Raw genomic sequence first — 56,255 nt, forward strand, 5'->3', positions numbered from 1 at the left:
GAGACAGTGTCTCAATAAAAGAAAAAGAGACTGGCAGTGGTGGTGCACACCTTTAATCCCAGCACTCGAGAGGCAGAGTTCGAGGCCAGCCTAGTCTACAGAGTGAGTTCCAGGACAGCCAGGGCTGTCCAGAGAACCTTGTCTCAACGAAAACCAAAATGAATAAATGAATAAAGAAAGAACAAACAAACAAATAAATGAAAAACAAACAAACAAAAAGCTTAGTTCAGGTTCAGGGAACATTTTCTGACGGAGGCTAGATGCTAGGGGACCTGCCCCAGAAACTGCATTTCTAGGAGGGCATCGCGTTTTTTACTTCAGAGGTTCCTGGCTTTCAGAGAGTGGCTCACAGGGCCAAGGGGAGGGTCCTTTCACTCTCCATTTCTTGTGAAAGACTTGGGAATGGGTCCAAAGGGTGGGCACATAGAGAGGAAGAACACCCTTTCCTTCTTCCTCCTGAGTTCTGGGCTGGAGCCCTGGAACACAGACAGACTGCCAGGAGAAAAATAGGCAGCCATTTATCTCCATGTACCTCACTGGACACATAGAGGAAACCCAGGAAAGGCTGCAAATCCGGCCTCTCTAACACCGTCAACCAAGAATCCATCGGCCGAAGGGCAGGATAAAGCAGTCTTAGAGTTCAGGGCAGCAGGCCAGGCAGGCCGATTATGTTCTCAGAAATTCACAGGACACTTCTTTGCACTCTTCCTGGGTGAAGGAGTCTGAAGTCTCCAATCATGACTTCACTGTCATTAGGCTGGGAGTTGGGGAGGCAGAGAAAGCTTTCCAGTGACTTTCAGCTCACTTGAAGTTAGAGGTGTACTGTGGTGTGACATGTTCTGATTTCTTTGCCGTATCTTAGGAAAGCAGTAGGTCTGTTTTGGCCTACCTTTCTGGCTCACTGGTTCTGTGCAGTCCTGTCTTTAAGTTCTCTGTAACTAAAGACTGCTGGTGCAATGATTCTTATCATCATCGTTACATATTTTGTGGCTTTTTTGAGATAAGGTTTCATTCTGTATCACAGGCTAAACTCAAATTCATAGTGATCTTCCTGCATTAGCCTCCTAAGTGCTAGGATTCCATTAGAGAGCCACATCACTGGCTGCCAGTGATTCTTGTCCACAGACAGATATCACATACACAGATGAATCTGTCAAGTACAAGTTTAGCTCACCTCTCCCTCCCCTGAAAGTCACTTTGTATTTATTAAGCAGACCATCTCAGCATTCCTGACTACCTACGCATGTATCTGTCTGTCTTCTAGATTCATCTTTGAGCTACTGCACACTGGCACGTGCTCATTTCACTTTGTACAGAACCTGAAATTGCCTTTTTAGGAAAAGAGATGCTTCTAGCATTGCTCTTTGGAAATACATGCCACTTACAGTGGCCATTCAGTCTTGGTGTTAGAGGAACAAAACCTTCCTTCCCTTCACGATATACAAAAAACCTTAGCCACCAGCTAGTGGTCATGGAGTCAAAACTACCAGGATAGCGGGCTGTTGCATGGCTTTTCCTGGCTAGACGTGAACAAGCATGTGTTCACCCTAGATAGTGCACCAACTCCAGACTAAAGAAATGATTCTGTCAGTGACTGTGAGGAGATACAGCCACCAGTAGCCTCAGGAGTCCTCTTCCTGCTCAGGGCTTTCAACCCAAGTATCCTAGACTTGGCTGAAGGAAAGAATTTCAGGATGGGCCAAGTAGAAAAAAGTTAGTGAGTTTATTAAGTATTGAGACAGTCACAGAGGAGGAGGGTAATACACAATCTCAAGACAGGTGTGTGGGCTTCTCCAGGAAGGCATGCTTAGGTGTCTTCACAATGGCCACACATATGAACCTACAGCCTTTTAAGTTACACTCTTCAAAAGATGTAATTTACAAGGTTTAAAGATTAAGCAAAGCTTAAAATTTAGTAAAGGGTTGAGATGACCTTGAACTTCGGGCCCTCCTACCTTCACTTTCTAAGTGCTGGAATTAAAGGCATGAGCCATCCTGACTAACATCATACTCAGGTTTACACAGTGCTGGGAATGGAACCCAAGTCTTCCTGGTAAGTTTGAGGTTAGCCAGGGCTACATGAGATCTGGCCTCAAGAAAAAAAAAAAAAAAAAAAAAAAAAAAAGGAAATGTTAAGTAAAATATATGAGCTGGTAACTCTTTAAACATTTATTTTATGTATATAAGTGTTTTGCATGCATATATGTTTGTGCACCACGTGCCCTCAAAGGTCATAAAAAGGCATCAAATCCCCTGGAACTGGAGTACAGCTGGTTGGTGAGCTGGCGGATGAGTGCTGGGACCAAAACTAGGTCTTCTGCAAAAGAGGCAAGCGTTATTAACTACTGAGCCATCTCTAATGCCAGCTCCAAGGTTAATTTATATTTTAATCTCGTGTGTGTGTGTGTGTGTGTGTGTGTGTGTGTGTGTGTGTGTGTGTGTGTGGTGTGCCCCCACTTGTGCTTTTGTTATTCAGCTAGGCTGGGTACTCAAGGTCACAGTCACAAACATCCTAGCCATGAGTATGCACAGTTTATTTCCTGTTTTTAACATCCTGTTTGAGTTGTCTTGAGGAGAGCACACTATCTCTGCAGGCAATGTTGCCTTTATCAATCATGCTGAGGTTTCTTGACTCTCAGTCAACAGGAAAGGTCAGGTAGATCCCTGGGTGAGGGGCTTCTTTCCCATGTCCCTTGATGTCCCTGTCTTTCTATTCTGTCCCAATTGTATTCAAGTCCACTTCAGTGAACCGATGAGTTCATTGAGATTACCTGCAAATGTGTGCATGATGGGCTACTTTTAGGTGCATGGATGACTGAGGACCAATAGCCCACCCTAGCATGGGAAAACACTGTTGAAGACTACTTCACTGGAGCTCCTGACACATCCCGCAAAGCTCCAGAAGGTATCCTCTGGCCAGCAACAGTGTACTGCTTATATGAACTGAGAGGCCTCCTGAGTCTTGTGAGTTTCCTGAACCTCCCTTTCCTATAAGAGCAAATATTTCCCCCACTGAGGAAACAGCTACACAGGGCAGGCCAAACAAGAGTTGATTGAAAGATGGTTACCATCTTGAACATACAGATGCACAAGATAAAACCATAAAGGAGGCTGGAGAACAGGCTAGTCTGTTATTAGCACTGGTTGCCCTTCCAGAAGACCCAGGTTTGATTCCCTAGCACCGGTAAGGCAATTCAAAACTGTTAATGCCAGTTCCAGGATATCTAATGCCCTCTTCTGGCCTCCTCAAGCACTGCATACGTGTGGTGCAAAATACCCATAGACATAAAAATAAAATTTAAATTAAAAAAGATATGACCATAAAAACTTAAACCAAACGATGCATTTTTCGAGATGGCATTACTATGTAGTCTAGAGTGGTCTCGAACTCAGGATCCTTCTGCCTCAGTCTCACTAGTGCTGGTATGTAGCCGTGCACCTAGCCTTAAACGCTGTGATTTTGGTAAAGTTAATGTAATGCATCCTTACTTCCAAAAGTCTGGCTCGAATAGCAGTTTCTGGAGGCAGGGACGGGAAACTCCGCGAAGATGGCATACAGACCATGGGCTAGATCCCTGCGTTCTCATGTAGCCTTTTCCAATCTTACAACACATCCCGCTTCCGCCAGTTTAACTACCACACACTTCTCTGCCCTGAACAAACGGTGCAACAAATCGTGTCAAGTCTGTCAGGGGACCCGAGGGCATAAACACGCACATTTCTACCTCTGCAAAACTCAGAGCCGTCACCAGGAAGGGGTTGCAACGATGCTCCAGCGACCAGATCGTGGAGCTGTGAAGTCCGGACCCAGGCACCCTATCCCCAGTCCAGGGCGCTTCCACGGGCTCCCCAACGCCCTCTGGCTCAGTTGCTTACACTCCCATGCGTCCGTCCTCCATCTCCGTAGTTCTCCATTCTCCACCTGGCACAGGCCAGCCTTGAGAGAGGATCTGAGTTGCCACTTGCTAGACTTAGGTTGCCACGGGAAAAGTTCTCAGGAGAGTTCTTCGCACGAATGGCGACGCGGCGTGGCCCTCGCGGCGGCCCGTAGGCGCCGGTTTTTATCTTCCGGGCCACCCTTCTCAGGGATCTCCGTTTAGCAGTCTTGCCGTAAGTGCTGTCTCTTCTCCAAGAACCGCTAGGTTTTTGGAAGGTCGGTAGCGGAAGAAATCGCCAGGGTCCTCACAAACCTCCTCCTGGAAGCCCCGGACGTCGCGGCCGGAAGTACGCAAGCGCTGCGCCTTGACCTCGCCGTGTCCAGTTCCGGGGTCGTTCCGCTCCGCTGTCCAGGCCGCGGCGTTGGACTCCCTCTTCTGCTGGGCTGCTGCCTCCGGTACACCGGCCCGGCCGGCCCGAGCCGAGCGGAACCGAGCGGATCCGGGTCCACTCGGCCCGGCCATGAGCGCGGTCGCATGATGCATCGCCGCTCGCGCCGCTGCAGCCGACGGCCGCGAGGAGCCGCAGCACTGGGCGACCCCACCCGGGCCTCGGGTAAGTGCAGTGCGTGCGGCGGCCGGGGCCACGACCCCAGGCTGCTCCTGGCGGCCTCCAAGCCGCAGTCCCCTCGTGGGTCCACTGCCTTCTCTGCCGATCCCGCAGAATCGGACCCTGTTTGCAACCTCAGGCTTTTGCCTGACCTTGGGCGCGACACCCAGCTCCGGAGCCAAGCGTTCTCTGTGGCTAATGTCAGGGTTGCTGTCATAAAGTGCTGTCTGTGGGCTGTGAAGTTTTTGTAGGCATGCTTTGTCGCACGTCTGTCTTCTCCAATCCTATGCCCCCCCACCCCACCCCCTTTAACCGAACTCTTCTCTTCTTTGTCGGTCGTCTTCTTTCTCCTCCCCCTGCCCCTGTCCATGGTATTAAGGGGTTAGTTACCCAGGAAGGGCGTCTTGGACAAGCAGGTCAGCTTTCAGGGTGATAAGGTTCAACTCCTCTGAGCTGTCATCATTTCTAGAACTAAGTCCCTTCTAGCTCTTAAATAGGCTCATTTTATTAGCTCGTGAACAGCCAGTTTATTGTGGCAATTACATTGGAGTAATGAGAGTTGCAGCTGTCTACTCTATAGCGGGTTTCACAGTTGTGTGTGGTGCTGTTCAAACCCAAGCTACAGCCTCCTTTGCAGTCCCCATAGAGACTGCATTCGTGTTTATTTTACTGGCTTGGATGGCAGGTCATTTACATTTCTTCCCAAATCTTTCCCAGCTGCCCATCAGGACAATGATCTTTCTAATGTTGTTTACAACTTTCACTTACCTAAAGTTAGAATACCTTGTTAAACTTGCACAATTGGTTGAAGTGAAAGGTTCTTGGAGTATTTTATAAAATGGTCTAATGAGAGTGTTAGCTAAATTTCACTTTTTGAATATTGCACAAAATAGACAGGTTGGAGGTGTGGAAATTGGATTGTATACTTTGTGCACAGGCTTCTGAGTTGAGAGCTGAGGAGAGGACAACAGTGAGTGAAGAGGTCATTTCACTAGAAATTTGTTCAGTTAGAACTCTTTTTTTTTTTTTTTTTTTTTTTCCGAGACAGGGTTTCTCTGTGTAGCTTTGCGCCATTCCTGGATCTCGCTCTGTAGACCAGGCTGGCCTCGAACTCACAAAGATCCGCCTGCCTCTGCCTCCTGAGTGCTGGGATTAAAGGCGTGCGCCACCACCGCCCGGCTCAATTAGAACTCTTAAGTGGGTGCACACCTTTAGTCCCAGCACTTGAGAGGCAGAAACAGGTGGATATCTGTGAGTTTGGGGCCATCCTGGTCTACATAGTGAGTTCTAGGACAGCCAGGGCTACACAGAGAAACCCTGTCTTGAAAAGCAAAAACAAAAACTCAATTTAGAACCCTGTAGCCCAGCTAATTGACTTGCCTTAAAACCAAACCCTTTCCCAAGAATGGAAAAGTAGACATGTATAGCCCCAGCATCCAAGAGTTGGAGGTAGAGATGAGAAGATCGAAAGTTTGGGCCTACCTCAAGCAAAACAAAACAAAATGGAAAAGTATTACTGTTAATAGAAAGACCCTCAGCTCAAAAGTATATGTGAAACTTTAAGAATGATTTTGACTAGTTAAAAGTATGGACAGGATTTTTGTTTGTTTGTTTGTTTGTTTGTTTGTTTTTTCCGAGACAGGGTTTCTCAGTGTAGTTTTGGTGCCTGTCCTAGATCTCACTCTGTAGACCAGGCTGACCTTGAACTCACAGAGATCCTCCTGGCTCTGCCTCCCGAGTGCTGGGATTAAAGGCATGCACCACCACTGCCCAGCTAGGATTTTATATTCTTAATGAAGTTGTTACTTGCTCGCGTGAACTTCGGTGATGTAATATGATAACAATATTAACCCAAGGAAGTGAGAATAGAAGTTAGTCCCCTCTAAAGTAGCGTCTGGGTGCATTGGAAGTGGTTTTGTTGTCCGCTCTAGCACTTCCTAGCTTCATTCTCTGCTGAACAATGACATGTGACATTTCCTAAAGGCAGCTTTTGAGGGACATTTCTTAAAAGTAATGTTTTGATTATAAAAGTAATGCTTTTAAAAGATTTGTTTTTATTTGTGTGCATGCGTGCATATGTGTACCTGCCCCTTGTGTACATGCATATGCCTGCAGAGGCCAGAAGAAAGCATCGGTTACCATGGAACTGGAGTTACAGGTTGTTGTGAGTGGCTCAAAGTGGGTGCTCTCTGGAAGAGTAGCATGTGCTCTTAACCACTGAAGCCATCTCTCCAGCCTGTATACACTTTCTTTTTTTTTTTTTTTTTGGTTTTTCGAGACAGGGTTTCTCTGTGTAGCTTTGCGCCTTTTCCTGGAACTCACTTGGTAGCCCAGGCTGGCCTCGAACTCACAGAGATCCGCCTGGCTCTGCCTCCCGAGTGCTGGGATTAAAGGCGTGCGCCACCACCGCCCGGCCTGTATACACTTTCTAAAGAATGTTTTCATGCACAAGCACAGAACAGAAGACATAAAATCAAAACTGAGCTCCAGGGCAGGGTGAACATTGACACCTTACCATGGGACACTTCAGTTTTAGCAGCTGAGGAGAGTTTAAGTCCACTGTGAACATTGCTGAGATACAAAATTTAGGGGGAACAGCCCTGCTCTCCACACTGCTAGTTGGGGTGGGGTTCTCCAAGCCACCCACTTGGTCATAGTTCACAGGAAGGACTCAGCTCACTGAAGGCGATAACGGTTAGTTGGTTTATTACAGAAAAGGGCTGCAAATTAAAGTTAGCCAAGAGAAAAGAATGGAATCCGGGCAGGTCTCAAATGCCAGCATCTGCCCTCCTCCTGTGGGTCCCCAGCTCCCTGACATTGCTGTGTGGCATTGTGTATGGAGTATTGCCAACCCAGGCCTCCTCTGATGAGGGGTGTGATGATCAGTGGAACGATAAGCAGCCTTACTTAGGTGGATAGGTACTGTGACACCCAGAGCCTCACAGCACATCACATGGTTAGGGGTTTGTTCTTATTTGTTTTTGGTTTTTTACTCTTCCTACTTGGAAATGTAATTCTTTGCTTTGCGGTTGACTAATGACTCTCTCTTCTAAACCATGGAGGAGACAAAGGTCAGTGGGAGAGCTTCGTAATTCCAGTTCTCTTCTATCTAAAAAGTCTCTGAAGTAGGGTGTGGTAGTATGTCTGTAGTCCTGGCTCCAAGCCTGAGACAGAAGGATTGCTTGGGCCCAGGAGTTTGAGCTAGCCTGAGCAACACAGCAGGTCTTTGTCTGGCTTTGTACTCCGTGCTCCATCTCCTGCTATTTGCACACATTTGTCTTGCTGCTCTGAGCCCTGCTTACTGCTGAATTCCACTGCTGTAAACAATTCATAGAATTCTGTTACTTCTTGAATGAAATCCAGACTGTGGACTATGTCTTATTGGCCCAGCACCTGCTCATTTTAAAAATACTATATTCAGTCATGGCTTGAAGATAGTGGGTGCTTGAAAATTGGTGAATGAATGCTTGTGCTAGGCAGAGAGAGTGAATGTGAATTTTCACTGGAGGAAGGAGCAGAAGCCCAGAGGAGCTCACCAAAACTTGTGGGAGAGGTGGAAGGACTGAGCCTTGACAAGTCTGGAGAAGAATTCAGTGAAGCAGCCCTGAGGAATTTGGACCAGATGGATTTGGAGAATGGAACTGAGATTTTGAAGAATAACTCTTGTTACTGGGATCTTGATCTAGGCTCCTTTTCATCTCTGGGGAAAGAATTCAGATGAGACATATCATAGTGTGGAACACTCTCAAAGGTGAGAGTGGACAGTGGCCCAAGGAACCATTATGGAGGGAAACGCAGTGACAGTGACCAGAGAGCTGGTCATGCTGCCCACACGTGTAGGCAGACTTCACACTGTGCTACTGAAGTCTTTGGGACAGAGCTTTCCTGAGAGGTGCCTTCCTGTGCAGGTGATTGACAGGCCACTGGATTAATCCCTAAGGGACAGGCAAGTTATGTCTTCATTCTTTACCAGGAAGCCTCTGCTAGGTAGAAGTCCTAGGATCTTTCTGGCAGTTCAGAAGCCATGTCTCCACCCAGGGCCAGAGATAACAACTCAGATCTCATTCTACCAGGTCCGAGTCCTGCAGCTTCCGCTCCTGGTTTTCCAAGTTGCCGGTTGTGAAGGGTGGGTCTGTCCTCAATGGCCTTTGAACCTACCAGTTTCTAACTAGTCCACTAATGCAGAGAGCTGTTGGGACCTAGTGCCAGAGGCTTGAGTGGCATAGGGTGAGGGCATCATGGAGAGGTAATGACAAGGACACTAAGTAGGAGTGTCCTCTGGCATACAGGAGAGCAGGGGCATTAGGCACGCAGGTTGAAAGCCTCTGAGGAACTCTTGGCTGCTTGAGGAAGCCAGGCCCCATGCTCAGAGCACAGTGGAGAGGGCCACCAGCTAGAGAAGTGTCGGTCTTTCTGGAGACAAACTTTCCAAGTGTCATTGAGATGCTTTGAAATTTCAGAATTCTGCTGTTCCGTAGAGTGCTCTTTCTCAACCCTGGGCTCTGGAGGGAGTGTGTGTCAGCAGGAGAACCCAGCAGTAGAGGCAGAGTGGCCCCAATCCCATATTCATAGGGTGTATTTGAATGACCCATCTCCAAGACTTGGCTCCTCATCTAACAGGAGTGTTCTGTGCTGAGTGAGCTTCATCGACACCATCTACCTTGAGCATCCTCCCTGCCCCACTTTTTTCTCCCAACCTCAAGCATCCTCCCCGTCCCCATCCCCCACAACATGCAACATCCACCCTGCTTTTCTCTCTCACTCACTCAATGTTCTGGAGTGTAGGGAAATCTCAAGAACCGCCCTGGTGAGGATGTGTCGGGAAACAAGCAGCAAGGGAGCAGCCAGCAAGAGGGGTGTGCAGCTCTGGGTGGCTGTGACTGCAGGCTGCAGAGGGTCTGTGCACAGGCAGGCGTGGAACTGATGTGACCCGATCCTCCAAGGATTGCACTGAATGCAAGCGGGGCAGGCTGGTCAGGTAACTAGAGGCACTGAGTCTACAACTGAGTGCACAGTGCCAGGATCTGGGTGGGCAGGGGAGGTGGAGATGTGGTCAGGTTGGGGATGCTTCTGAGGGTCAAGACGCCAGCCAACACTTGCTCAAGGTTTAGATGTGGGGGCTGGAGGAAGAGGCTAGTGAAGGTGAGTTTTTAGTAGTTGACCTTAGTGGCTAGATGGTGTAGTGTTGTTTATTGAAATGGGGAGGTGGGGACAGTGTAACAGAGGAGGCTGTGCTCCCAACCCTCCTGCAGTGGAATTTACTAGTAGCCAGTTGACTAGACAGTTATGTCACCAGTATGGGTATTTTCTAGATTCAGTTCTCTTTTCTAACCCCCTGGGCCTGTGATCCCCAAGACGTCACTTCAGAGAGCATGGGAGTAAAGAAGTCAGGACCCTAGCCAGGCGTGGTGGTGCATGCCTTTAATCCTAGCACTCGGGAGGCAGAGGTAGGTGGATCTCTGTGAGTTTGAGGCCAGCCTGGTCTACAGAGCAAGATCCAGGACAGGCAGGGCTGTTACATAGAGAAACCTTGCCTCAAAAGACAAAACAAAACAATATATATATTTGACCCATCCTGTGTGCTCCCCAGTTGGAGACCTGTGGGCAAGTGTAGCTGTTGAGGGGAAAGCTCAGTGATGCCTTTCACCCCTGAGGTGGCTCCTCCTCCTGTCCTCTGCTTCCATGTCTGTGTTCTCCAATTCCAACCTCTGTGACCTGCAGTGTTCCAAGTGCTGTTTTATTGTGACTAAGTATCTTTAACAGACACTTCTAGAAAGGTTAAATAAGGCTACTTTACTGCTTGCAGTATACAGCCCTTGCCAGTGTGTTGACACTTGGCTTTTGTTGGGTGTCACTGTATGTTCTTCAAGGTTAATAGTTTTTAGACTTAGTAATTAGAGGAGAAAATACTGGATTCATGTGCATAGGTGATCAGCCTGGCATGGGAAGCCAGTTCTACACTCAGGACTGTGCACTGGAGTGAACAGTGCTTTGGAAGCACTTTTCACAGGCGTTGTGCTAGGTCACACAGGCTCTTCATTTGCCACATCGAGTGAGGGTTGACTCCCTTGCAGTCATCCCCCCCACAACTTAGGTGCCCTTCTCACCTGTCTGGTGACATGCCCAGGACACTTGTCAAAGACGTAGGTATTCTTGACCACATGGAGGAGTCTGATGGGTGCCCCTCCTACTGCACCCAGTCTTCAGGAGTGCTGCATCTCCCCTCCCTCCAAGTCTGCTGCTGGGCTCCTCAGGACCTGGGTGCCCTCAGGTTCTCTACCACCTGTGTTTCAAGCATCTGCCTCTCCATCCTGGACTCTGATTTGCAATTCCAGGCCAAGTCTTGCTTTCAACACCCACTTCCTGTCACCATCTCTTTTGCTGGCCTGTCATCTCAGTAGACTATCGTGAGCCCTGGCAGGGTCTTGGAACAGAGAGGCCAGCCTTCTACGGCGCTTTGGGGGCACTGAAGGTTCTCGGCACTATGGATACATGACTGCATTTCTGTTCTTTCTCTTCCAGTCTCCACAGCTGTCCCTGAGTCTCGCTGCACTTCTTCTACCACCACCACCCCACTTCCTCCAGGGTCCAAAGGTGGTTGTTGTGTTGGGGTTTGTTTATTTGAGAAAGGGTCTCACTTTGCAGCCAGCTGTATGAGACCCGAAACTTGTGATCCTTTGTCTCTGTTCCTGGGTGTTGGGATTAAGGCATGAACTACTTCCTCCAACTGTACATTTTAGCAAGTTCCCACCATCATATGGCCATGTGCCCACCATCCCAGTGTGACAGGGCAGTCACACTACCCTCCCTCCAGGCCCCAAAGCCACTGGTCTGTTTAGTTATCTAGGCTTCTGCTTTGTTCAGTTTATGACAGTTGTCCAGTGCTGATCCTTTTCGTTCACTTTGCATCCCTAACACTGTGTTCTGAGGCTCCGTGAATGCGTTGTTTCTAAGCTGCATCATGCAGACGAAGACAGCTTTTCACTCACCTTCGGCAGTGTGAGGAACGCCCCTGTGCACACTCTCATGCAGGGGTCTGTGGGAATACTGCCTTGGATCACTTGGGAGGTCTGGATGTGAGTTCTCCCCAGGCCAAGGCTAGCCTCCCACCCTCTAACAGTTGGCTTTCTCCTCATCATCCCTGTCCTTTGCAGCTTCATTCCCTGGGCCTGCACACATGGGCCCCCATACCCCAGAATCAGAACTGCTCTGCTTCGGTGGCCTTAAGACAAGTTCAAAGCAAGGACAGAAGAAAGGGCCTCTGATAGGAGCCATATCTCACACTCCATCCCGCGGCTTCGTCAGCCCACTTGGCATCTGTTCTTGCATTCCCATAGTGTCCACTGCGGGCAAAATGTGGCATGGTCATAGCAAGGTGCCATGGGTGCAGGGGAGTGCTTCTGTGAGGTAGGGAGATGAAGAGCGTCCTCCGTGTGACTTCCAGTGTAGAAGTGGGGGGGGGGGGGACGCTGCAGAGAGTGTGACTTCCAGTGTGAAGGGGGGGGGGACGCTGCAGAGAGTGTGACTTCCAGTGTGGAAGGGGGGGGGGGACGCTGCAGAGAGTGTGACTTCCAGTGTGAAGGGGGGACGCTGCAGAGATGGAGTCAAGGCTTCCGACTCTCCCTTCAGCCTCAGGTGCCTCTCTCTTAACTGCAGTTAAGATTGTGCTTTTTTGGTTAGCCGTGCATGTGTGAGACCCTGCCTGGAGTCTTGCTCTGGAAAAAGAGTTGTAACTTTCTTAGCAGTCAGTGGCCTGGGCTCCCAACACTTTACTGAAAACGCTAGGAGAGGTCCCTGGTGACCCATGGGCCTTGTCTGTGGGGACTGACTGTCCCAGCCCTCCTGGTCCCCCTCCCTGCCCTGCCTCCTCTCTGGATGCCCATGTTCCCAGTGCCCCAGGGTCTAGGGTGAGCTTACCTGTCTCCACCTAGCCGCATGCTACTGTGCTGAGGCCTCTCATTCTAAGTCAGCTGGTATCTTGGGGCTTGCCTTGCCGACACCTCAGATTCGGTGAGCCCCATTCTCATCACTCCCCACTAGCCTGCAGTTCCGCTAGTGAACTCTGCCCATCCTTACTGCACTGCCACCCTTCCTGTGCCTGCCCTGTAGTCCCCTCAGGCCCTACTCTTCCTGCCCTCTGCCCACCATTGCTTGGGTGAGGGGACGAACTAGCCTCCTGGGTGACAGACCTCCCCTGCCAACCTCGTCCTGCCTTGATGCCAAGTACTCTTTGTGTGCTACCTCCTTAAGACACCTGTCCTCTTGGCCGAGTTCTGGTGCCTGAGCAAGGCGCTCAGAGGACTGCTAGTGGGGCCCAGTCCTGCCCCCATCACAGCCCCCTCTCTTGTGTGGTGCCCTTCCCACCTGGGTTCTCTGGGTTCTCTCCGTATCTGCTTGTCCATCAGGTGCCCTGTGGCCAGTCATCTTTCCTGCTCCTCACTCTGGTTCTTGCCATCTCTCCCCTCATCCCTCTGCTCTTGGTTTGGAAGCTTTCAGCATGTTGTTTGGGAGGCTCAGCCCCACCCCCACCCCCACCCCCACAAGTGTGAGAACCCTGTGGTTGAAGCTTTGCTCTTGAGTCTCTGTGTTGTTTTTTAAGTGCCTGGTGCTTGGGTGCCCAGCCCCAGGTGATGAGGTGTGTCTCTGTCAGCTGCAGAAGTCTGCTCTCTGTGTCTGTATGTAAGGCACTGGTGGATTGTGACTACTGCAACCATCAGCTCAGTGTGAGATCAGGGTCCCAGGCGGGCACTTGGGGCATAACAGTATTAGATGTCCTATCCCTCATTCTTGGAGGAACCGATCACCAACAGATACTGATTCTTGAGTTCCTTCTGCTTCTGTCCACATGACCACAGAGCCTGAAGTCACAGATGAGAGTAAATGGAAGACAGCCTTGGCTCACAAATGCACTGACCAGGATGTGGCTTCTCCTGAAGCTTTTCCTCCAGCACTGCCCCAGTCCCTGGACTAGCCACTTTACCCCTGCGTCTTCTCTCGTGGGAGCCTCACAGATGCACAGGGAAACACAGATTTGAAGTGTATACTTCATCTGTTCCAAACAACTTAGTGAATAGTTAAAGCATGGTCTCACAGTGTAGCCCAGGCTGGCCTCAAACTTGAGACAGTCCTCCTGCTTTGGGCTCCTGAGTGCTGGGGTTACAGCTGTGCCCACAGTGGGTTACTTCATGAATTTGGCTTTGATAAATCCATGTGCCCATGTCCCTTGCTTCAGCTGGAAGGCAACCTCAGCCTCTTGAGCTGGAACCCGTTTCAGGTTCCTCGGACACCTGTTGGTTTGTGTGATTTGTGGTCCCACAGGAGAGTCACTGTGTATGTGTTCCTTCACTTGGTTTGTGGTCCCACAGGAGAATCACTCCGTACGTGTTCCTTCACTTCGCTGGAGTTTGTGAGACTTTCCAGTGCTTCTGCTCGTTCAGTCACTTTCTCTTCCCTGTGTGAATATGCCACACTCTGTCAGTCTCCTGCAGACACCATCTGCAGTGGCCCTCACTCAGTGCTAGCACTTCCTCTTGGCCACTCTGCCCCCCTTTTTAGCAGTGCCTGGTGCTATAATTGCCCCCCTCAGTCACACTCTGCCTATCCTGTGGCTCCTCCTCCATGGCTAGTGGGAACAGGCTACTGCTGGACAGAAAGGTGAGCCAGGTGTGGCCCTCCCTCCTATCCCTGGATCTTTCTTTTCTCTTCTTTTCTTCTTTCTTCCTTCCTTCCTTCCTTCCTTCCTTCCTTCCTTCCTTCCTTCCTTTCTTTCTTTCTTTCTTTCTTTCTCTCTTTCTGTCTTTCTTTCTTTCTTTCTTTCTGAGATTTTTGAGACAGGGTCTCTCCTGAGTCTCACAGTGTAGACCCAGCTGGCTTCAGACTCATAAAGATTTGCCTGCCTCTGCCTCCCAAGTACTAGGATCAAAAACATGTACCACCATACCTTTTCTTGAAGGATTCAGGCATCTGGATTTGGAGCTAACATGAGGAGGGTAAAAGAGACTACAGTAAGTCATTGTTGGCTGCAGTAGTGTGTGCCCCAGTCTTAGCTGCTGGGTCCTGTGGCTCGATGGCTTGAGCCCATGAGTTGGAGGCTAGCCTGGACAGCTTATAATACCTTATCTCAAAAACATAAATAATAAGATCAATAATTTTGTTCCACGGTTAGTTTGCTGGTGATCAGAACTCAGAAGCCCGATGATTTCATTGTTGGGGACAGTCCCAAGTGCAGAGCCACAGTGCTGCTGTAGACCGTGTGTGTGACATCCATGGTTCACAGACTTGTGCTGTGCACTGCTCTGTCACTCAGCAGGTAACCTGTCATTGAGTTTATTGTCTTGCAGGCCACATCACACAGGACAACATGCGCCTTACAGTCCTGAAAAAAAGGCACAAGTGCTCCCATGATGCTTAGAAGCAATTTGTAAGGTGAGTGTGCGGCTGGTGTGTGTGACCGAGTCTCACTCTAGCTAAGACTTACTTCAAACTTACCATCCTCTTGTCGCAGCCTCCTGAGTGCAGGGATTATGGGCACAAGCCACCAATCCAGCTCATTGTGACTCTTGACTTAGAGCACAGTATCCCTCCCTAGCTGATGTAGCTATGGATTGTGGGACAGGTAAGGGTGTGTATATGGTCAAGCCCAGAGGCAGCTGCAGTCTGAGGCTATAGGCGGAGTTTTCCTGTCCCAACTGCCTGGTACCAAAGAAACCCACAGAGGCTTATATTAATTACAAATGCTCGTCCAATAGCTCAGGCTTATTACTAACTAACTCTTACACTTAAATTAACCTGTAGTTCTTTTTATGCTTTGCCCATGGCCCATGGCTTGTTACTTCATATTTTACACATCCTGTTTGCTTAGCAGCTGGCTGTCAACTACCATTTGGTTCCCTAAGAGGCTAGTCTCAGGGTGAGGCACATTCACTCAGAGCTCTTCCAGAATGGACCATCAAGGGTGTGGCACCAGCAGACATTAGTGTCTGTTGTGTGGGCCATGGCTCCTGGTGGGTCATGTGGGCCAGCATCACATTTCTTGGTGTTAGCCGTGTTCTCTCTGCGTCTGGAGTGCTTCCCTCGCGTTTCCTCTCCTTCCCATTGCACTAATGCAGTGGACACGGTGACCTGGGGTGGAGCAGCTCACAGACAGCTGCAGTCTGCTGTGCTCAGTGACTGCCTTCTTTCAGATTTTGTACAGGTATGGCAGCACATGCTTGTCATCACAGCACTTAGTGGGTAGAGGCTGGGGGGTCAGGAGTTCAAGGACAGCCTGAGCTACCTGAGAACTTGTCTCACAAGAAAAGAAAAGAGGAGAGAAGAGAAGAGGAGAGGAGAGGAGAGGAGAGGAGAGGAGAGGAGAGGAGAGGAGAGGAGAGAAGAGAAGAGAAGAGAAGAGAAGAGAAGAGAAGAGAAGAGAAGAAAAGGGGAAATAAAGTGACACTTGGATCTTGGGCTGTTTTCCTTCTTTGGTGTCCATGGATTTGTAGGTGCACAACTCCAGCACACACATGTTCTACACTGCCAGCCTGATGTGCACATCTGAGAACATCCTGCCACAGCCATTGTTCGGTGTGTCTGGGGGTGCCATTCTTCTGTGGATATCCCTGCCACCTGTACCCCAGGAAGAGCAGAGCCCTCCGTGCCCTGGCAGCTTTCATGGGACCGGAGCCGGGAAGCACAGCAGAGCTGGCACCACTCAGTAGTGGCTGTGCCCCTGTGTGACATGCAGCGCTCTGCCCTCCAGGGAGAGCTCAGACGGAAACCATGGAATTCTGACCCCAGAACCTCTTGTCCCTCCGTGTTAGCCAGGCTGTTCCTCACAGAACATGCCTAGCAGAGGAAACCAGAAAACAAAGGGGTCCTGGCCTGTAGAATCCTTCAGCTGGAGGCCTTGATGTTCCTGGGCCCAGTTATGGTTTGTTTACAGAATTGGATATTCGCTGGGTGTGGTGTCACCCTGCCTTTAATCTCAGCACTTAGGAGGAAGAGGCAGGTAGATCTCTGTGGGACTGGGTCAAGTCTAATCCACAGAGCCAGTTCCAGGCCAGCCAGGGCTATACAGTGAAATCACGTTTTAAAAAGAAAAAGAAGTGGGAATCCCAGGAGAGTGTTGGATCTGTGAGGGGCCTTTCCTGTCATATCTGTCTTTAAGCAGATAGCTCTTGCTGTGTGCAAGTACCCTCTGTCTCAGCATGTTGATGGCAGGCAGGGAGCAGGTGAGGCAGGGGTGTGGAACCTGGCTGGTGGACACACCGAGATCAGTATCCTCTGTCTCAGCATGTTGATGGCAGGCAGGGAGCAGGTGAGGCAGGGGGGTAGAACCTGGCTGGTGGACACACCGAGATCTCAGATGAGGCAGAGCCACCCAGCCTCTTGTTGGCCCTTCAGAACCAGGCTCAGCCAGTGGTGCCTGAGGTTCTGAGACCCCAGTCCCAGTGTTTAGGAAGAAGGAGCTGTGCAGAGTGTTTGCAGGCAGGAGACGCAATGTCCTGTGTGACTTACAGAGGCCTGCCCGGGAAAGCTGCATGAGGGCATGAGGAGGGCAGCCCTGGCCCGGGCAGATGTCCCCATTCTTCTGTCCTCTATGGTACCCGACACCGCCCGGAAGCTCTTTTGCTCTGATTCTTCTCTGGCTGTGGAAACAATGGTGTCTTCTTGCCCTGGTATGTGCTGCGCGTCAAAGTTCTGTACTCTGCCAATGGGGACACCCATTGGCAAGTGTGTTCCACTTACAATTAAGAAAAAAAATGTATGTCCGGACTTGAAAAGCCATGCTGCTGATTGGTGGAGCCGCAAGAACAGCCCCACCCCCTTTGCCCGCCTCGATGCTGCTGTGGAGGGGCAGGTTCACCTTGGTGCCCATCACCATTTCCCTTCCATGTACCAAGGCCAGGACACAGCCGGACCCTCCCTCTCTCACTGTACTTGTCCCCAGTGTTCCCACCCTTAGCAAACATGATAAGAGAAGGCCGAGCCGGGCAGGCCAGGCGCCGCCGCCGCCACCACAGAGCAGTTCCTGCTAGAGTCCAGTCCTTCAGCTCCTCTGATCTCTCTGCTCTTGGCAGTTGGAGGCCACAGGAAGTGCGGGGAAAGTCTGGGAAGAAAGACTGGATTCATAAACAGGAGACCTTATGAAGGTTAAAAATCACGTGCTAGAAGCAGCGTATGATTGAGGAATCGAGAGGTGAAAACAGGAGCTGTCCGCAAAAGCTGTTGCCCACCTTCCGCATTAACCTGGGGAGGAGGAAGCTGAGGTGGAGGAGGGCAGCCAGCTACAAGCTCAGCCTGGTGAGTCTCTAGGAAGGGGAAGACAGAACACTGTTGGCCCATGCTTCTTTCCCTATGCCTTGGTGACGTCTGTGTGGAGGGGGTGAAAGCCCTGTCCAGAGCACAGACAGGTCAGGTCACTGGGGACAGCAGTGTCCACCAGGGTCCTCTATGTGTGCTGGATGCTGTGATTCTGTACAGCTGGTGCCTTTCGTTATCTCTGTATGTGGTAGGTGACAGCTTTGCATGCACAGGCAAACCACACACTGACCCCTTGGGTCTCACACAGCAGGACAGTGAAGAAGGCAGAGATTGAGTCCTCGGCTAGTCTGGCACTTGGGTCCTTTTCTGCTCAGTGTATTTGAGCTGACTTGGCCCGTGTGTTAAGTGTGTATGTGTATGCGTGGTTTTGCCCAGGATCCTCACCAGCTCTCACCCCCTCTGCAGGGTGTGACAGGGAATCATGCAGCCGTCAGGACACAGGCTCCGGGACATCGAGCATCATCCTCTCCTGACCGACAATGACACTTACGATTCTGCGTCCTCTGAGGCCGACATGGCAGACAGGGTGTGGTTCATCCGTGATGGCTGTGGCATGGTCTGTGCTGTTATGACATGGCTTCTCGTCGTCTATGCAGACTTCGTGGTGACCTTCGTCATGTTGCTGCCTTCCAAAGACTTCTGGTACTCTGTGGTGAATGGAGTCATCTTCAACTGCTTGGCGGTGCTCGCACTGTCATCCCACCTAAGAACCATGCTCACTGACCCGGTGAGTACACGCATCTCGGCTTAGAACATTGGCATGTCTTGATGCTGTCAAGGAGCAGCACACTGCACTGCACAGATATGTGCAGACATGAAGACTGTGCTGGGCTGTCTCTGGAGCAGAGTCCTGGTGGCCTCCGAGTGAAGGCAGACCTGGACTTCAGCTCCTCGGTTCCTGATGCCGTGACATACTCTTTTTGTGGCCACCCTAGAGCTGGGAGAGGTGGCTGGAGTTTCCTTCTGGCAAGGGCAATCTGAAGGCCATGTGAAAGCAGTCCCCACAGGCGGCCACTGCAGGTGTATGAGGCCGTGTGTGTTCCTTCCAAGAGAGTTCTGAGCTTCTTTACAGCACTGACTGTGACCCTGGCTCAGGGACCCCGGTCTGTGCATGGAGAGTGACCTGTGCTTGTGTCTGCCAGTTTGCTCCCACGAAGGTGACAAGAGAGGAGTGCTAGCTGGGCAGCACCCTGTAAACCAGTGGATTCCAGCATGCATATCAGACAGCCTGATGGAATACGGTTCATAAGAGTAGCAAAATTACAGTTATGAAATGAAACGAAATCATCTTATGAGGAACATTAGGGTCCCAGCATCAGGAAGGTTGAGAACCACTGTTGTAAGCTTATATTGCCATCTACGATGGAAGCAAGGCTGCCTGGCCTTGCAGGCTGCCTCTCTGCCATGTTGGGAATCACAGCATAGCCTTTGCTTTCTCTCCTGTCTGATTCAGTGGCCTTGGCTAGCCTATCCACAGCTAGTCTGTCCACAGCTAGCCTATCCACAGCTAGTCTGTCCACAGCTAGTCTGTCCACAGCTGGCCTGTCCACAGCTAGTCTGTCCACAGCTAGTCTGTCCACAGCTAGCCTGTACAGCTAGTCTGTCCACAGCTAGTCTGTCCACAGCTAGCCTGTACAGCTAGTCTGTCCACAGCTAGTCTATCCACAGTTAGTCTGTCCACAGCTAGCCTGTACAGCTAGTCTGTCCACAGCTAGTCTGTCCACAGCTAGCCTGTCATCCACAGCTAGTCTGTCCACAACTAGTCTGTCCACAGCTAGCCTGTCCACAGCTAGTCTGTCCACAGCTAGCCTGTCCACAGCTAGTCTGTCCACAGCTAGTCTGTCCACAGCTAGCCTGTCCACAGCTAGCCTGTCCACAGCTAGCCTGTCCACAGCTAGCCTATGAACAGAACTGTGTCGTAGACCTCACCCTGTAGTGCAGTCTGCCAGTGGCCTGGAGCCTCTGGCCGCACTAACTCCCTTCCTCAAACTCAGCATACTTGGGGCTTCAGAAGCCTTTGTTTTCCTGAAACAAGATCTCACTATATAGCCCAGGCTGGGTTCAAACTCAGCCATCCTCCTGCATCTGCCTCCCCAGTGCTGGGATTATGGGCATGTTTTACTGACTTTTTTTTTTTTTGTAGAGGAGGGGGCCAGAGTGGTTAAGAGGGTGGCCCTGTGTAGCCCTAGCTGGCTGGAACTCAGTATATAGATTAGGCTGGCCTCAGACTAGTGGCAGTCCTCCTGCCTCCGCCTCTCAAGTGCTAGGATTATGGTGTGAGCCTTGTTTTATTGTTCTGCCTTCCTTTCACCCAACTGTCCATCTGTGTGCACAGGGGGCTGTCCCCAAAGGCAACGCCACCAAGGAGTACATGGAGAGCTTGCAGCTGAAGCCTGGCGAGGTCATCTACAAGTGCCCCAAGTGCTGCTGCATCAAGCCGGAGCGTGCCCACCACTGCAGGTACAGCCTCCGCTCTCCGCAGAGCCCTGCTCAGGGCCAGCACCTGTAGTCTGGGGAGTGTGCACACGGTGCAGACCTCAGGTCCCTTCCCTGTGGAAGTGACAAGGTGTCCACTTGTTTTCCTGGTCTGGTTGCCATGGGCTTCTGGCACATGGATGTTGTAGCTGGAAAAGCAGGCCTCTGTATGGTTGCTGCCCTTCCTGCCTGGCAGGAGCTGCAGACTAGGTGCAGGCTCCTGTAGACATGGTGTCTGACACTGGCTAACGAGAAGGAGGAGCAGCAGTCCAGCCCACAAACGTGCATTTCAACGGCAGCCTCCCCTGGGCTCCGTCCACTGGCCTTTGCTGCAGTCTGTCATTTGCCCTGCTGTGCCAGGACTTGGTTTTAAACAGGCTGCCGTTCCTTGGGGGTGCTGATATCGGGTGTGGAGGGTGAACCTGGGATACTTCTCCATCCCAGGGAATCTGTTGGGCTTCCTCGTCCTGGACTGAGTCTCTGTGTGTGCACAAAGATGGAGTGTGACCTCCCCTTGAAGTGTCTTCCTCCTGATGGGTTGGGGTTTGCAAGTGAGAGCAAGTAAAGAAGAGCCGGGCTGTCAGCAGGCCGCGGGGAGGACAGACGGTGTAGGAGGGTTGTCCACCTGTCGCTGTGGAAAAGTGGGAGACTACGGCCAGCTAGGCCAGAAAGCAAACACAGGTGCCGTGGTATCGCGAGAGAGTAGCGGCCTTGGGCTAGGGCTGGCATGGGGAGTGACTGGCTGTGGACACAAATTCCTTTGGGGGTCACCTCACAGCTCCACAAGTGCAGGAGTCACTTGGTCGTGCATTTAAAGTGAGTGCGCTGCTGTGGCAGGAAGTTACTCCTGCCATCCATTGGAGATGACCTGGGAATGTTTGGAAGCTGTTAGGTTGGCAGGTACACCAGGGAACATGAGAGAAACTACATCCGACAGAGTGGAATAGTTAAGAGACCAGGGAGCCAACTACTGCTGTACAGTGCTTACTGGATGCAGTCAGTGATGTAAGCTGTTTCAGAAACTCACCTAGCAGCAGAGTCAGGCATGAGGAACAGTGTAGGAAAAGGCACAATACACACTTGTAATCCTAGCACTTAGGAGGCTAAGGCAGGAGGATCGTCGTGAATTTGAGGCCAGCCAGTTTGAGACTTGTCACAGGTGTCAGCAGAGTGCTGTGCAAAGATGTCCCCCGGCCTCTCCCACCTTGGATTTCATTTGGTGTCTGTCACTGGTTTGCCCAGAGCACAAGGTACTGAACAGTGCACTCTCCTTTGCAGTATTTGCAAAAGGTGTATTCGGAAAATGGACCATCACTGCCCGTGGGTTAACAACTGCGTAGGAGAAAAGAACCAGCGATTCTTCGTGCTCTTCACGGTGAGTGGAAACTTTGCATGGAGATTGTGTTGAACTGGACATTCTGAAATTGAACCCACTGGAGCTGGGGACGTATTTAGCCTCAGAGCTGATGGCTGCGTTGGCACATGCAGGGCACAGTCCAGGGGTGACTGTCTGCTACTTGTATTACATCGCCTGTGGGTTTGTCTGGCCCCTCTCAGTCACTGCTGTCATACACAGGGCCTTCCTTTAGCCGCAGAGCTCAGTTCCCTGCTTGTTTGCCATGTAACCATCGGGCTTGATCCGCTGTGGGCTTGGACCGGCCGCCAGCACTCTTCCATGGGTGCGTGGCGGGGGAAGTGTGAGAGAGAGAGGCGGGCTGAGAGAGAGCGAGAGCAGCCAGCCTCTGCTTGTAGGATGACAAATTGTTCGAAAGAGCTAATCCGTCTCCCTCCTTCTAGATGTACATAGCTCTGTCTTCAGTCCATGCTCTGATTCTCTGTGGACTTCAGTTCATCTCCTGTGTCCGAGGGCAGTGGACAGGTAACTGATGCTCTCTGTGTCATTCCTGAAAGTTTTGTAGTTATCGGGGAGGGTCCCGAGGGAGAATCAGTTTCCTGGATGTGGGGACACACACACACACACACACACACACACGCACGCACGCACGCACGCACACACACACACACACACGCACGCACACATTCGCACACAAAACCAACCTTATTCGTAATAACCTGAGCTTAGTTTGTTGTAGTTGTTTGTTAGTTTTTGGGTTGTTTTTTGTTGTTTTGTTTTGTTTTTTAAACAGGGTCTAACTTTGTATCCCAGGTTGACCTTGAACTCAGGGATGGTTCTTTTACCTCAGCTTCCTAGGTGTTGGAATACCAGGTATAAGCCATTGTGCCGGTAAAAAGCTGACATTTCTTAAGACCAGAGTGTGGTAGTTTCACCCTGCTATCCTGCTTATTTGCTGAGTCCTCACTGGATCCCTCACTCAAGGCGGGATGAATTTCTGATAGGTCATTTTAGCTACTTGCAGACTTTAGACACTAGAAGCGGGCAGGATTGCCACCAGCCCATCAGTTCTGTGTTCGCTTTCTGGCTGGCTTAGTCAGTCATGATTCACAGCTGTCTTGGCGTGGCCTGATGGGGTATCCAGATAGGTGTGATCCAGACGGCCCTTGACTGGCAGCTGCAGAAAGGCAGAGGGGCTGAACTCCTGTGACAGTAGCCACACAGTGTCGGTACAGGAGTGTCCTTCAGGACAGTCCTATACCTCTGGGAGACCAGGCAACTCAGCGTGACCTTATCTCATAAAGAGAGCAGGGGTAGAGCTCAGTAGTAAAACGCTTGCCTGGCGTTTGTCAAGCCCTGACTCCAACCCGCAGTGCAGTAAGAACTTCAGGGAAGGTGGTGGACTTGGGAGGTTGCTGGCTAGGAAGGGTGGGCAGGCTGTGTGCTGGGCAGGCTGTGTGCCAGCTTCTTGGAGAGCTCGAGGGCACTCCAAGGGAGCACATTCCTTCCAGGAAACTCACTGCAGGTGCCAGGGGTGTGTGAGTGTAGGGCTCCCTCCCTGTGGTGTAGGGTGCTTGTGGTGCACTGACCACACCTCCCTCTCATCCCCAGAGTGCAGCGACTTCTCACCTCCCATAACTGTAATCCTGTTGGTCTTCCTGTGCCTTGAGGGCCTCCTGTTCTTCACGTTCACCGCGGTCATGTTTGGCACCCAGATCCACTCAATATGCAATGATGAAACAGTGAGTCTTGTTCTGTGTCTGCGGGGGGTGGGGGGTGGGGGGGGTGAGGGGGGGTCCTGATCTGGAGTCTTGGACATTGCTCTGTGTCTGTGGGCGGGGTGGGGGGGTCTGATCTGGAGTCTTGGACATTGTTCTGTGTCTGCGGGCGGGGTGGGGGGGCCTGATTTGGAGTCTTGGACATTGCTCTGTGTCTGTGGGCGGGGTGGGGGGGTCTGATCTGGAGTCTTGGACATTGTTCTGTGTCTGCGGGCGGGGTGGGGGGGCCTGATTTGGAGTCTTGGACATTGCTCTGTGTCTGTGGGTGGGGTGGAGGTTCTGATCTGGAGTCTTGGACATTGCTCTGTGTCTGCGGGTGGGGTGGGGGGTCTGATCTGCAGTCTTGGACAGCCTCGGACCCACAGGCCTGTGTTTGCTGATCCCTCCATTGACACAGTGTTGTCTCTGGGCCTCGGATTGATGGAAGTCAGTTAGGCCAAGCAGGCCCTGGGTCAGAATGCTCAGCGGGTCTCAGGAACTTAACTGCCCTCCTACCCCTGCAGGCCTGGAGTAGGTGCTGTGTAAATACATGACTGAGTAGGAATTCAAGCAAGGGGTTGGTCCCATGCAGAGGGTCACTGCCTGTCAAGAGCCGCAGCAGGCTGACTTTGAGGCTGGTCCATGCGGATGGCCGCAGCCTGGCTGTGTGAGAGAGACAGGGAGGGGCACTCTCAGTGCCCGGCCACTCCGTGCCCAGGTCCACACAGGCTTTGGAGGCCTGGCAGCAGACTCGGGTTTAGCTGTGTGGAGCAGCAGGCTGTCTGTGGGTCGCTCCTCACTGCTACTGTGACTTCTTCTGCTTCCAGGAGATCGAGAGACTGAAGAGCGAGAAGCCGACGTGGGAGCGAAGACTGAGGTGGGAAGGAATGAAGTCTGTCTTCGGGGGCCCCCCCTCCCTCCTCTGGATGAACCCCTTTGTTGGCTTCCGATTCAGACGGCTGCAATTGAGGGCTAGGAAAGGGGGCCCCGAGTTCTCTGTGTGAGCCTTCAGGGCAGGGATGTCTGCAGACATCTTGATGCTCCCTGGCCTGCAGACACAGCAGCCTGGTGGGCAGATGGAGCGGGCCAGCTGACGGGGCCAGGAGCAGCTTCGTGGACTGAGGGCCGCAGGGGCTTGTCAGTTTTTTGTGTGTACTGCCAGGAGAAGCATGCAGCCCCAGGAGGCCATCCTGTCACCATCCTGACACTTGGGATGTCATGTGGGCTGAGAGCAGAGCTGCTTCTCAATCATGAAGAAAGACGCCCAGCAGCAGCTGCTGGAGGCCTGCTGGCCCATCCCCAGCACACTCCCTTTCCAGAAGGGTTTCCACAGAGACTTTGTGGCTTGGAGGGCTCCAACCCCTAGCACTGAACAGTGAAGATGGCTTCCAGAACACTCCCTGCTGTCCGGAATGGGCATCCTTTGACCCTTCCAGCAAGTCTGTATGTGCTCATCTGTGTGTGTGTCTCTGTGTGCGTGTCTCTGTGTGTGTGCATGCGCGCATGTGTCAGAATCAGCAGTGTTGTTCAGGCACGTGTGTGGTAGACAAGCTGTCTTTCCGACTCCAGTGTTTCAGGGAAGTGGGACGCACTGCTGGCCCTCGCTGGCCTTCTATGAATGTATCATACAGTGTCCAGATCCAAAGAACAGGCATGCCTGCGCATGGGCCCGGCCTCCTGCTTTTATTTCACTGAAAGTAGTATTGAGGGCGTGGAGCTGAGGTTTTGTTGTTCCAGCCAAACTAACAGCATGCAACAGTCCTCAACAAGGAAGGTGGTGCCCTGTGCTGAGGCCCAGCACTGCGGGGAGGGGCCATGGGAGCTCAGCCTGAGAGAAGCGAGCCGCCTTGGCCCCTTTGGGCAGGTGCTGCAGGGGGCCAGCCTGGTGCCTGAGCTGTCAGAGCAGTGACTGATGACTTTATTTCTCCACATGGCGCTGCAGTCAGAGTGCACCCTTGGTGCGGCTTCGAATACGGCAGTACACACACAGCTCCCCTCGGGGACTTGCCTTAAACTTCTAGGTTGTTCCTTTGCTGCTGAGTGAGAGCGGTCTGACAGAGGCTGGGGACTTGTGAGTCCGCTCCCATGCAGACACCAGTGTTTCCCTGTTGGGACCAGCTGCCTTTCTGTCTTGTGATACCATGACTGTTGGCCATGTCAGTCGCTTTTGCCCGGCCCTCCTCTGGGCTTCTGTGCCACTGAGGGGAACCCCAGGACCTGTGAGCCTAGCCCTAATGCAGTGAGCAAACTGTGGGGCGGCCTCAGATTGTCTCTGCATTCATTTGCACATGTGTCTGGGCATGCAGGCTCTGGTGGTGTCATCCTCCAGTGTGGAATCTGTGGCGGTGAATCCAAGCTGAGTATACTTGACTTTTCAACTCCTCAGTGTGATTTTATATGAAATAAAGTGACCCGTCCACAGTTCTCACCTCCTGCAGCCCTCTTCTTCCTGGGTGGCCTGCTTGCCTTTTCTCCAGAATCTAACTGCTGTGTGCCTGTGATGGGATGTGGGCATCTGGGCACAGTTCCCAGAGTCACCTGCAGCTGTTCCCCGGCTAGGATTTTTCTCTGAGACCCCTTAACTTTCTCCTGAATGGCCTTGGGGAAAAAAATTTTTTTTTAGTTTATCTTAAAATAAAAACTAAAGCTGAGCATAGAAGCTGGTATCTGTAACCTCAGGCCTTGGGCAGGAGGATTGATTGCTGTGCTTTTGAGGCCAGTCTGCCTAAAGAGTCTAACTGACCCAAACGTGAACAAATGCTATTAAAAACCTTTCTGAGCTGGACGGAGGTTGTGCACACCTTTAACCTCAGCACTTGGGAGGCAGGGGCAGGTGGATCTCTGAGTTCAAGGCCAGCCTGGGCTACAGAGAGTTCCAGGACAGCCAGGGGGTACACAGAGAAACCCTGTCTCAACTCCCCACCCCCATGAAAGAAAGGAAAGGAGGGGGGCTGCATGAGGAAGGACCCAAAATGGCCTCTGATCCGCACAGCCCTGGGTGTGCTGTACAGATGCTACCTTGAGAGGCTCATGGTGGCTTTCCTGACAGGAACACGGGATACCTGGCCCACCGCTGCAGCTCCTAGCCTGAGGCCTTTAGCTGTGACCCTGCCTGCGTCCCTCCTGGGGTCTTAGGAGGCTTCACCATACAGGGCAACCAGGACTGGTGAGAAGGGGGTGAGGCCTGGGTATGAGACCAAAAGGTGTCACCATGGGACCCAGTCAGCTGCCGGCGCAGGGGAAAGCCCTCGTGCTGCGCAGCCTGGCTCTTGTAGCGGGCACAAGCCCCACAGACCCCTGAGGACCCAGTGGCTCCTCAGCTGTCAGCTGCCTAAGCGCAAACAAAGACACGGACCCCAAAGGGGAGAGACGTGGTGATCCCATGGCCCTGTGGAAGAAGGATGGACAACCTGGGCTGTTCAAGAGGCAACGAGGGCAAGTCTCTCATAACAGCTCAGGTGGCTTTCTGGAAAGTCCAGGAGGCTGTGGAGGAGCTTGTTCTAGGCATGCAACCCCACAGATCAGAGGTGAGGGGTAATCCTTTGCTTCCTGTTGGCTTGGGGCTCGCCGCCTGTGTTCCTCTCCTGGGCAGTACGCTTTCTTCATTGTGCAGCTTAGATTACGAGGCTGGATATTTTGCTGCTCGAGATGAGGGGTCTGTGGCTTTTGCAGGACCTAACCCCGCTTAGTCATGTCACCATGTCCTGTGCCCCACCCCTCCTTATCCCCGTTCATTCTGCTTGAAGTTCACACCTTCTAGACTGACGTGGAACAATGGCTAGACTGGATTCACCCCATCTAACATCCCCACCTCCCAAAGTGGCTGCCCATGGGCTCCACTCTCATGTGTCTGGGTTTAAGTGACTTTAATTTACCCCATAGAGCGAAGTTTAGCCCTGGGTCTCAGACTCAGCCTTGCGAATCCTGCCCTATGCTGGTCCCCAGGGATCTTGGCTGCCCATTTGGTTCTGGGGACCACCTAGGTGTGTACCCTTTGCTCTGCCTCTTTCCTCTAGCTTGTGAGTTAAGTGTGGGGCTGCCTAGACCCACCCTCCCCCCAGCCCTATTTTCTTTTGTCATCTTCTAGAAACCCCTCAGCTCTGTCTTCCAATTCTTCTCATGTGTTTTGTTGTTTGTCTTTAGACAGGGTCTCACTATGTAGCCTTGGCTGGCCTGGAACTTGTTATTTAGATTAGGCTGGGCCCAAACTCACAGAGATCCACCTGCCTCTGCCTTTCAGTGCTGAAATGAAAGGTGCGCACCACCATGAGCTCCAGATGCCCTTTGCCTCATGTTACCCACTTGGTTTAGAATTCCTGCGTGGCCCAGGCTCCTGCCTCCACCTCCCAGGTGCTGGGATTACAGGTGTACGCTACTGTCCCCAGCACCTTCTCGGATGCCTTATTTGGGTTTGTGACAGTTTTCAGGCCCAGGAGCTTGCGGGGCTCTGTGCCACAGGACAGGACATGTGGGGTCTGCCTTAGATGGGGGGTGGCACCACCACAGACTTTGGCTTCGTCCTTGTCTTTCCTTTCTCCTGTTCTGTGCTCTCTGGCTGCTACTGCAACCTCTTCCTCAAGTCCTGGATAGGACACTGAGGGGCCAGTTGGACTGTGGGGTGAAAGGGACCCCCAGTTTCCAGGGTAAACTGCCCCTCTCCTCTGTGTCAAGGAGCAGAACTCAGGTGCCGGACATTCTCTCATGGAGCCCCCCCAAACCACTTGGTGTTCCGAAACTGGGGAGCTCACTGTCGCTGAGAGGCGGCATAGACAAGGTGGCACCCCACAGGGAGTCAAAAAAGCTAGGTGTGGTGGTGCCCGGCTGAAATCCCAGCACTGGGGAGGTGAAGACAGGTGGATCCCTGAGTCCTGCTGGCCAGCCAGCCTCACCTACTCGGGCGAGCCTCAGGACAGAAAGACCCTGCTTCAAAAACAAGATGCCTCAGGAGATGCGCTCAGTGGGTAAGGGCACCTGCCACCAAGTCTGATGACTCAGGTTTGATCCCTAGGACCCACATGATAGAACTAATATAATAGTTATATATATTCTAATAGAATAGAATAATTGTCCTTTGACACCCCCCCCACATGCTATGACATGTGTCCATGCCCCCTCCCACATAAATGTATAATAATTGGAAACCCCAAATGTTGATAGCGCCTGGGGAACAATATGGAGGTTGACCTGTGGCCTTCACACACGCATGTACACACACATAAACACACAAAACCTGTGTCCATTGCTGCGAGTTACCATGCATGGTTTCCTTGACTCTCACTACTGTACCACTGTGTACATGGGAAACTGAGGCTCAGGGCGCCTAGGCAGCAAGCAGTGGTGATGCTGTTAAACATGAGTAGCTTTAGGAAAACCGCAGTGCACACAACGGCCAGCAGGATGTCTGCCACTCACCTGATCACCCAGCCACAGGCGCACAAGGACCAAGAGCTGGACCTTAGGAGCTCACACCATGACAAGGGGCGGCGGCATCCCTCCTTGTAGGAACAGGCTGGACCAAGAGAAGGAAGTGGGTTTACAGTGTTACATGATGGCCACCAGGGGGCGCCAGAAGACAGCAAATGTCTGCATGCTGCTCAGACCCCCTCAAGGCTTGCTTTCTCTTTTAAAAAGGTGTACGTGCATGTGAATGTGTGACGTGTGCGTGTGCGTGTGCGTGTGTGGCCTGAGAGAACAGAAGAGTGTGTGGGATCCTGTAGAGATGGAGTTACCTGACTGACATGGGTGCTGCCATCCAAATTCAGGTCCTCTACAGAAGCAGCAAGTGCTCTCAACTGCTGAGCTATCTCTCCAGCCCCATCAAACAAACAAGCCCGAAGAAAGTCTCCTTGGCTCAGTGGTTAAGAACACTGGCTGCTCTTTCAGAGGACCTGGGTTCAATTTCCAGCACCCATGTGGTGGGTCACCACTGTCTGTAACTACAGTTCCAGGAAATACAGTGTTTTCTGGCTTCCTCAGGCACCGTGCACACATATGGTACACATACATATAGGCAGGCTAAAAACTCATACACAGAAATTAAAAATAAATACATCTTTAAAGGGGGGGGGCTGCTGGAGAGATGGCTCAGCAGTTCTGAACCTATGCTCTTGCGGAGGACCTAGATTCAATTCCCATCTCTACATCGTGGCTCATAATAATCCGTAATTCCAGCGCCAGGGCATGGAATATAATGCCTTCTGCTGGCTTCCACAGACATCAGGATCTCACCCATATATCCATGCATGAAAAACATCCATACATGCAAAATAATACAAATCTGAAGATTTTTAGTGGGGGGGGGGGGGGGTTTGCTGGAGAGATGGCTCAGAGGTTAAGAGCACTGGCTGCTCTTCCAAAGGACCTGGCTCACAACTGTCTGTAACTCCAGTTCCAAGGAATCGAGGCCAGATGAGGGAGGAGCCCCTTAGGCTGTGCAAGGGTTCTGGGGCAGGGGCAGGTGAGTGGCAATCTACCCACTAGTGTGGAATCTGGGCTAGTTAGGACCACAGAACACTGGAAACTTCTCCCAGCCCAGAGTTGTTGGGGGATTCACTTTATTGGTCACCAGGCCCATGGGTGGTAGCAGCAGCAGGGTAGTGGCTGCCCTCAGCGCCACCCCCCCCCCGGGGGGGGGGGGGGACCCAGCCATCTGAGGCACAGGGACAAGTGCTCATTGGATGACCTTGGAGGCTGGTCCTAGCTGGCCCACAGGCAGCCCAGCCAGGTTTCCTGAGCTGCAGAGTTCCTGGTGGGACCTTGGCACTCAACCCAGCAAGGCCACAGCTGGAACAGCACTGAGCCCAAGGGACAGAACATCTCCTGTTCCCAGTTTGTGTTTCCTATGGCCGGGCAGTGCCACCCCACAGATATGCATGCATGGGTTGGCAGCACAGACACTGCCAGGCGTGAGAAAGGCCACCATGACCTCCTGAGCTGAGATCTGTTTCAGGAACAGCATTTGGTCAGAAACAATGGCCCTGGGAGCTCCTGGGTGCAAGGCAGCAGGCCTTCTGAGCTCACTGCAGTCAGAAATGAGCAAACCTGGCTGTCTAGCTGCTGCTCCCTGGCTGTGTGACTCGGGGTGAGCCCCTTGGCTTCTCTGTGCCAAAATGTATTCCTCTGTAAGATGAGCTGGCACAGGTGAGCTCCTGCCTTGGCAGCTCTTGGGGTCAGAAACGGGGAAGCACGTAGCTAAGGGGGACCTCTGGCACACAGCAAATCTCAAGAAACAGCAGCAGCGGGGTGGGGGTGGGGTGGGTGGCACACGCCCTTAATCCCAGCGCTCGGGAGGCAGAGCCAGGTGGATCTCTGTGAGTTCGAAGTCAGCCTGGTCTACAGAGCGAGATCCAGGATAGGCACCAAAGCTATACAGAGAAACCCTGTCTCGAAAAAAAAAAAAAAAAAAAAAGAAAGAAAGAGAAAGAAAGAAAGAGCAGCCAGTGATGCCTGAGGGGTTCTCTACAGCCCATACCTGAGGTGGAGAGCATAGGCCACCGCCCCATCGGCCCAGCTCAGCCTTTATGAACTCAGCTCTCCTGGGTAACATGGTGTCCTTACTTAAGACAGTCCTGCCAGGGTTTTTGTGGGTTTTTAAAAAGTAAATAAAAATTTAACCAACTAAACAAAACCAAGTCCATTTACAACACATGCCAGCAGGGCTAACATTTATGGTCTCCCAGAGAGCATCTCACTCTGGCAGAGGTCCTGCCGGTCTAAAACCACACTCCTGTCTTGCCGTTCCTCTGAGACTGAGGTACTTTTCCATTTCTTCCTTCTTCCTGTCCCCACACAGTCAAGGGGCAGCCCCCACATGACCCTAGTCATCTCTGGCTAAGGCTGCACACTGGTGGCCGAGACCCTGGTCTGCCCCCAAAGTGTTGATAAAATACAGTCACTAAGATCTGCAAATGAAGGGACTTCACGTAACACCTAGACCCACAGCTTCCCTGTCCTGGTGTCCCTGGACGGAATCTCCCAGGGTCGGGTCTCAGTGGGTTTTTAAAAAAAGATAACTGAAGTGAAGTCCACGTGGTACAAGAGCAGCCATTTTAAAGTGACACCTAGGGGCTGGGGGCTGGAGAGATGGCTCAACAGTTAAGAGCACTAGCTGCTCTTCCAGAAGGCCTGAGTTCAATTCCCAGCATCCCATGGAGGCTCTCATCAGTTCTAGGGGATCCATTGCCCTCTTCGGTCTCTGCAGGCACCAGGCAAGCACAGGACACATAGACATACATGCCAGCAAAACTCCCAAGCGCATAAAAATAAATCTTAAAAAAATAAAATGACAGGCAGTGGTAGCCCACACCTTTGATCCCAGCACTCAGGAAGCAGAGGCAGGTGGATCTCTGAGTTCAAGGCCAGCCTGGTCTTAGGAGTGAGTTCCAGGACAGCCAAGGCTACACAGAGAAACTCTGTCTCAAAAAAACAAAATAAAATAAGAAAAAAATGTCAGTGTGTGACTTCTGTCCAGTTCCAAAACATTGTCATCGCCTGGAGAGGACACTCAGTTACACAGTCACTACCTATGGAATGCCTCCCATGGGCTCCTGTACCACAGGCTTGGTCCTCACTGCAGCCTTCAGACTGAGCTCCAGGGAAGCACCTCAGTACGCTCACCCCCTGGGGCCTCATAATCTGATCCCATTAACGTTAATCAAGTCTTAGTTGGAAGAAGTGAGTCACTGGGAGGTGTACCCCAAAAGGCATGCCTTGTCCCAGGCTCTCCACTGTGTGTCCTGAGCGGCCTTGAGGGGTGATGCTTAGCTCCCTCACACACTCCGGGACCCTGCTGCTGCTGGGGACCCGCCCTCTGAAACAGCAGTCAAAAATAAATTTTATATATTTATTTGAGACAGAGTCTCACCAGGTATCCCTCGGTGGCCTGGAACTCACTGTGTAGACCAAACTGGCCTCAAACTCAAGAGATCCACCTACTGCCTCCCAAGCACTAGAATTGAAGGCGTGCTGACCATCACTCCTGGCCAAAGACACCGTTCTTCCTTTGGACTGTTTTCCTCAGCCATCACGTCACAGGGACAGAAAGATGGCAGTAACCCATAGTCACCCTCATTCCAAGGCTCAGGCAGTGTTTGGAACGAGGGACGAGAGGGCAGGGCAGAGGAGCCTTGACTGCACACTCTAGATCAGCACTCTCATTCACCAATGCCTGCCTGCCTGATCAGGACTGCGGACCCCCTTACCCTGGAGCAGTGGGGCCCGGCGGTTCAGTTGGCTGAGGGTCCCCACCTCCTCAGGCCCTCTGGATGTATCAGCTCATCTCCCAGAGACTCGGTGTTCTCAAGGATGGCGGGGGGGGGGGGGGGGGGGGGGATCCCAGGTCCTGTACCAGGGAGTTGAGGATGAGCTTGTTGTCACAGCTTTCCACCACCACAGCTCCGAGTCCAGCACATCACCCCGTGGCTGACTTCCTGCTGTAGGCAGGACCCATTTCTGCACACCCTAATCCCTGTCCCTCCCTGTCCCAGATCACAAGGCACCCATATTCCTGGGCCCTTGACTTCCGCCTTCACCATCGAGCCAGCTGAATTGCCTCCCTCTCTCTGACTTTCTTAGTCCCAAGCCCTCTGACCAGAGCTGGAAAGGGCTCTCCCACGTGAAGGACTTGGGTGTTTTATGACACCCCGCCTGGAAGCCTGGTGGGGGATGCTCCTCCCTCACCCCCTCACCACATGTGTGAAGCCCCTTTGCCAGTTAATTATGCAAGCCCAGGTTTGGGGAGTTAAGATGTGGACCTCTGGGGACTGCAGCACTCTGCTAACCACAGGTAAGCAGGGTTGACTCCCTCTGGCCTCTGGAGTTGCTTCTAGAAGCAGACAGAATCCCAACCAAACCGGTGTGTTCCCAGCCATTCCCATCTTCCTGCTGTTTCTGATTCTATTCAAAGAAACCTTGTGCAGCTGAGGAAACCAGCCGGCCTGCCAAAGCCCTGCTTCCCAGCACACTGTCCTGGGAAATTTCCACAGGCCTCGCCCCTCCCTTTCCTCACCTGCCAGACCGTCAAACTCCAGCAGCCCTAGGCCTCCCGCCTCCCGCCAGCACGGCTCTCTTGTTGTGGGGTGTGTCTTTCTCTGCTTTTTTTCTGTCAAACACAGAGGCACTTGGGTGTCCTGCTGGGTAAGTGGGGTGACTTGACCCTGGCCTAGGGCCATAGGGATCAGCTTGGGAAAGAGCCTAGCCTGTCACCCTGTCCTGGCTACAGCCTCCGGAACATCCGTCGTTAAGAGTGTGGGGTGGTGACAGCCTGTTTGACCCACTAGCCAGAATCAGCATGTCTGTCTGACTTCAACTCACCCAGAAAATGGCCGTTTACAACTGGGTGCAGAGCTGGATCCTTGTGCATGTGTGCATTCATTTTGTATTCCTAGAGGGTACATAGAGACAGGTCATGGAGTCTCTCAATCACCACAGGAAGAAACTGAGGGTAGGAGACGGGAGGGGACCAGGTCCCGGCCTCGGAGGAACCGGGTCTTGGATCGACATCCAAACCGCCTTACCTCACTTTCCAGAAGGTCTGACTGGCTCCAGTCACAGGTCTTTGGTGCAGCAGGGCAGCAGATAGAGATCTTTTGCTTGAAGCTCGGCTTTGAGGGCATGCCGAAGTGTGACTAATGCCTCTCCCAAGGAAGCGATAAGCATTTGTGACCTCAGACAGAGCCAGGCCTCCCTGTAAGAGAGAGGGCCAGTGGGGCCTGGGATGTCCGAGCAGCAGGCTGGCTGGTTGATCATCCTCCTATAAGGTTTGTTCATCTGTCTGTCTGGACATAAACCATGCACATATGTGTCTGAAGTCTGAGGTTCATAACCCACCCGCAGAAAGGCTTGGGAAGGTAACCACATTCCACTCATCCCTTGCTCAACTTCAGAGGGCAGGCCCAAGGGAAAAAAAAAGAAAAAAAAAAAAAACCAAACTACTCATCAGCCAGATCTGTCTGGGAGTGCTCAGAGCAGCTGGGGATTGTACCAGGCTGCCTGGAGAATAGGTCGGTGCAGGCCCTCTCAGACATCTCCTGCAGGTAAGGCCCAGGGATTGCCTTCGTGGGGAGGCTAGACCTCTGAGCTGTGTTCACCTGGTATCCCTGGGACAGCATCTGTCAGGACTGCAGCCGTGAAGGCCAGGCCCTTTCAGGCCACCTCCCTGTTGCCCAATACTACCCTCAATGCCCTGCCACACACAGCCACCAGAGGTCGTGGTTCAAAACAACATTGCCCCAGCCCTTGGGGACACCTTCCCTGGCTTGCAAGGGGAAGTAGAAAGGGGGAGTAGAGCCGGGCGGTGGTGGCGCACGCCTTTAATCCCAGCACTCGGGAGGCAGAGCCAGGCGGATCTCTGTGAGTTCAAGGCCAACCTGGGCTACCAAGTGAGTTCCAGGAAAGGCGCAAAGCTACACAGAGAAACCCTGTCTCGAAAAACAAAAAAACAAAAAAACAAAAACAAAAAAAAAAAAAAAAAAAAAAGAAAGGGGGAGTAGAAATTTAAAAATGCTAACTCATAGTCCAGCAGTTCTCAATTTGTGGGTTACAACCCCTTTGGGGTCACATATCAGATATCCTGCATATCAGATATTTACATTACAATTCATGACAGCAAAATTACAGTTATGAAGAAGCAACGAAGTAATTTTATGGTTGGGGGTCATCACAATGTGAGGAACTGTATTAAAGGGTCGCAGCGTCAGGAAGGCTGGGAGCCACTGCCATAGTCCTCGGCTACCTCCACGTTCTTTGTCACAGCAACACTGGCTTTACAGCCATGGACTCTTGCACAGAGTGTCCCTTCACCCACAGGACACCAGTTTTCTTTAGGTGTTACCTTAAACATCAGCCCAAAGGGTGTCTCTCAAAACACCCCCAGTGAAGTCACATCCAGGTGCCATGTCCTCTGCCGGCCTGTCCCCAGCCTGGAGAGGAACACAGGACAGATCTTTACTGTCTCAGCCACAGGGAGTGGGCGAGTTTGGGGATGTTCCCAAGAGACGCCCCACTTTCTGCCTGAGGCAGGAATAATGAGGTCTGGGGCCCAGGAGCCTGGGCTGAATAGGGCTGCTGTGGGGGTATCCTGGCCTAGAGACAGCCAGGGCTGGTGTAACACTGGCTAGCGTTGGGCCCACAGAAGTCAAGGGAACAGAGCTTGCCGGCCATTCACTGTGTAGGTTTGTGCTCCCACTGTGCTTGACACGGTGTCTGGGATTGGTGGAAACCACTGTTAAATATTCATTAAGAAGAAAGTTTTGATTCATGTTTAGATGTTTTCTTATTTGCTTTGAGCCCTCGTGTAACTAAGGCTGGCCTTGAAATCCTGACCTCCGGCCTCCACCTCCCAGTGCTGGACTACAGGTGTGTTTCCACCAGCGCAAGATGATACTGACTTATATCAAATATAATTTCTAGTAAACTAAGAATTTAATAACTTGATTACATCAACTGATCATTTACTATACTGAATTAACAAATACAAATGGATTATTGAAGGGTTTGGAGAAGGCCCCTCATGCACATTGTATTATGAAGTTGTAGGAAGCAGGGGCCTAGCTGAGGCAATGGAGGAAGGGCAATGGGTGTTGCCTCCCCCCCCCCCCAGCTAGGTGCCTTGGTGGCCTTAGGGCAGCATTTGAACAGGGCCAGGGATCAGGAGATGGACAGTGAAGTGAGAGGCTAGGGAAAGGTGTGCCGGGGTCATGGAACAGAGAGCATCAAACCTGAAGCAGGAGATTCCTGCCTAGGAACAGCCGCAGGAGCATGACTGGTCCTCGAAGGGAAAGCACGGGACAATAGTGAAAAGTGGTGGGGGTGGGGGTCAGTCCAGATGCAGGTCCCAAGTAGCCCAGGTTAGTCCTTTTTGCCTGAGGCTAAGAAGTCTGCCTCCCCTATTCCCATGCCTCCACAGCTGGGTGCCTCCCCCGAGAGGCAGATCTAATTTTATGAGGTGGCCCCCACCCCCTTTTCTGTTCTCAGCTGTTGTACTATGTAACCTTAGCTGTTGCATTTCCGGAGCTATAGCACTTCTCAGAGTGGCAACCAGTAACTGCTCTTGGCTAGCATCCCACTGCTACTGAGAGTTCATTGTTTTAGCGAAGTCTAAAGTGGGCAGTCTGTTTCAAATCGTTTCCTCCAGTTAAGGTTGTTAATCCCGAATTGACAATACAGTTCTTTCTGTTTGTTCTCTTCACTGTACGTGCACTCCTTTGTGGAGGATGGTAGGATAAAAACCTGGTTGAAGACAGGACATGGTCTGCACTGACCTCCTCAATGACACCGGACCACACAGAATTCTCTATTCCTACATCCTCCATCTAAGCATCCCCAGTAGCCACATCTCCATGTCAGAATCCTTTATCTCAGCATCTCACATCCCAACTTCAGCATCCCCACCTCAGTATCCCAACCTTAGCATCCCCACCTCAGCATCCCCACCTCAGCATCCCCACCTCAGCATCCCCACCTCAGCATCCCCATCTCAGCATACCCACTTCAGCATCTCAAACCTAAGCATCCCAACCTCAGTATCCCCACCTTACATCCCTATCTCAGCATCTTCAACTCAGCATCCCTATCTGAGCATCCCTACCTCAGCAACCCCACCTCAGCATCCTCATCTCAGCATCCGCACCTCACATACCCACCTCAGCATCTCAACTTCAGCATCCCAACCTCAGCATTACCAGCTCAACATTCCCACCTCACACTCCCATCTCAGCATCTCCACTTCAACATCCCCACTTCACATACCCATGTCAGCATCCCAACCTTAGCATCCCCATATCAGCATCCCCAACTCAGCATCTCCACTTCAACATCCCCACCTCAGCATCTCAACCTAAGCATCTCCATCTCAGCATCCCCACCTCAGCATCTCAACCTCAGCATCCCCACCTCACATCCCTGTATCAGTCCCCACCTCAGCATCCCAACCTTAGCATCCCCATATCAACATCTATCAAAATTTCCTCAGGGGCCTGCCCTGAGGAGTTTTCTCCCAGAGTCCTGGGGAAGACGCTACTAACAGCAGGGATAATCTGAGGGAATGAATCTAAGTACACCGAGCTCTTTCGTCCATCCATTTTATTCCTCTGAGATAAATTCTATCTACACAGCTTCAATTCTGTTCTCATGCTTAGCTCCTTTCTGTCCCTTCACATCCTGTCCTCTCACAGTCCTACTTCTAACTAAGCTCTTTCCATCTCGACCTCATCTTCGTCTCCATCCATTCCTCTGTCCATCTTTGTTCTCCTACACCTCTTAGGGAACCAGCCTATATCCTAACAGCAGTAACTCTTACCATACAAAAGCCAGGCCTTCGGGGTCCCCACCAGAGTCGTGATAGTCAGTTTCATTTGCAACTCAAAAGGGAAATGAGTGAAGGAGGAGTCAGATAAGGGCTGGAATAAATCAGAAAGGCAATTTATATGTTCAAAATACATTCTTATAAATGGCTAGGTGAAACGTTACAGGTTTATCATAAATGTGCTCTAACTGCAGTCTTACAGGTGGTAGGTAAAAGAGTCTATAAGTCACAAAAGTGTAACTGCCTCTTTATTTCTATGTCACCATTTACTGGCAGGACAGGGTAACTCTGCTCGGAGCTAGGAAACCTGCCTCATAGCCACACTGCACCTGGGATGCAAAGAGCCCTTTTGTTCTGAGTCAATTGCTCTGGAACCATTTGGACTGTGAGAGAAAGGAGGGTCTGAGCTTCATTGCCCAAGAAACAAAGCTATGCACCTAAGTCTGTCTGTCCCCTAGGCCTAGGGGACAGGCAATATCTCCTTAAGGGTGTTTACCTTAATTCAGGAGATTAGCAGTTGGTCCTTCTGTCTGCCATTTGTCTTGGATGCTTGAGAGGTATTTCAAATAAATACATTGTTAGTATGAGAGTGCACATGAAATTCATAGCAGGAAACAGCTGATATACTAAAAGTCAAATAATATCAAGTACTCCTTGAGATCTGGGTTTCTCTGGAAGAATTCCTTGATTCTTCCAGATATAGCTTTACTATATACAACTGAATTTCTGCTTCATATTCCTATGGCTCTTAGCAAGCATCCCTACCATGGCATTCGAATCTCAGCATCCCCACCTCAGCATCCTCATCTCAGCATCCCCACCTCAGCGTCTTAGCCTCAGTATCCCCCAACTCAGCATCCCCACTTCAATATCCCCACCTCAGCATCTCAACCTCAGCATCCCAACTTTAGTATCCCAACTTTAGTATCCCAACTTCAGCATCCCCAGCTCAGCATCCCCACCTCAGCATCCCCAGCTCAGCATCCCCAGCTCAGCATCCCCAGCTCAGCATCCCCACCTCAGCATCCCCAGCTCACATCCCCACTTCAACATCCCCACCTTAGTATCCCTACCTCAGCCCCATCTCAGCATCCCCAGCTCAGCATCCCCAGCTCAGCATCCCCACCTTAGTATCCCAACCTCAGCATCCCCAGCTCAGCATCCCTACCTCAGCCCCATCTCAGCAGCCCCACCCCAGTATCACAGGCTTCAGGCTGGGCACTGAGTATTACGTTTCAGTTCCTGAATTCTGAGGCACTCAACACGGACTCTGCCCTGGTCCTCCTTGTCTGACAAGGGTCTCTAGCAGTTGCATCACAGGTGCTGGGCACCTGTGGACATCTCTGTGGTGTTTGATCTCTGTGATGTCTGTATTACCTACTCTGAATGCTTCTGAGGAAAGCAATTACATCAAGGGTGGACCATGTGTGTGGCATGTGTGAGCTCTGCCGTCCCATTCCGAGGCCACAAAAGGAAGAAAAAAGTGTCTCCGTAAGTTGACCCTGACAGCAGGAGGGAGAAGAAAACACCTGGCTGCCTCTGTCACCTCAGCTCCGCCGGACAAGACTGTGGTGTCGGCTTCCCCTTGGTAAATGTCACAGGAGCATAGGTCTGGCCTGCTAGGCCTGCTGGGCTGCAGATGAACGAGATGGCATGGCTCCACACCCACGCCTGGCACAGAGGCCCTGTGGTGCACAGGTGGGCTGGGGGCCATCACAGCATCTCGTTAGCCACATGCCTCTCTGGCCAAGGTGGGTAAAGTGGAATTAAGAGTGTAATGAAGACGAAGTAGACGCCTGTGCCCGAGCCCAGCAGTTCCGGAAGGTCCCTCCCAGGCTCTGGCCTGCAGCCTGGCCTCCCGATTGCCTCTTGTTAATGAGAGCTGAGTGGCAGGTGGTGGATTGCTTACAGATGGCAGGAGGGCCAAAGGCAGCTAAGATGGGCCAGTGGGGCCAGGATTCATTTCGACAGATGTGTGGGATGGAGAGCACATTGGACCCAGGCCGCAGCTGAGTGAGCAGCGGGCAGGAATCTGATCTGGTCTGTTCCAGGATGGACAATGTCTTCCCAAGTGGAACTTCAGTCCACTTGGTGAAGAAGACACAGCTCTTGGAGAGAAGCCCGGATCTCTGGCCAGTGGCTCTGGGCTGCACATGGTCTGACCCAAATAGAGGTGCAGGAAAACAGAGCTGCAGCAATGCTGGGCCAAAGACGCTTCTGGACCTTGTCCAGGCCAGCAGGCATCAGGACCCTTCTTCCTTCCTTCCTTCCTTCCTTCCTTCCTTCCTTCCTTCCTTCCTTGTTTGGTAACTACATTAATTGATTTTTTCCTTTTAATCTCTGTGACCACAGTGCCTGACAGACTCAGGGAGGAAAAGTTTTGACTCACGATTCCAAGGGCTCCCATCCATCACAGTGGAAAAACGTGCTTGGATCCACAGTGAGGCTATTCACATCACATTGACCAGGAAGCAGAGGGGACAGGAAGCAGGGTGATGTGCCCTCAAGGGTCTGTCCCCTGACTCACTTCTTTCTGGTACACTTGCCCCAAAATCATGTCACTAGCTGGGGACCCAGCACTCAGAACATGGTTGGGACACATTTCAGGTTCAACCCAAAAAGTAGCTTTATAGTTAGATATCGTGTGACTTTTCCTGGGAAGATGAGAGCAAACACCCAGCCACCCCAGATACGGCAACATCAACAGATCCGCCCAAGTCCAACCTGGTGACCAGCAAGCTTTTTGGGGTCACTCACAGGAGCTCAGGTGACTCAGGCAGCCGCCTCATTGGAAAGCCCAGCATGGGTAATGCTTCCAAACCACGTCCTGGGGGGCCCTGAGCAATTTGCTGGCAGCTCCACCAAAGAGTGTCCTCCAGCAGCTGCTTCTTGATCAACATAAGCATGGGGAGGAGCCTCAGACGTCTGTGAACATTCTGAGCTTCTTTCATTGAGTCTCAGGAGCCACCATGAGTCTCAGGAGCCGCCATGCTCCCTGGAGGAAGGAACATTTCCCTTTGGAGAAAAAAGCTACACAGCAGAAAAATTTCAAACTCATAGAAAATGTGTAGAACTGACCAGTGGGCTCTGCCTAGCCTCACGGCGCAGACTCACCGAAGGTTTAGGTTGTGACCCCTCTGCATCATCATCCACATTCCTTTCGCCACAGTACACATGTACACATACAATTGTATTTCTCAGGCCACTTGATGGCAGTCCATAGCCACCCACCACCCTCTTCCCCATGGACACTTCTGAAAGCAATTCCTAGGAGGGAGATGCTCTCATAACCCCAGCTTAATGTCCAACTGGGGGCGTCAACACTGCTACAGTTAGTTCCATTACCAAAGCCTTGTGGTTCTAGGTAACACACTGCATTCAGTTACCACATGGCCCTCGCCTTCTCTTTTTGGAAATGATTTTCATTGAATTTTTTTTTACATTCGTTTATGTGCATGTGTAAGGTCTGTGGGCATGCTTGTAGAGGTTAGAGGAAACTTTTTTGAAGTCATTCAGTTCCCCTATTCCACTACACAGGTCCTGGAATCGAACTCAAGTTCATCAGCCTTCACAGCAAGCACCTTACCCACTGAATCGTCTCCATGGCCTACCATTTCCCCTCTTTGGCTTTTGGGATATTGACCTTTTCTGAGTATTTCAACAGGCATTCTGCAGTGTGCCTTCTGATGGAGATGTATCAAGTGAGCTTTTGGTTGTTGTTGTTTTTGTTTTGTTTTTCCAGACAGAGTTTCTCTGTGTAGCCCTGGCTGTCCTGGAACTCACTATGTAGACCAGGTTAGCCTTAGTTTCACAGAGATCCCCTTGCCTTTGCCTTTCAAATGCTGGGATTAAAGGCGTGCGTCATCACACCCAGCCTTCAAGCTGAGATTGACTTAGGCATCAGTATCATGGTGTCCTCCTAGGGCATTTTATGAGGCATCAGATAGTGTGGGTTTCTCCTAGCACCTAGTATCAATGGAGCCTGGGGCAGTCATGTCTATCTACTGATGAGTTCCAATTCCCTCTCTTTGTAAATAAGAAATAATTGGTGTGGAGACACTTTGAGTCTAAAAATATCCTATTGTTTGAAAACTTGTTGATCTGCAGTTTTACGAATGCTCTGATGAGCTCACCCCTCCATTGCTAATGTGTTTATTTGTTGGTAGTGCATGGTAGGGTCAGAAGTACAAAGGCTTCCAGAAGCTTCTGAAAGGAGAAACGAGCTGTCTGTGTGTTGGGATGGGGAGTTGGTGCCTCCCTGGAATGGGGGTGCTGCTCATATGAGTGTCTTCCCCACATGAGTCATGAGGGGGGATGTGACATTTCCCAGCCTCTCCACCTCCTTCCCAGGACTGAGCCAGTGTGTCTGTAAGCAGAGTTTTAGCACAGCCTATAGGGGGTAGGGGTATGCCTGCTGGGGCCCATGCATTTGGGATACAAGGAACAGGGGGCTGTGTTCCCTGATGCACTGGGGTGGGCCACGTGCCAAGCCTCTTCAAGTCTCTAGGATCCACTGTTGGTCCCTTTGGGGCTGGAATCTGGCCAATTTCAGGTTAGGTAGGGCAGATTCCTCACACCTAAAGGGAAGGGGGTACCCCAGAGTCAGAGAAAGCATGAGGGGCCCACAGAGATTTCCTGAATGCTGCCAACATATTCATGCCATGAAAAGGTTGGATACTGTTGATGAATGGGGTATTCTGGAACCTTCTGTGAGTTGCCTTCCCAGATCTGGGCTTGCCCCTTCCCACCTGGAGCCCTGCCCGGGCTGTTGCTTTTGTCTGTAACTCTGCTCTAGCTTTCTGGGATTAGGGGTGCCCTGACACCCTCAGATTTCCCAGAAATGCCCATCCTCTTCCCAAACTGGGTCAGAGCCTCGTGTGGGCTTCCCAGGCGTCAGTTAAACCACCATGACGAAGACTCCCCTGACGAAACTTTGCCAGTTCCCGCTCCTCGCTTCCAACTGGTCTTCAACGTTTGGGCATCTGTGCTAACGTCCACAGTCTCAGTTTTAGTGGGCTCCCCAACCATCAGGCAAGTGTGAGCCCCACTTCACCTATGCACTGTTCTATCTGACCAGGTCCTCATGCCCAGATGAGATCTGACCACCCTGGCTGCCTTCCCCAGGAAAACCCACCTGGTGCTGCCTCCCAGCCCCCCGGCCTGCTCTTCTCTTCCACGGTGGGAGCTGGATGGGCTCTCTTTCCCCTGCCTAATGCACTTGAGTACCATCTGCTTTTATGACCATTGTCTGGCTCTGTCTGTATGTCTGATGCCGGCTCTGGGCAGGCAAGGTTGTATTTGTCTGACCTTCTGTTACCCCTGCCTGGTATTCAGCAGAAACTGGGGAAGGAATTTGTACCCTTGGTTGGGCAAGAGGGAACCCAGGAAAAGCTTCCTCTCCGGGTCTCACCTGGAGTACACATGTTTGGAGACGTGCACTTGATGGAGTGCCCGTGCTTTCTGCAGCGTGCTCCTGATGTTTCAGGGATAGAGATGTTGAAATAAGTGACATCCATCTGCTGAAGGTGGCACGGCACTGAGGGCCATTGACGCAGTTTCAGAGGCTCCTCTGATGTTCCAGAACCTTCTAAGCTTTGCAGCTGGCTTGACAGAGCCAATCAATGGTCTGATCTGGTGATGGAGGATTGCTGGAGGCTGACACCACTGGGGAGTGGTTTGCAGTGAAGTCACACAAGGTCCCCTAGAATGGGAAGCCTGGAATCCACATGTCCAGGATTTCCTTGAGAGCAGAGGTGGGAAGCAGGGTTGAGTCCACAGATCAAGGGACACCCTGATCCTGAAAGGCTGGGTTAGGAACCTTGTCAGGGAGGGTTGTGGGGCCGAGGGTGACAGATGGCTATAGACACTGAAGCTGGGCCCCAGGACCTGTGAGATGATGCACCCTACCCCTGGGTGATGCTATCTTGTGAGCCCTTACGAACACAGAGTAGAGTCATGAGCACCAGTCAAAAGCCTTGCAAAACCACGTCGGGAAATTTTGCACAAGAGGAAAAAAATGTTGAAATAAACAAACATGAGGGGAAAAAAAAAAGAGGAAAAAAATGTTTTCCAAAGGGCTGGAAGCAATTTGGGGGGTTAAACCCAACCGGTCTCTCTAACGTTATTCTATATGATTTATTTCCTGTGAGCACATTTGAGAAACATGGCGTAAACATTTCCGTGCACCCTGGAAAGGCCCTGTCTTCCCATCCTGAGAGGTCACCAGCACCCAGCCCAACCCAAAACAACAACTGGTTCTCATTTGGAAAAACAAAACCCACAGGAAAACAGACATTCCTGAATGAGTCACCGGGACACCTCTGTCCTCCCTGAGAGAGCTATAACGGGTCCTGCTGTGCATGCTCGGGACAATGGCTCAACCTCTCTGAGCTCCATACCATCTCTGTAAGTGGGGACAGTCATCGGCTCAACTCATAGGGGTGAGGTATCGGCTGAGATTAGGCTCCGCATATCATACACACTTACACACAGTAGCAGTTATGGTTCCACTAAACTGGAAACTCCGCAGGGCAGGGGACACTCACATAAAGAATGGGGTCAGGGGGTGTGGATGGTGACACAGATGAACCTTGGACAGAGAAGGGACCAGACCATGTGGGACATGCCTCCTGCCCTGTTCCACTAGGGGCGATGGTAGGAGGATCAGGAGTTCAAGGCTATCCTTGGCTATATAGTGGGTTCAAGGCCAGCCTGTGCTACATAAGACTATCTTGAAAGGCAGGGGGTGGGGGGATGGGCTTCATATAATTGAGGTTAAGAGCAAAGTTGAGGGTCTGAAAAATGAGATTCTACCATAAGAAAAATGGTTTTGGGGGCTGGGGAGATGGTCAGGGCAGTCCATAAGGTATGTGCCATGCAAGCATGAGGGTCTGGATTTGATCCCCAGGGCCCACACAAAGATTCGGGAATGGTGGCCCACACCTGTAATCCCAGGAATGGGAGGGCAGAGGCAGGAGGGTCCCTTGGGTTGGCAGCCAGCCGAGTCTAGTTGGCAAGTTCCAGGCTAGTGAGAGCACTTCTCTCTCTCAAAAAGGGGGGGGTGGTGGTGTCTGAGGAACAATACCTAAGGTTGACCTCTGGCTTTCACACACAGAGGTACACATGTGTGCATACCCACACATACACAGATGAGGGCATGCTTTTTTGTTCTCACAGCCCACCATGTATCCCCCTATTCCCCCAAAAGTCTTCTATTAGTTCTATGAGGTTATTGGCCAAAGAACCTTTCATGAGTCAGGACTGGAGCAGGGTGAAATTCAGGCACAGGAAGTGAGGTTTCTGGAAGGCATATCCCCTAGAGCCAGTGCTGAGAGAGCAAGTTAGCCTGAGGCAGCCAGCCACATGTCTCCTGGTGGCCAGGGTGGTCTGTGGGCCTTACATGTTGGCAACAAGATGGGGTCATCTGCCTTGCACCCCTCAAGGGCTCTGGGAGGCAAATGCCAACAGCCACCATTGCTGTGGGCTCTGAGGAAAGTGGTACCTCTGGGCTTGGCACGGAGCAGCCAAGGGCCAGGCCAGCTGGCCAGGGAAGTTCACACTGGCCTGAGCCTGGCTGGCTGAGCTCTGGCCTCTGTCAGATCTGAACTCAGGGCCGGGTGCTAAGCTGCCCTGGTAAGTTCATTACCTCGTCAGGGCACTGTGGCAGTAAGGGGAAGGAGTCGGAGCTGGAGGCCAAGAGAGTGATCTGAGGTCAGTATTGACAGAGCCAAGCAAAGCCATTGGAGCAAGTGCAGGCAAGGATCAGTGCCCAGGATCAGTGCCTGGGTTCCAAACCAAGCAACGCCAGACCCTCTGGAAGCCAGGCCAGGCGGGCGAACTGAGCCAGCACCAAGACGCTGACCAGGCTTTGGAAGGGCCTGGAGTTGGGCAGGGAGTGGGCACCTGGCCTGGGGTTCCCAGCAGTACACCTGAGGACACAGTTGCTCACCCTGGCCATGACCTTGGCAGCTGCGGGGGCTGGAGGGGGCCAGGGCCAGGGCAGGACAGCAGTGTGAGCTAAGTGTTGGGGAGGTGCCTGGGCTATCATGGATTGCTCTAACTCAGGGTCAGGATTGAGCACAGGACTGGACTGACCTCAGAATAGGGACACTTCAACACTGCAGTCACTTCCCTGAGGAGTCAGGGGCAGCTCAGTGGGGTGGCAATCGGAGTTCCCCAGAAACAGAGCCTGAAGTAAGGATTTGGGTGCACACAGTTCAGGGGATGGACAGGTTTGCACAGGAAGCACAGGCCAGCCTGGGGGTGTGGGGTGGGCAGGGCAGATGACAGGGCCTGGAGGGCAGGCCACACAGAGGCCGGAGTGTGAGGTGGGCTCAGGGACTGGAGTCCTGCTGGAGCCCAAACTCTGGTATAGAAGGTTTGAGCTGGCATGAGGCGGCCCCTCCCAGGGGCTGATAAGCAAAAAGCCCGCCCTGGGCAGTGGCCTCAAGCTGCAGTTTCTACAAGTCCAGACAGGAATCAAGGCAGAGACCCCCGGATCCATGTGTCTGAATTATGGCACAATGTTGGTCCGAGTGACAAAGAGACGGCCCAACAAACTGGTTTGAGCAAGACAGGTGCCAGGCGGGGTTGCTTAAATGCTTCTACCATGGCTTTCATCTTTGGATCCAAAGTAACTGCTCTAGCTCCTGCCATCACATGTACATCCTAGACAGCAAGAGGGAGGAAAAGGGCCTCTCTCCTCGAAGCAACCAGCCGATCACCATCATACGCTCCTGCCTAATTGCAAAGGAGGCTGAGAAATGTAGTCCGTAGCTGAGACAGTCTACCGTGACAGAGGGAGGCCAGCAAAGGGTGCCGGGGACAGATACAGGAAGAGATGGCTCTAGATTCACATCTCAAGGCTGAGGTTGGGTGAATCCTGGTCTAACCTGCCTAGACTCCCACATGTGACCACAGGGACAGGGTGCTGCTGACTGGCTTGCTTCCCCTGGCTTGCTCAGCCTGCTTTCTTCTAGAACCCAGGGCCACCAGCCCAGAGATGGGTCCATGGGCTAGACCCTCCCCCATTGATGGCTTACAGCTGGACCTCGTGGAGGCATTTCCTCAACTGAGGCTCCTTCCTCTCTGATGACTCTAGCTTGTGTCAAGTTGACACACAAAACCAGGCAGGGCAAAGGGTTTATTTTGGCTCATAGTTTAAGCACACAGTCCATCATAGTGAAAAAGACCTGACAGGAGGCAGCTGGTCCTGTGGTACCTATAGTCAGGAAGCAGAGGGAGGTGAATGCAAGTGCCCGGCTCGCTTTCACCTTTTGGTGCAGTTGAAGACCCTAGCCCACGGGATGCTGCTGCCCACACCATGGGATGCTGCTGCCCACACCATGGGATGCTGTTGCCCACACCATGGGATGCTGCTGCCCACACCATGGGATTCTGTTGCCCACACCATGGGATGCTGCTGTCCACACCATGGGATACTGCTGCCCACACCATGGGATACTGCTGCCCACACCATGGGATGCTGTTGCCCACACCATGGGATGCTGCTGCCCAGACCATGGGATGCTGCTGCCCACACCATGGGATGCTGCTGCCCAGCTTGCCTTCTCCTTTGTATCCAGGCCAGGACCCCCACTCCCCAATGGGATGATGCTGCCCACATTCAGGTTGGGTCTCTCCATCTCAGTTAACTAGGTCCAGACACTCCTCACAGACCTGTCCAGAGCTCATCTCCTAGGTGATCCTATCAAGGTGAGAGTCAATATTAATCATGGAACATACCATGAGCAAGGGAGTACAGGCAGCCTCTAGGGAGCTGGAGAAGGCACAGAGGTGACTTTGCTTTGAAGCTGGGGCCAGCCCTGAGTTCCGCTTTAGCCAGGGAGACCTTGGAGACTCGGCCTCTAGCCTGCAGGGATACAGGTCAGCTTCTCTAAGAACTAGATCCAGGAGTAAAAAGGGAAACAGAGGCCCTGAGCTGGGGCTGTGGGGTTCCCCTGGGTGGATGGCACAGACAGCCAGAGCTCCTTCCTCACACGGCCTGCCAGTCTGGCTCAAGCCGCCATCCTCAGTACCTGGCCCTGCTGATGAAGACTTGAATAGGCTGGGTGACAAATGGGCCCTCGGAGCCCTAGTGAAAATGTGTGCTGGCCAGGTGGCCCTTGCCATGTCCTTGCTGAGGAGCTGACTCTGGGGATCAGCCACAGCCTGGGCATAGTACTCTTTTCCTGGTGGCTAGTGGGGGGTCGTCTAGCTCAGGTGGATCAGTTCTGACTCACAAGCTCCCTGCTCCCCTATCCCTGTCCAACACCCCAAATTCCGGCAGACTCTAGTGATACCATTCCTCCTCCAGCCAGGTACCATTCCCTGGCTGATGGGCTTGCCCAGTGGCGTAATCCCTACTCAATCAACCTAATCTAGACAAGCCTGTGGCTGTCTAGGAGGCTCCTAGGTGATCCTAGACTGTTGACAGTCAATATTAACCATCCTAGGGCCTGAGGAAAATCCCCAAGTCGATGGATGCCTCTGCTCTGCTGGGCTTCAGGGGCCCAGCTTTGCCTGCCCTGGGTAGTTCATATAAATCATACCTCCTGGGGTGTGTCTGGCTTCCTGCTGCACAGTGTCTTTGAGAGTCATCCGTATGGTAACTTGTGTTTACCTTTCCTTTTTACGGCCAGTGTAATATTCCACACTTCGTTTATAGCCAGCATTGTTGGCAGGCATCCGGGGAGCAACCACTTGACTTTTGTGACTAGGGCTGATGTGAGCATCCTCATGCAAGATTTTGTATGAACACAAGTGTCCGTTTCTCATGTGTGGATACTGACAAGGGGGGTTGCCAGATGCATAACCTCTAGCCAGATTAAGAAAACACAGATTTTTCACAACTCATGTGATCTGTTCATTTAAAAGAAAAAAAGTGCTCACATGTTGAATGCTGACCATGGGAGAGTTCTAACCCCTCTCTACCAGATCCCCTGGAGCAGGATTCTCTGGAGGGATAGTTATGAGCCACCCAATGTGGGTGCTGGGAACCAAATTTGGATCCTTCCTCTGCAGGAACGGCAAGTGCTCTCTTAACTACTGAGCTCTCTCTCCAGCCCAGAACCAGGTCCCCCCCTCTCTCTTTCTCTCTCTCTCTCTCTCTCTCTCTCTCTCTCTCTCTCTCTCTCTCTCTCTGCCTCTCTCTCTCTCTGGGTGTGTGTGTGCGTGTGCGTGTGTGTGTGCAGGCACATATGTGACATAGTGTGATTGGCCCCCACCTTCTACTTTGTTTGAGACACAGTAGACTGCACATGCCCAGGGCTAGCCAGCCTGTGAGCTTCAGGGGCTCCTGTCTCCACTTCCACCTTGGTAGAGGAATACTGGGTTATAGATGCACACTTCAACAGTTCAACTCAAGGAACTGTTTAAAAATAAACGTTGCTATGATTTATTGTCAGTTGGGGTTTTGTTTTTACCCATTTTATGCACCTATATACCTGAGTTGAATATAATTCTGGGGGGCAAAATGGGGTTGGGAGTGGAGAAAGTTAAGAAGCCCTGTGTCTTAGTTTGGGTTACTGTTGTTATGATGAAACCCTATGACCAAAAACAAATTAGGAAGGAAAGGGTTTATTTGGCTTACACTCAGATCCATAGTCCATCATTGAAGGGAGTCAGGACAGGAACTCAAGCAGGGCAGGAACCTAGAGGCAGGAGCTGATGCAGAGGCCATGTTACTGGCTTGTTCCACATGGCTTGCTCAGTCTGCTTTCTTATAGAACCCACAATGGACTGGACCCTCCCCCATCAATCACTAAGCTTAAAAAATGCTTTATAAGCTTACCTACAGCCCAGTCTTATGGAGGTGTTTTCTCAATTGGGGTCCCCTCCTCTCAGAGGACTCTAGCCTATGTCAAATTGACATATAACTAGCCAGTACACTTGATCCCTTGTCAACTTGACACATGACGATTTTTTTAAGACATATCCTCTCTTTTTTGGTTGTTCATTCCCAAAACCTCAGATTAATAAACATTACAAATATAAAACATATTACAAACTTAAAAGGCCCATAGTCTTTACCAATTCAAATACTTTAAAAGTTCAATTTCTGTAAAAAAAAAAAAAATCTCTTTTAAAACCCAAAATCTCTTTAAAAATTTCTAAGTCTCTCAACTGTGGGTTCCTAAAAGATCAAAACTAAGCTAAATACTTCGTTAACTTTAAGAGGGAAGAACCAGGGCACCGGTCACAATACGAACAAAGCAAAACCAAACTCCAACAGTGTAAATAACTCAGTGTCCAATGTCTGGGATCCACTCACGATCTTCTGGACTCCTCCAAAGGGCCTGGGTCAGTTCTCCAGCTCCGCCCTCTGCAGCACACACAGCTTGTCTTCTAGGCTCCACCAGCCTCCACTCCACCACTGCTACAGTTCCTGGTGGTCATCCCATGGTACCGGCATCTCCAGAATGCTGAGGTCTTCTCCTGCAACTGGGCTGCACTTTCACCAATAACCTCTCATAGGCTCTCTTTATGATGCCAAGCCTCAACTTTTCTCCATGACCCCTTCAATCCAGGGCTCCAGCTGAATCTTCACCAATGACCTTTTCTGGCCTCTCACAGTGTCAAGTCTCCGTGACCCCTTCATGCCTTCGAAACCAGTATCACCTGGGTGACTCTTACACAGGACCTGTCAGTTTGGCTGACAGCACAAGGTTCAGCCTTGGCCACCTCTGGAACACAGTTTCTATGTGCTGACCCTGAGGAAACACCTCCCAGAAGACATTGCCTCAGTGATGCTGGCCTCTTCTTAGTTGCAGCTGATTCTCTAGCCCCAGGTGACCAGCATCCATTATCCCAGCAAAGAGAAGGTTTGACTTTAGTGGTTCTGGTCTCTTGTTAATCATGGCTGACTCTTCAGTTTCAGCTGACCAGACACCACGGATTCTTGACACAAATGGCCTGGAAGAGTCTTTGCTTCCCTTTGAAACTTCACAAGCCAGGCCTCCATCTTCTGCACTGCTCTCAACATTCTTATCTCCCAAGCTCCTACAGAATAGCCCTCTGAGCTCTCAACACTCAAGGGCTCTTCTAGCCTAAAGTTCCAAAGTCCTTCCACAATCCTCCCCAAGACAGCATGGTCAGGTCTGTCACAGCAATACCCCCACTATTTTGGGTTTTTTGTTGATATGATGAAACACCATGACCAAAAGCAAGTTAGGTAGGAAAGGGTTTATTTGGCTTGCACTTCCACATCCATAGTTCATCACTGAAGGAAGTCAGGACAGGAACTCAAACAGGGTGAGAACCTGGAGGCAGGAGCTGATGCAGAGGCCATGGAAGGGTGCTGCTTACTGGCTTGCTCCTCATGGCTTGTTCAGCCCATTTTTTGTTGTTTGTTTGTTTTTTTTTATAGAACCCAGGACCACCAGCCCAGGGATGGCACCACTCACAATGAACTGGGCCTGCCCCATCAATCACTAATTAAGAAAATGCCCTACAGGCTTGCCTACAGCCCAACCTAATGGAGGCATTTCCTTCATTGAAGTTCCTTCCTCTCAGATGACTTTAGCTTGTGTCAAGTTGACATGAAATTAGCCAGCACACCCTGTCTTCCTGAACTGAGGGGGCTGCTTTCTGGGAATCCCTTGAGCTCTTTCCTGGTATTCTATCTAGTCTCCTGGATAGAACTTGCCATGAGTTTCAAGGAGGAAGAGGGAGGAGCTGCTGAGCTAGAGGCATCTTCTGCCCTCTCTGTTGGTTCCAACACACTGTCCTGAGTGTTCTGCTGCCTGCTAGCCATGGGCATCTTAGGAGGTATGAGACCCTCAATGCTGAGGACCCCTGCATTCTGGAACTCAAAGCCAGGGTGCTCATATTTGTTTTCTTTTGGGAACTGGTGTGCTGTCAGTCCTCTGCACTCTAGTAAAAGTAAGCTCAAAATCTTTGATTCTCCTCTTCTGGGGAAGACTGACATTTTAATCCCAAGTTCACGCCTATAGGACAGGAAAGCTCTGCTGTTGTTTTTAAACCTCACCTACCAGGTAGAGAAAGGGGGGGTCCCCCCAAAATCCATAGAGAGAAATGGTCAAATTTACCTGGAACCTTGTCAAAAGTTTAGTTTCTACCTTTAGGTGTCTCTGGATGGGGTATCCCCTTTTTAAATTCTGTGGTTCTAGGGTCAAATTCAGGGCCTTATGCACAGGCACTCCCACCCCTGATCAGCCATAGACTCACTATAAGTGATGTCCCTAAATGGAAACTTCTGCAAGCTTTCCAGGTGACTGATTCCCTGGAACCTGGGAGCCTGTGGCTCATGGTAGTAACGATGTCTTGGGCCCCAGAACTCTACTCAGGCAGAGGAGGGGACAAGAGACTCATTGTTTGGGGTGAACAGGAGTCACCCACGCACCTTCCTCTGAGACTGATGGGCAGCTGGTGGGGGCTGTGGCCCAGATGTTGGGGTCACACAGCCCTGGCTCCGTCCTCTGGCCCTGTGGCTTTCACAAGGGGCCATGGAGAGACAAAGACTGTTGTAGGGTTTGGCTAGGTCCATCCTCAGTGTGCTTGATCATCCTTGACAGCTGGTCCATGTCCCCAGGAAGTAGCCAGCACTGACATCCTCAGAGCAGCTGGTGGGATGGGCCGCAAAGCCATCTGGAAGTTTCCAGGCCTCAAGGAACACTTACATAACTCTTTGAAGGGGAAGTTTGGGGTTTGGATGATGGTCAGTTTAGGGGCCAAAGGCTGCTCCCTGGTCAACGGAGGACCGGCCCAGCCTCACAAGCCTTTGCTGGATCTCAAGGGTCAGGAGCATGGTAACGGAAACCTTGTGTCTTGAATGAGTGTGTGGTGCATCCATGGACAGAAACAGGGCTCTTCTCCCTGCTGCCAAGATGGACACAGCACATCCTCACACAATGGCATCTCCAGACCATCAAGGCTGCATGAAATATGCTAGAAGGACAGATAATCAGCCTATGACAGCCCTTGGCTTGGACCCTGTGAGGTGGGCCTGGCATCTATGTGTTTCTATGATCATCTCAGGGAATTAGTGCAGGATCCTGGGCAAGTGCTTGAGACATGTAGGCTGGTAAAGGTCAACCTGGCTGTGTGCCACCAAGCCCCAGGGAGTTCAAACCACAAAGCGAACCTGACTCCTCACACATAAGTGAGAGCAGAGGACAGCTTTGTGGAGTCCCGTCTCTCCTTCCACATGTATGTGGGTTCCAGGGATTGAATGGAAGTCAAAATGTTTACCCTACAAGCACCTTTTCCTGTGGTCTTGTTGGAGGAAGTGTATCACTGTGGAGGCGGGCTTTGGGGGTCTCATATGTGTTCAACCACGCCCAGTGAGACAGACCACTTCCTGTTGCCTGTGAGTCAAGATGTAGGAATCTCAGCTCCTTCTCCAACACCATGTCTGCCTGCATGCTGCCATGCTCCCCACCATGATGATAATGGACTAAACCTCTAAAACTGTAAGCTGCCACCCCCATTAAATGTTTCCCTTTATAAGAGTTGCCATGGTCATGGTGTCTCTTCACAGCAATAGAAACCCTAAGACACCTTCTCTATATAAAATATTTATTTATTTATTTATTTTGTTTCATTTTGCTATTTTGAGATAGGTTCTCATATTCCCCCGACTGACCTCAAATTCACTATGTGACCCAGGCTGGCAGAACTGAGAGTTCCAGTCCATCCTGAGCTGCACAACAAGTTGGAGGCCAGAGTGGGCTACAGAGTGAGTTATTGTCAAAATAAAAAACAAAACAAAATAACAACAACAAAAAAAAAATAAGAAATGGAGTTTCACATCTGAGATCTCTTAACAAGTGAACAGAATGGATGCCACTGGGCCTCTGGTGTGACACACGAGAACACAGCGTCCCTTCCATGATGCCCCTGCCCAGCATCCACACCCTGTATCTTACTGTGAACGAACACTGGCAATCTACATTCTTCAAGCCGTCTGCCAGTATTCTGCACCATTTCGACAGCATAGATGGAGAAGCAAAGCACACTCCTCCAGATTCGAGGATGCCCAAGACACGTGAGCCACATGCAGCTTCCTGCAGGGACTCTTGCTATTCATGGCACAGTGGTGACAGATGTGCTGAAGCAGGGTGGGGAGGGAGAAGAGGAGCCACAGAATGGATTTGGACCCAGGCCCAGGCTCTTCTAGCTACTGCCTGTTCTCTGATAGAGATGGGGACTCATGAGAGGATTCTGCTCACTAGAACTTTCTTCCCTATGCTTGGTGAAGTGTCTCCCTGGAACACACACTCACAGGAAGCAGCCACTCACAGCAAGAAGACGTTAGCATCCATGTGTGACAGCTGTCACACTCAAGCCTGTGCTCAGTGTCACTCACACCAGCCTCATTTCACCCATGACCACACAGGACCACTGGCAACAAGACGCTACTGTTGCTGCCTCTGATTGGCATGGCGACAGATGGTTGGAGGGTGCAGCTGCTGGACCAGTGTCCCGCAGTGGGCACTGAGTAGTGGCGGGCCTGCAAAGCGGGGCATTTGAGTCTCAGCTCCTAACCAGTACCTGAGGTAAGTCTTTCCAAGTATGTAGAGGTGACCTTCATGGCCCTGTGCCCTCCTTCTCTAACCTCTAACCCCTTGCTTATGGTTCTAGCAACAGGTGTGTGGCCCATCTATAAAGGGACATAAAAGCTGAGGGCTGGGATGTAGCCCAGAGGGATAGTGCTGTGTTGTAGCTAGAGTTTTCCTGCCTGGCCCACAGTCAGGACAAATTTCTGTCACCCGCCAGTCCCACAGCTGCTCAGACCCAACCAAGTAAACACAGAGACTTGTATTGCTTACAAACTGTATGGCCGTGGCAGGCTTCTTGCTAACTGTTCTTATAGCTTAAATGAATCCATTTCTATAAATCTATACCTTGCCACGTGGCTCATGGCTTACTGGCATCTTCACATGCTGTTTGTCATGGCGGCGGCTGGCAGTGACTCCCTTTCCCTTCCTGTTCCCTTAATTCTCCTCTCTGTTAGTCCCGCCTATACTTCCTGCCTGGCCACTGGCCAATCAGTGTTTTATTTATTGACCAATCAGAGCAATTTGACATACAGACCATCCCACAGCACTGTTTGACATGCACAGAATCCTGAGTTCAATCTCCAGTACTGCAGACCTACCAACCAACCAGTCAACCAAATAACCAATCAGCCAAACCCACCACACAACTAACCAGCCAACCAAGTTACCAAACAACCAAACAATCAACCAAACTCACCACACAACCAACCAACCAACCAACCAACCAACCAAGTTACTAACCAACCAACCAACCAATCAACTAACCAACTAACCAATCATCCAAACCCACCAACCAATCAACCAAGTTGCCAAACAACCAGACAATCAATTAATCAATCAAACAATTAACCAACCAATCAACTAACCAATCAATCCAGCAACCAACTAACCAATCAACCAAACCCACCAAATAACCAAATAACCAAGCAATCAATCAATGACTTACCAAACAACTAATCAAATAATGCACAAATAATCAAACAACAACAGACCCCTAAAGCAGGCTTGTACCCCTCTTTTCCCGACAAAGATGCCAGAGGTGGAAAGGGGTGGATCTTCCACACCTTTCCTCTTGTCTCTGACTCAGGTGATCTGGCCAGTGTCCTCTGATAAAGGGCAGAAGGTGAGAGTTGGTGGGCATCCTGGCCCCCAGGTGATCCTGGCCAGCACCACCCCAGCTTTCTGATGCAGGTGAGAGTCTGTAGCCGGAAGCACAGTCCATATGCGACAGTTCCAAGCATGGGTATTTAGGAAGAGTGCTAGGTGGTGGGGTCCCTGGATGAGAAGGCCACCCCCTCCAAATAGCAAGGTTGTAGGGCTCATGTTGTGAAGAACAGACCAGTTTTGGACCGCATTGCATCCTGTCCAAGATGCCTATGCTGGATTTCTAACCCTGAAGTGGACATATTGGGATGTGGGGTCAAGATGTGACTTGTTCTTATAGAAATGGAGGAGATGCCAGGTGGATACACAGAGGCCCTGCCATGGAAGGCACAGGGAGAGGACACAAACTATGGATAGAGGTCTCTAGAAAGCTAGCCCTACCCGCACCTTGACTTTGGAAGCCTGCCCCCTTCTGTTGTTAAAGCCACCCAGCCAGTCTTTAATCTTGTCACTTCAGCTCTCACTGACAGGTCCTTGACAAAGGACCCAGTGGTCATCACTTCTCAGAGTGCAGTCTTGGGGCTTGTGGGAAACACAGCCTCTCGACTCCCATCCTTGCTTCGCATGCCAGAGCCTACATTTTGTTAAGTCACGAGTCTCTTGACCACACTTCCCAAGAATGTCTCTGAGGTCTCCCACAATGCCACCTGGGCCTCGCCGGCTGCTTGGGGCTTGTGGGGACAAGACAAATGAGTTCACAAATGACGTGTCTAGAAAAGATGCACTACAGGCATGTGTTAGAAATCAAATCAGTTTTATTGAATCCATAGCAACAACCAGTGTGGCCCTATTCATGCGAAGCACAAAAACTTACAATAAACTTTTGTACATAGGAAGTCGTAAAATATATCATTTTTCATAGAAAAAAGCACACAGTAAACTGCGGGCCAAGA

At 51.4% G+C, this 56,255-nt stretch overlaps 1 protein-coding gene across 2 annotated transcripts; it reads left to right on the forward strand.

The window, feature by feature from the left end:
- The first annotated feature begins 2,162 nt into the window (after positions 1 to 2,162).
- On the forward strand, positions 2,163 to 25,804 carry Zdhhc7 (zinc finger DHHC-type palmitoyltransferase 7). 2 transcript variants are annotated; one of them, XM_052729310.1, is made up of 9 exons: positions 2,163 to 4,491; positions 14,826 to 14,910; positions 17,547 to 17,769; positions 18,196 to 18,517; positions 20,126 to 20,250; positions 21,544 to 21,640; positions 22,063 to 22,144; positions 23,231 to 23,361; positions 24,204 to 25,804. In XM_052729310.1, the coding sequence occupies exons 4-9, from the start codon at positions 18,212 to 18,214 to the stop codon at positions 24,378 to 24,380; spliced, it is 918 nt and encodes a 305-aa protein (XP_052585270.1). In that variant the 5' UTR covers positions 2,163 to 4,491; positions 14,826 to 14,910; positions 17,547 to 17,769; positions 18,196 to 18,211; the 3' UTR covers positions 24,381 to 25,804. The 2 variants fall into 2 exon arrangements, with proteins under 2 accessions (XP_052585270.1, XP_052585269.1); XM_052729309.1 differs by lacking the exon at positions 17,547 to 17,769 and having other exon boundaries at positions 2,165 to 4,491.
- The last annotated feature ends 30,451 nt before the right edge of the window (positions 25,805 to 56,255 follow it).

The sequence above is a fragment of the Peromyscus californicus genome, unplaced genomic scaffold, assembly GCF_007827085.1.
Source record: "Peromyscus californicus insignis strain IS unplaced genomic scaffold, ASM782708v3 Scaffold_8__1_contigs__length_139910024, whole genome shotgun sequence".
In the NCBI taxonomy this organism is placed as follows: domain Eukaryota; kingdom Metazoa; phylum Chordata; class Mammalia; order Rodentia; family Cricetidae; genus Peromyscus; species Peromyscus californicus.

Coding starts and splice junctions, on each gene's coding strand:
- Zdhhc7 (XM_052729310.1), top strand. CDS start 18,212: ATGCAGCCGTCAGGACACAGGCTCCGGGACATCGAGCATCATCCTCTC. Junction 21,641..22,062: donor GATTCTTCGTGCTCTTCACG/GTGAGTGGAAAC, acceptor CCCTCCTTCTAG/ATGTACATAGCTCTGTCTTC. Junction 22,145..23,230: donor TGTCCGAGGGCAGTGGACAG/GTAACTGATGCT, acceptor TCTCATCCCCAG/AGTGCAGCGACTTCTCACCT.